At 36.0% G+C, this 52,191-nt stretch overlaps 6 protein-coding genes across 6 annotated transcripts; 1 reads left to right on the forward strand and 5 right to left on the reverse strand.

Moving 5' to 3' along the window:
• Window positions 1-6,667: 6,667 nt before the first annotated feature.
• On the reverse strand, window positions 6,668-8,644 carry MRS44_010828 (uncharacterized protein; the record flags this gene model as incomplete). Its single annotated transcript, XM_065619468.1, has 3 exons — window positions 6,668-8,020; window positions 8,082-8,128; window positions 8,404-8,644. The coding sequence occupies 3 exons, from the start codon at window positions 8,642-8,644 to the stop codon at window positions 6,668-6,670; spliced, it is 1,641 nt and encodes a 546-aa protein (XP_065475540.1).
• A 5,872-nt stretch (window positions 8,645-14,516) lies between these two features.
• On the reverse strand, window positions 14,517-19,874 carry MRS44_010829 (uncharacterized protein; the record flags this gene model as incomplete). The annotated part of the gene is made up of 9 exons (XM_065619469.1): window positions 14,517-15,769; window positions 15,832-16,180; window positions 16,241-16,274; window positions 16,328-16,505; window positions 16,595-16,749; window positions 16,824-17,905; window positions 17,956-18,117; window positions 18,176-18,223; window positions 18,273-19,874. 9 exons carry the CDS (start codon window positions 19,872-19,874, stop codon window positions 14,517-14,519), a joined length of 4,863 nt encoding a protein of 1,620 aa, XP_065475541.1.
• Window positions 19,875-22,536: 2,662 nt separating this feature from the next.
• Window positions 22,537-23,337, reverse strand: MRS44_010830 (uncharacterized protein; the record flags this gene model as incomplete). Its single annotated transcript, XM_046273294.1, has 1 exon — window positions 22,537-23,337. The coding sequence occupies one exon, from the start codon at window positions 23,335-23,337 to the stop codon at window positions 22,537-22,539; it is 801 nt and encodes a 266-aa protein (XP_046123314.1).
• A 620-nt stretch (window positions 23,338-23,957) lies between these two features.
• MRS44_010831 (uncharacterized protein) lies at window positions 23,958-24,596 on the forward strand (the record flags this gene model as incomplete). Its single annotated transcript, XM_046281815.2, has 1 exon — window positions 23,958-24,596. The coding sequence occupies one exon, from the start codon at window positions 23,958-23,960 to the stop codon at window positions 24,594-24,596; it is 639 nt and encodes a 212-aa protein (XP_046123313.2).
• Window positions 24,597-28,310: 3,714 nt separating this feature from the next.
• Window positions 28,311-30,476, reverse strand: MRS44_010832 (uncharacterized protein; the record flags this gene model as incomplete). The annotated part of the gene is made up of 1 exon (XM_065619470.1): window positions 28,311-30,476. One exon carries the CDS (start codon window positions 30,474-30,476, stop codon window positions 28,311-28,313), a length of 2,166 nt encoding a protein of 721 aa, XP_065475542.1.
• Window positions 30,477-41,822: 11,346 nt separating this feature from the next.
• MRS44_010833 (uncharacterized protein) lies at window positions 41,823-46,723 on the reverse strand (the record flags this gene model as incomplete). Its single annotated transcript, XM_065619471.1, has 5 exons — window positions 41,823-43,721; window positions 43,776-44,042; window positions 44,102-44,606; window positions 44,666-44,957; window positions 45,133-46,723. 5 exons carry the CDS (start codon window positions 46,721-46,723, stop codon window positions 41,823-41,825), a joined length of 4,554 nt encoding a protein of 1,517 aa, XP_065475543.1.
• Between the last annotated feature and the right edge of the window lie 5,468 nt (window positions 46,724-52,191).

Consider the following 52,191-nt stretch of genomic DNA (forward strand, 5'->3'; position numbering starts at 1 on the left):
TTGCTACCCTATTACTAACCTAACCCTAACCCTAACCCTAACCCTAACCCTAACCCTAACCCTAACCCTAACCCTAACCCTAACCCTAACCCTAACCCTAACCCTAACCCTAACCCTAACCCTAACCCTAACCCTAACCCTAACCCTAACCCTAACCCTAACCCTAACCCTAACCCTAACCCAATCCCTAACCCAATCCCTCACCCAATCCCTCACCATAACCACTCCCCCTAACCCTCAACTTAACCACTCCCCCTAACCCTCACCCAATCCCTCACCCAATCCCTCACCCAATCCCTCACCATAACCACTCCCCCTAACCCTCAACTTAACCACTCCCCCTAACCCTCACCACAAACACTTAACCCTAACTCTTAACTTAATTACTTCTCCTAACCTTTACCATAACTACTTCCCCTAACCTTTACCATAACCCTTAAATTAATATTATTTACCTTAATTCTTTATTTTTTTACTAACTTCTTAATTAATTTTCTTTCCTTACTCTTTTTCTCCTTTTTTTCCCCCTTTTTCTTTTTCCTTCTTTTTTTCTCTTAACTTAAACTCTCTCCTTTTTTAACTCTTAAAACTCTCTCCCTTTCTCTAAATTACTTTTCCTTTATAATAATTTATCTTCCCTAATTACCTTTTATTACTTTTAATTCTCATTTTCTCTTTTATTTTTTTAACCTTATCTCTATATAACTTATCTTTCTTTTTTCTTTACTTAACTTATTTATTTTTACTTATATATTTTATTCTCCCCCTCTCTTATTCACTTTAATAATAACCCTTTTTTTTAAAATAACCTATATTATAACCCTTATTAATCTTTTTACTTATTATTTTTCCTCTCTTTTTTTATTTACTTTTACCTTAAATCTTTTCTTTTATTACTTTTTTTTTTTTTTTTTTTAACCCTCCCTTAACCTATTTTTTATTCCTTTTTTTACTTAATATTTATAAAACCCTCCTAATTTATTTAATCTTTATTATAATCTCTCTTATAACTCTCTTAACTTTACCTTTTTACTTAACCCTTTTTTTTCTTTCTTTTTCATTTTATTTATCCTTTATCTTATTTTTTTTCTTTTCTTTTTTTACTTTTTTATTATTACTTTTTATTTTATTATTACTTCTACTCTTATACCTATTTTCTTATTTATTACTATCTATATCTTTCTAATTAATAACTTCTTTTATTTTTTTATTTTTTTTAAATATAATAACTTAATACCCTTACTTATTCTTACTTTATTATTTTTATTTTTTATCTCTTACTTTCTACTTAAATATACTTTAAATTTTATATTCATTTTTTCTTTAATTACTCTTTTTTTTTTTTACCTCTTATTTCTCCTCTAACCTTTACCTCTTTACTTAACCCTTTCTTTTCTTTTTTAAATTAACTTACTTACTTACTTAACCCTAACCCTAACCCTCTACTTAATTATCCCCCCTAACCTTTACCTTAATTACTCCCCTCTTTTTTTTCTCTCTTTTTTCTTTCCCCCTCTTTCTTTTTTCTTCTCTTTTTTTCTTCCTTTCTTAAACTCTTTTACCCTAACCCTAAAAAATACTTCTAAATCACCTATATCCTTACTTTTACTTATTTCTATTTTTTTCCCTCTTTTCTACTTCTCTTATTTTATCTTCCCTATCCTTTACTTACTTTATCCTATTATAATTCTTATTTTTACTTTTACTTATATCCTTATTTTTATTTTTTCTTATATCTTTACCTTTATTTTTATCTTAATTTTTACTTTTACCTTTATTTATTTCTTTTTAATTAATTTTTCCTTTTTTATTATCTTTCTTTTTACTTTTTCTTTTCTTTTCTTATAATTAACCTTCCTTTTATCTCTTCTTTTCTCTCTTTTTTTTTATTTATTTCTAATTAACTTATTTCTTTTAAAACTATTCTTATTACTTTCTTTTTACTTTCCTCTCTTTTTTTATTTCTCTTTATTTTTAATCTTTCTTTTTAATTACTTTTTATTATTTCTTTTCTTTTATTTCTCTTTAAATTACTTATTTTTTATCTTCTTTCTTATTTTAACTTCCTTCCTATTTCTCCTTTTACCTTCCTTTTACCTTTACTCTTTCTCTTATTTTACCTTAACTTACTAATTACTCTTTTATACCTTTTTTTTTTTTTCACCTCTTATTATAACTTCTTACTATAATTACCTCCCTCCCCTCTTAACCTTAATCTTTTTTCTTTCTTTTATCCCTATTACTTTTTCTTTTCCTTTATTTTATACTTTTTTTCTCTCCTTAATTTATACTACCTATCTTATATTTATACTCTTTCTTCCTTTCTTTTTACTCTTATTTCTCCCCCCTCCTTTTACCCCTTCTTCCTCTCCTCTCTTACTCCTTACTCCTCTTCCTCTCTCCTCCCCTTATTCCTTCTATTTACTCTTACTATATACTCTTTCTTCTATTACTTTCTCTTTTTTCTTTATTTAACTCTTATTTATTTTCTCTTCTTTATATAACCCTCTCTCTTTACTTCTATTCTTTTTTCTTCTTTTTCCTTTTTTTCTCTTCTTCTTTCTTTTACTTTTCTTCTTCTTTAAACTACCCTTACCCTTTTACCTTTTACCTATCCTTATTTCTCTCTATATATCTTACTCTTTCTTTTTCTATTACTCTTACTTCTAACTCTACCTAACCTTTAACTACCCTATACTTACTTACTATATTTCCTTCTTTTCTTTATTTTCCTCTCTATTTATTACCTCTCTTCTTCTCTTCTTCTCTCTCTTTTACTTTTTATTCCTCTATTTTTACCTCTTGCTCTTTTTTTTTTTTTTTTTTTACTTCTCCTTTCTCCCTCTGTCTTTCCTCTCCTCCTTATTTATCCTTAATTAACTCTTTCTTTTTTCTTCTACTTTCCCTTTTTTAATTACTCTTTATTCCTTCTCTTCTTTTACTTCTTTTAATTACCTTTTACTCTTCCTTTACTTATTACTTATTACCTTCTCTCTACCTTACCTAATTACCTTTCTTCTTTATCTCTTTTCTCCCCTATTTTAATTTCTTACTTATCTTTTTAATTCTTCCTCCTACTTTACTCTATACTTTCCCTCTCTCCTAAACTAATATAACTTATCTTACCTCTTTACTCTCTTGCTTACTACCTTTCTTTCTTTTACTTTTCTTTAACTTTTCCCTCTACTCTACTTAACTCTCTCTCTCTCTATTACTCACCCTAATTATTACTTTAATTACTCTCCTTAACCTTTATTATAATTTATTAACCCTAACTATTACCTTAATAACTCCCCCTTATTATTAATTTAATTACCCCCCCTAACCTCTACTATAACCTATTAACCCTAATTATAATCTTAATATCTCCCCCTAATTATTAATTTAATTACTCCTCTTAACCTTTACCTCTCCTAACTTCCCATATTTTTAACTCCCCTTCCTCTTTCTTCTTCCTTCTCTTCCCTCTCTTTTCTCTTAACATTTTTATCTTTCCTTCCCTCTTATTCTTTTTTTTTTTACTCTTTCTCCTCTCTTCTCTTCCTCTCCTCTCTCTCTCTTATATGCCTTTTTTATATCCCCTTCTCTTCCTTCCTCTTTCTCTTTACTTCTCTTTCTCTTTTTCCCCCTTATCTTCACTCTTCTTCCTCTTTTCCTCCTCTTTCTTCCCTCTTTCCTTACTCTCTCTCTTCCCTCCTCTTCCTCTTTTCTTCCTCTATATATACTTCCCCTTCTCTCCTCCCCTCTTTCCTTTCTCCTATTCTCCCCTTTTCTTCTCCTATATACTCACCCACTAAACTCTTATTCCTCTTCTATAACCCTCTTTCTTTTCTTATTATTTTACTCTCTCTTTAAGTCTATATATTTTATTCTACCTCTTTCTTTAACCTAACTTAATTACTCTTACTTATATACGCTAACTTTTATTATCCTTTTCCCTTAACTTAATACTTACTCTTTTACTTATTATTCCCCTTACCTTCTTATAATTAATTTATATCTCTAAAATTACTTATACTACCTTATCTCTATTAACCTTATTAAAACTACTCTTACTATATCCTCTCTATAAACCTCTCTAATACCTCTCTTATTACCTCCTCTCTATTACTCTCTTTTCCCTCTTTATTTTTCCCTTTTCTCTTTTTACTCTTTCTAAACTGCTTTTCTTTTACTCTTTTCTTTACCTTAATCTTCTTTTTACTTTTCTTCTTCTTAATACTTATAACCCCCCCCCCCCCTTCTTATAATCTTTTACTCTCTTAAATCCCTCTCCCTCTTACCTCCCTTTTTTTTTTTTACTTATATTTCCTTTCCTTTCCCCTATTATATGTTACTTTTTTTTTTTTTTTACCTCTTTTTACTTCTCCTTTCTTTTTTTACTAATTTTTTTTCTTTCTTACTACTTTTACTTTTATACCTATATTCGCCCTAATTATTAACTTAGTTGCTGCTCTTAATAATTAATATAACTATATATCCTTAATTATTATCTTAATTACTTAACCCTAACCTTAAACTATGCTTAACCTAAATAGCGCTTAACCTCAATAGTGCTTAACCTAAATAGTACTTAACCTAAATAGCGCTTTATATTACCCTAAATATTAGCGGTTAATAATTACTACTTCTAACTCTCCCTACTACTTACTCTTACTAACTCCTATATTAGCGGTTAATAATTATTACTACTAACTCTCCTAGACACCAGCAATTAGTTTCCTACCCACTTTTATACCTCTGCAAGTGGGGTTAGGTCTATGATATATTCTTTCTTTACTACCTTATATATAGCTAAATTCTGCTGCAGAGCTTAACTTTTTATATAGTAATCTATATATATTTCTATCTCTATTATTAGAAAGGCAATTATTATAGTAAGGAGGTATAGTTATAAGTATCGCGTTAGAGACTTGCTTAATTATTATGAATATTAGACTAGGTAACCTAGTCGAGAGAAATAAGCTATATAGTTTAATAATAGAATTTCTAACTTATAAACCAGATAATTAAGATTTAATTCCTAGTATAGCCTTTATAGGTTTTATTCTTTACCATATAGAGCCTTATTTTTCCCCCTTAATTATATTAATATAGGTTAGTCCTACCCTAGACCTTAACTTACCCCTATATATTACGTTTTTATCTTTTCTATCCCTTTCTTTATTTTTTCTTAAATTTTAACTAGAGGCTCTATAACTAACTACTATTTATTTATTATTAGCGGCGGGTTTCACCCAAGCTCGGCCAATAAAAGCGCTACTACGTAGTTCGCCTACGTATATCTACTATCTCCCAGCGAGGCACTTTTACTAAGCCATAACATATACTCTTAATACGTCCTAAATGTCTGGTTAAAATGCTTTAGGAACTAATCGGTATGGCATGGCTAGCTATAAGCCCCAAAACATAGAGGTATAACCATATCTGGGAATCAATATGAACCATCTCCGTCATAGTCCGGGTCCGCCGCCCGACAGATCTCCTATGGCTAATAGCACATCTAATAGATAGCATATAGATCTATCTACTCCTTACCCCGGCTTTTGTAGTCCCGAAGTGCCTTCTGCTTCGCTTATATCTAATCATAGCGTCGCGTGCACGCTGCCGCTATATGCTTAAATGGCTTCCCCTCCACCCGACAATATAGATAGCAGCCCATCATTATCTTAAGATCCCTCTCGTATCAGCTTAGCACCTTATTGTAAACTCGGGCCTAGTGAAGAACCTTACTGGGCCCAGTAAAAACCATCTCGCTGGCCATAGAGCACTATTTACCCTTACCCTCACCCCCGCTCGCTACTTCTTCCGCCTAGGGCTGCGGTAGATGGAACTTAAGATCGGTCGGCCGGCGTTTAATGTGGTGGTTGGGATAGACGCCGCAAAGCTTATCGCCTTCCATGCACTACCTCCAGTCCAACCGCATATCGAGGAATTGGCTTATGATGCCGCGCGAACACTGTTGCTGCGTGAGGTATAGCTGCATGGCCTCCTGGTCTGCCCCTAGCTGCCGGTCTAGCTGCGGTTGCTAGGCCGCGCTAAGTAAGACGATAGATTCTGCTACTTTGCTATCCCGACCGGCTCTGCCTGACTCCTGCGAGAATTCTATTATTAGATTTGGGGCGCCGACGTAGATGACCCACCGGACGTGCGGATGGTCGAAGCCAGGGCCCAGCGCAGATGTGGCTATAATAGCAGGCGGGTCCATAGTACTAAGCCACTACTCGATGACCGCCCTCCTCTCCTCCTCTGTACCAGAGTCAGCCGTATATGACGGGCACCCCAGCAGGTCAGCGAGCTCCGCCACGAGCTCTTTCGTCTGACAGTATAAGATGATCTTATCCCGTTCGCTCTCGAAGAGGTCCTTCCGGGTCCAGCAGGTTTAGACAAGACGAGCCGCCCTCTAGCATAAGGTGCCTAAGCCTCGCTCACGCCGTATGATGTACCGGATGTTCGGCCGATTCGTCGACTCCCTGACTATATGCGGCCGAACGAGCTTATTATGCTCTATAAAGAGCTCTTAGTAGTCTAGCGGGAGCGTCGCCGTCAGCCAGACTGTCTGCGTCTGAACCCGCCGCACGTACCAGCCCAGCTGCGACATACACCGCCGATAATCGTTCGCCGTGATGGTCAGGTAGCACTCGTTAATCACGATCCAGTCCAGCCGCTATCGGTCCACAAGTCGGTTGGCATACTCCAGGAAGCTTTCTGTGCAGGCGGCCTCGGCCGACATGATGACCAGCGGCGCCGACTTGGACGACCCTAGCGACCACACGTAGTGTTTCAACGCCACCTTGCCGAGGCGAACGAGCATATTACCGCGGAGGGCCACCGTAGGTAATATCAAGATGGTCGTCGCAGCGCCTTCGAGCGCAGCACTAACTATCACTATTAGTGTCTTGCCTGATCCGGTCGCAAGGATAACGATGACCTGCTCGGCTGGTCGCGGGCCCAATGTCGCCAGCATGCCATCTCGCTGACCTGGGCGACGTAATTGCAGCCCCGGGTCGTTGTATAGCCTGCGAGCCACCTTCAGCAGGCCGTCCTCCTTCTGGGCCGGCCTTGTGCGAAACCGCGCCTTCTTGCAAGCATTGAGCAACCCCTGCGCCTGCGTCCCTGATACCGTATGCGGCCGCTTCCCCTGGAGAAGTTGATCGACCCGGAACAGGGAGCGCCAGCTCTGCGATGCACGGTAGGCGCGATGGAGCAGCGTGCTCATCGTCAGCGTCGTGCTGCCAGCATAGGCATAGTTGAACGTGCGGTAGCTGTGGTTGCTCATTCCGGCCAGGTCCGCGAGGGCCGCCTCATCCTCGACTTCCTCAGCTGCCGCGATCTCCTCTAGGTCAAAGTTGGCCCGCTCCTTGGCGCTGAACTTCTCCTTGGTGATGGAAGCAGCAGCCTGGCGCCACCACGCCACCTGGAACTGCGGTACCTCGGCGCGTGCGCAGGCCCTGCGAAGGCAGGAAGAGATCGCGGTGTCCCTCCAGACCTCGCCGTCCAGGCTCGACCACAGGTACGGCGACAGCAGGGCGCCGGGCTTTCTCTGACGAAGGAAGACCTGGCGCAGCGGCGGCACCAGAGCCAGATATGTCAAGAGCAGATCTCCAATCACGCGGGGCAAGAAGCAGATATTCTCCGTCTCGGCACCAACCTGTTCCTGGCTCTTGTGATACCGCACGTACACCATGACCATCTTCTCCCAGATTAATATGCATCGACGACGACCTGTGTTGGTATAGGTGACGGAAAGCAGCTCCGGCGCCCGCAACGGAGGAGCCGGCGGAACATAGATGAGCGTCACCATCCGCTTCAGGAACTCTTGCACGTGCGCCTCGTAGCAGGCCATTGCCTTCAGACATAGGCTCAACCCGCCGGCCTGATCGGTCCGCACATAGACCCCTCGCAGCTCAGCCCTATGCTCGATCTGCCGGAGCAGGGCGTCCTGCGTTCCCTTTAGGATCTCGGCATTCCTCTCGTCCGTCAGCCACGAGCCGCCGTAGTCGTCGAGGTCCAGGTCGTCCTATAGTCTCCACGCTTCGATTGGTGCAATATCATTCGCACCGAACAACAGCTCATCATACAGAAGCGAATGCGCCTAGCGAAACTCTGATACGACCAGCTGCGACACCTGTTCCATGTGTAGCTTGGTTCCCATATAGTCGATCGTCTAGCCGTCGAGAGACCAGCGTGCCTAGTTCTTAGCGAAAGCCGTTCGAGATGCTACGAAAAGGTAGAGCCGCCACTACAGGATATAACCGAAGGGTGTCTCTGCCATCTGCTGGAAGTACTTTTTGCACATCTTCTCCAGCAGTTCAGGTATCCCGTCCTCGTCGTCCTGCTTGTGGAAGCACACGAAGTCGAACAGGATGAGCTAAGCAGTCCACGTGAGTGCGGATAAGTTACTATTAAAGTTGCCTAGTTCGTTCCAGACGCACCGTTTGCGCTGCTCATCATCATTCGCCTCTCGCCGTGTAAAGGCCTTCTTCCGGCTAAGCATAGCGCAAAAGCTTAGTACCGCGGACCGGAACGGCCTGCTCCCGACTGTCTGGCAGATCAGGGATACGTAGAAGTTACGAATGGCATGCTTCAGCTCAGCGTCGCGCTCGTCGTCATCTTCCTCATCAGCTGATTTTTCCTTCGCCATCTCGTCTTATTCCCGCAGGGCATCGATAATGCCTTCCATAGCTCGCTGCTACTAAGGTATTGGTTCAATGACGTCCCGCGGCAACACTTAGTCCTCATTCTCCCTCATGAAGTGACCATCCTCGCAGAATACGACCCGATAATAGTACACGAGAAGCTGCTTCATCCTTCGGAAGTACGAGGTCAGCGAGGATTCATTCTTAAAACTGCGGAACCCGCCGGGCTTGCCGCTGCTCGAGCCGCCGGCATCACGGAACTCATTCAACCTCTTAGCCCGCTGCTACGTCATCTTCCGCTCGAGTAACTTATCGCTGCAGAGCTTATAGGCGTCCCTGAGGACGGTCTCGGCCGCGACAAGGATGCAGATAAGGTCCGAGTTGTCCTCCCCTTCGCCGCCACAGTCCCCGCCTAGGAGCTTCTTCGGCGGCAGCGAGTACGACGACTGGATCTCGGCATCCCGGAGCCCCCGCATATAGGCAGGGAACCCGGTATAGACGAGCCACGGGACTCGGTCCGCTCGTGACTCCCCGACGTCCTACACAACCCCGGCCTGCTCCTCTAGGTCGCGGGATGCCTAGGCCAGATCCGCTTTTAGCTCATTAAATAGCTTCCCCTCCTCCTATGACGGCGGCAGAAGGAGTCTAAGGGCCAATACCTCCCCCGATAGCGATAACGATAACAAGGGTTCTTCAACGATGAAGTAATCGATGCGTCCCTTTGCCGTGAAATACGTCTGGAGCATACAGCCTCTCCAGAGGGGGACGGCCTCTCGGTGCTGCGAGGCCTTCATACCATGTGCTGGCATGTGCTGGTGCATCTTGGCGAGCCTCCGTGTGCAGTAGTTGCAGCCATCACGCGTGCAGCAGTAATACCCGGTAAAGATAGCGAGGCCTTCAATCGGCCGGCAAGGTCTCGTCCTATCTAGCCTCCACTAACGGAGCTCCTCTACTAGGCGCAGGTCATAACTCGATAAGAGCTCAATAGTCGTCCTTAGCTCCTCACCCCTCATTCGGTGCGGCTCAGCCCGCAGGTGGCTCCTCCAGCTTGCCGCCTTGGGGACTAGACACATCCGGCATAGCCGGCAGACAACAACCCGGTGATCAGGGTCATAGCGGAGAATATCTAACCCCATGCTATAAATACGCGGCATGAATATATATATATATAATAATCATAAATAGTATATAAATATTTAACGAGGATAATGAGGATGATGAGGATGCAAAGAGTAAAGAAGGAGGGAAGGGAACGCCAGTTCTTCATTTTACAATCTAGAGACCTTACCCCCTTTTTTTCACAAACCCTCCAGAAGCGCAAAGGCTAGTTATTCACCCTCCTTCGCTCTATACGTAAGCAAACACAAGGCTAACGGTGAGGCTTTTAAGTTAGATAACTCACAAGGGTAGGAATACACTCTTCTCCTTCTGACGGATATCTCTTTTCACCCTTCGTTTTTTAGAATTATACTTCAAATTCATTATTCTACAAGTATATGCATATCATATCCTCATCCTCGTCGTCGTTATAGTGGCTCGGCGTTTCGTATTGGTTTTTGCTTTTGTTCATTGCGACCCTGGCACCAGTTTTGGTCCAATCAGCTTATGCCCTTTCACTTGAATCACCTTTCACTTCACTCAACGACCGCACGCTATCAAGCCATGTCATTTCCCACGCAAATTACGCTCTGCGAGGGTACCTACGAACCTGACCGGGGTCTGACCTTTCACTGAAAGGTCGTCGAGCAATAGTGGCTAGCCCCTAGCCCCGCAGCCTACCCTAGACCAAAGCCAGCCTAACCAAAGCCAGCCTAACCAAAGCCAGCCTAACCAAGGCCAGCCTAGGCCAGGGAAAACAGCCCAACAGGTGCTAAAAGAAGCTAATAAGGCTAGGCTAGCAGGCTTCTTAAAGGACCTCCCCGCTAGCTATAGGCACGCTAGGCTAGAAAACGCTAGCTATCTCGGCCGCAAGTGGCTAGGAGTCTTGCCTACCCAAAAAGCCCTATCTTTCACAGACTCCGAGATCACTGAAGCCCTCCGAAGCCGGCTTTTCTACCCAATCAAGCCTATCAGCCTACCCTGTAGCTCTTGTGGAGCTATAGCTGCCTTAGGCCATCAGGATACCTGCAAGGGCGCTAATAGAAGGTGGATTGCAAGGCATGACGCTATAACTAGGGCTTTTTTCAAAGCCCTAAGTAGCCAGCCTACCCTAGAGGTCGAGAAAGAGCCCCTAGTCCACCCAGAAAGTAGCCTAAGGGCTGACTTCGCAGTTACCCTCGGAAATAGCCGCTATTACTATGATATTCAAATCGTAGCTATTTCAAAGGATTCTGCTAAGGAAGACCCTTATAGCACCTTAAAAGAGGCTGCCGAAGAAAAACGCAGAAAATATAGGTCTCTCGGGGCCTTCTTTCAGCCTCTTATCTTCTCAGCAGGTGGCCTTATGGACCTAGAGACCGCTAAGACCTATCAGAAGCTCCAGGACCTTATCGGCCCCTTTGCGGCTAACCAGCTAGATTCCTCTATAAGCCTTGCCCTTATGAGGACTAGGGCGACCTCCGCGGCTTCTATAGCCCGAGATACCCCTAGTAACCTAGCTAGGTCTATTTGGAATACTTCTAGGGCTTCTTAAGGCTATTTTTGCCTTTTCTTACCTCTTATTTCTTATTTCTTATTTCTTATTTCTTATTTCTTATTTTTTTATCTCTTATGTCTTATTTCTTATCTCTTATCTCTTATCTCTTATATCTCTCTTTTCTAGCTATATCTCTCTCTTTATTATATATCTTTCCCTCTTAGCTTTATCCCTCTTTTCTTAGTTATATCTCTTCTTCCTAGTTATATTCTTTTGCTCTTATATCTCTTATATCTCTATTTCTTAGAAAAGTCTCCTCTCTTTACCTTATAAGCTATATCTTTAGCTAGAAGAAACCCCCGGGCAGACTAGCTTAGATAGTAAATACTAACCCCAACCCTAACCCTATCTTAGAGACAGGCCTCGGCGGTGGCTATAATGCGGCAAAGATTAGTCTTTAAACCTCGCGAGGCGGCCCCCTCTTTATTATCTTTTCTTTTATCTTTGCCGTTGCCGTCTAAGCTCTTAGAGGTAGACTTCCTCAGCAGCGGCAATAGTATATAAAATGACTATATCTCTAGGTCCTAGAGACCCTATAGGTAGTCTAAGAAACCTATATAGATAAGCTATAGTATTTATTCTACCTATGTGGCTAAACCCTTATTTATAATATTACCTTTCTCTTTTATATCTTATAATACCTAGATATAATCTACTTATATATTAGCAAATTATTTCTTTTTATCTTTTAATAATAGTAGCCTAGAAAATAATAATGCCTTTTTTATTACTTTTTATTTTACTATTACTATTAATATTAATAATAGTAAGGGTAAATTTTATATTATAAAGTAATTAATAAGCCCCTTTGCTATAAAATATAATTATAATATATAAGCTCTCTATAAATAATTTAATAACTTTCTCTTATATATTAATATATAATCCTTTATTTAGTTACTTTATATAAAAGTTATATTTATTATTAGTAATATATTTATAGCTATCTAAGATAACTAGATTATTAATTAGCTTATATAAGAGGTTAGTATTATAATTTTTAATATTTTATTCTTTTAATTTATTAACTAGCTATAGATTATATATTATAAAAAGCTATATCGTTAACTTTAATATATCTCTAACTAATTAATATAACTTAAATTATAGATACCTCTCTTAGCTCTTTACCTTTAATATTAGGTAGGTCTTATATAATAGGTAAATAATAACTTAGTAGTCTAGGTTATAATAAAATAATATATAAATCCCTATCTTTAGTTATTATATATTTAAGGTTACTTTACTTAATTAAAGCTCTTAAGTAATAATAGAGATAAAAAGAGGATAAAAAACTAATTAAATAATACCTTAATAGATTATAAATCTAATATAAGGGAATAAACTAAAATAAAAATAAAAAGAAAAGAAAAATAAAAGAGTATTAGCTTATTATTTAAATTTTATATTATTTTATTTTTTTTTTTTTCTTTTTATTTTTTTTTTTTTTTCTTTTTTTTTTATTACTATTTATTTTATTTACCTCTTTATTATTATTATATATATATTACTAAGGAAAACCCCTCTTATTAAAATATACCTCTTATCTTATTTCTTTCCCTTAGTATTATTTTATTTAGCTATTTTAGCTAGCTTACCTTATTATTATTATAATAGCTACCCTTAAAATTATTTTTATTAATCTTACTTTACTTATTATTTTCTCTCTCTCTCTTTTTTTTTTTCTCTTTTATTTATTAAATTTATCTTTTTTCTATTAACCTTAACTTCCTAAATTATAATACTCTCTTATTAATTAAAAGGCTAGCTTTTTTATAAAAAAAGTTCTCTACTTTGCTAAGGCCTAACCCTAAGTATCCTCCCTTACTATTTTTACTATGCGGGGTATTTCCCTTGACCTGCAGGGGGTAGCTTTTTCACTAAAAAAGTCCCCCGTAATAGTAGCTAGGTCTCTTCCAGACGGTCTAATCCCCAGGGTTGGTTGCTATCATTAAAGGTAATCCTTTCGTAGTAGGTTAAGTTTAATATGGCTTTACTTAAGCAATAAAAAGCGTGCTAAGTTTTAATTATTTGCTCCTAGTCTTCCTAAAGCGCGAGATATATATCTAGGTTTAACTAACTCGGGTGATTATCCTACGGTGATCTAGCACCTAAATCCTTAGTACTAGATACTATCCTCTTTATGATTTTATTATATGGCTTAAACGGAGGGTTTATATCTTTAAGCTCCTTAAGAGGTAAGAGATAATAAGGATAAAATTCTAGGGTTATAATATATTAAGCGAGATTAATATATATTAAAATATTAATAAAGGTATTTATATTTTACTACTTAAATATAACTTAGCGCGTCTAAAAATAATACTAAGTAAATAGAGAGGTTACTATAGCATAAAAGTCTTTATATATTTATTAAATAAAGATAAGGTTTTCTAGTAAAAGCTCTATAAATATAAGGGTAATTATTTTATTAGGAAAATAGTAAAGTAGAGGAATTATTATTTACTATGTTATACTTAATACTAATAGTTAAGAGGCAACTTTACTCTTAGCCCTAGGCTTTATAAGCGCGCCTATCTCGTCTTTAGGGTTAGTTATTTAGAGTAGGGTTATTATCCGCGGTTATTCTTAATCCTATTAGCTTAATGAAATTCCTTATAGATACCGTCTACGTTTAAACGCGATAATATTAATCGCCGCTAAAAGCCACTAATAAGGGTATAATAGTATTTTATAAGTAAGATTTAGCTAGGTTTAGTCTTAAATTAGATTAGCTATGAAATAAGTAAGAAAAAGTAATAAAAAAGGTATAAATAGAGGTAAGGATAGTATTTTTATATATAAATAGGTTAATAATACTTTTTATTATTATTTTATCTAGTTTTTATTTACTTATTCGTAGTGGTGGAATTTTTAAGGGTTTTAATTATGCTATTTGGCTAACGCTTGAATTTTCACTAAGACTTTCACGACGCCTCAACCCTCGCCCTATAAGCAACATTGATATCGCGTCGAATGGTTCAGTGCCCGGCCTTTCACTTCCTACCCGCCTCTGCTGTGGATAAGGATCTAATTAACACGGTTGCTCCGGCGTAACTAGGGCAAACTATTGAGGAAAGGACTATGTTTCATTGCTTGCCTAGCCTCCCATTTCGGCTCATACCCTTCAGAAACGTCACATTCAACAATCTGCAATGAACAGTCGTCCAGTCTCTCAAAGCAAACAAAATTGACTATAGAAAAAACACACTCTTGGAGCCTATAACCATTTCCTCATAGACCTAGTGAAGCGAGACTGGGTCAATGAGCCAAGTATAGCATTCATTGTACAAGGTCCCACCCTGCTTCCCGTTTTTCCCACCACAGTTGCAAGCGTCCACTGGCCCGAGAAGATACTTCATACAGAGATCCTCGTCGTAGTCGAATCTGCAACCTTCGTGAACGTCGAGTGATATGACAATCTTGTGCCGTGTATCCCCGAGCCGGATGTTTGGCTCTGTCCCTCGATCTTTATGGTAACCCTCCACCATGTCCTCATCCTTCAGAGACTTGCAGAAAGACTTGATTGCCTCATCCAGGATTGAATGCGTCGTCTTGCGGCCATCGTCCTTGCACTCGAGCGAGTTATTGCGGGGTTTCCCAAGCTTGAGGACAAGGACAGGCTCCTCCGGCTCGTCTTCTTCATCCGACGTCGGAGTTGGAGTAGCAGATGATGTCGTCGATGTCGTCGTCGTCTCCATCGGGCAGGATGGTGCGTCCTCGGAGAGGCCCTCGAAGGGATCGTCCGTTGGGCGCCCAGAGTCGTCAACACCGATATACTTCCTCATCTGGCATTCAATGTCGTATTTGAAACACTCGCCATCGATCGGACCCTCGACAGGACCTAAGATGGCCTCGAGCTCGTCTTTCGGCCAGGCTCCCTCAGGGGGGTCGAAAACTGCGTCGCCGAAGATGGCGGGCGGCACCGGGAACTCTGCACCCGGCACCGCCGTTGCGTCGGTGCCCCCAGGAAGGGTGTAGGTGACGATGGGCCATTCCGGCGTTGATGCAAAGAATGGGCGGAGTCCTGTAACCACATCGTCTCGCTTTCCGAGCTTTGCATCCGGTTGCGTCACGGTCAGCACCTCAAAGGCCCAGTTGGTGATGGTGATGGGGGGCTCTGTGATGGTGCTCGTCCAGGTGCCGCTGCTGACGGTGATCCTGGGGTAGTCAACCGTGCTTGTGGCGCGGGTCCAGTCGGGCAGCTGGATGAGGCAAGGGGGCGAACAGGTGAACTGCGGCTTGTCCATGTCCCAGATGCGGGAGTTGACGTTCAAGATGCGATGCGGCTCTGTGGTGTTTCCGCCGACGTCAAAGTTGGCGATATAAGACCAGCGAGGATGAGTTTGCACGTGCAGGTTATCGAGGGCTGATACGGTGAAACCTTCTTGAACCACCATGTTTTCAGTGCCAATGGTGACGAGGCTCTGGATCTTGACATTTGCAAAGTTGTTTTCGAGCAGAACAAGCCCCTTTTGACAGGCCTGCTGGTCGACTGCGGTGAAAGAGATACAGGGTTAGATGTGACGTATGATGAATCAGGGGTTCTCAGCTTACCGCAATCTTCGTCGAATGAGGATGACCATGAGTACAGTCCAGCGCCCGCAATCAGCACGTCGGCAGACTTTCTCATGACCAAAGCCCAAGACTCGTGGGGAACGCCAGCCGTCTGGTTGTAGTCAGGGTCGCCTGGCAGAGCCCCGACAGCGTCATTGAATGGCGAGGGGGCTTGTGGCTTTGGCTGGAAATAGGGCGACTCGCTCTGTATCATGGCTGCAAAGACGTTGCGAGCCCCGTTGAAATTGTACTGATAGAAGACTGAATGTTCAGATGAGGTCCCGTAGAGCCATGTTGGCTCAGTGCTTTCAACCAGCAGCCCTCGAGCGGCATAAATTGAGGTTTGTATCTGGTGGCAACTGGTGTTAGTGGTGCAAAGCGAAGCTTGAGCAAAGCGGCAGCAACTGACCATTGTGTTGTTGGCGTCATCGAGGTTCTTGTCACTGCCAGTATAGTTAGCCTTGGGCAGACTGATCAAATAGCCGTGAGTACTTACTCAATCATATGATCCGCCGCCCAGAGCCACATATTCTCAAAGTAGCCCGAAGCCTTGCGTGTGATGTGCATCATCAAGCTGGCGACTTTGCACTTCGGATTCGGGTCATGCCCACCCGCAGGGCAATCATCAGCCGTCAGGTTGGTTCCAACAGCACCTCCAAGTCGAACGTGGCAGTCTATCAAACTGTGTTAGTAGATGCTCAACTGAGCTCACAGATGGAAAGTCGGGTTAAGATCAAGAAGGGAGGAATAGACGCTTGCTTACCCCATAGACCAGCCGATCCAGGCTTCTCTGCTTTGACATTCCATTCGATGACAATGAGGCCTGCCGTAGGCCCACGGCTCGTGAGAAGAAGATCCTGCATCTCGATACTGCCGACGTCACCCTGACGGCCCACTTGGAGCATGGCTTTGGGCTTTCTGGACGGGAGCATCAACAGTCAGTAACATGAAACACAGAGAGTGTGGTGAGATGATGGTGAGAAAGAACTTACTTGGCGTTTTGGAAATAGGAGCCTGACGCAACGAGCTGAGACCAGGCCTCACCAACTAGTTTGGTTCCCAGCGGAACAACGACGGTCTTTGTCAAGATGTAGGAACCCGCGTCAACAAAGAGAACCTTGCCCTGACTATACCACAATGCCTGCTGGAAAGCCTCGGTATCGTCGGTTCTGCCGTCACCTTTGGCTCCAAAATCCGTGAGGTGCACAAACTCGCTGAGCATTCGGTCACCGTACTGAGGCTTGGCACGTTCAAAGAACGCGCCGTCCGAGTCGAGCAGGCCGGCCTGACGCCTATGAGGCCTGCTTGTGGTGTTGCTGCCCCATGAAAACTCCCTAGCTGGCGAATAGACAGGGCCAAGGACCCAGTACTCCACCTTGGGTGAGACTTCGAGAAGGGTGGCCCCGTTGATGCCCGCCACGGCCCTCTCGACCTTTTCAAACACGACGTTGTCCAGGACAATACCCGTGCTAGCTGATCCAGCCTCTCTCTTGGGCGGAGCAACGAGAATAGCGGTGCTCACGTTGCTAAAGCTTGAATCGACGAAAGAGGCAGACCCGACGTGGCCCTCTTCTGTCACGCCCTCTCGCAGAAGCCGAAAGCCAACATCCACATTGCTCATATTGATGGACTTCCAGACCCAGCCCCAGTCCCAGATGATCTGCACTCCGGTGGCGCAACCATCAAACTTGAGGCGTTGGGCGGTGAACTGCTGTGTGCCTCCATAGAGACCAAAGGCGCCACCCCGGAAGACGACGTCGGAGATGACGCCGCCGCTACCGTTCTCGGCAAAGATGCCTATCTGGTTGCTTCCCTTGGCGGCAATGAGCTCAATGTTTTGGAGGCTCGTGGCCTGGGCGACTTGGTAGTGCAGGCCGACAACCCTCTGTTCGGTCTTGACCTGGCTGATGTCGATTTTAAGGTTGCGGATCTGGCGATAGAAGTTGGCCGTGTTGATGTAGTATTGCTGATCATTACCGTCGATACCAAAGCCGTTGCCCGTGTATTCATTGGTCGACAAGACACCGAGACCAATGAAGCTCTGTGATGCGAGGATGGCTGGTCGTTTGTTTGCCTAGATGGAATATCAGTCTCGTATAACCTCAGCCAAGGGTGCAGACTCACGTCGCCAATCACCTGCGTGCCAAATGGCAACGGGATCGTGCTTGAGACTCGATATGTCCCGGGTGGAAAGTAGATGATGGCGTTTTTGGTTGTTGACCCATGACACTTCTCACCACATCGTCGACCATCAAGCAAGGCGCGCTTGATAGCCTTTGTATCGTCCTGGACAACGATGTCAGTGACCTGTACTGTGGAGTTGTTGGTAAAACAAGATACTGACTGCAAGTCCATTGCCAACTGCGCCAAAGTCGCGAACGTTGCGAAATACCTGCCAAGTTCGGTCAGCCTGTGTTTTGTTCAAGAGTCGAAGGACGAACCTTGTAGTCTGGGTCATCAGCCCAAGGGACTGTCCCCTTCCGCTTGAGCTTCTCCATCCAGAACGAGTTGCCACGGGAGACAACGGCCCTTTCGGTAGGACCGCGGGCAAACTCGACGGCATCAGCCTCAGAGACGATCGCGGCTGCATCGACCATGTCGTCAGTGATGGTAAGGAGACGGGAAGCCTTCCCATTTTCGTCATCCTTTCCGAGCTCCCCGTCGCTCCGCTTGACATTGGCTTCTTCTTCCAAAGTCCCAGGTCTCAGTCTGTACTTGTTTCGGGAAGGGTTGTCCAGGCGCGCTTTGTTGAGCTTGGCCGACTTGGCAAGGGCATCGTTTACCAGCTGGCGTGCCTGGGCGAGGTCTGAAGCAACCGCACGGCTGAACAAGGGAGTATAGGTCAAGTTCAGGGCTTGGTCATCCTCCTCCAGCTGCAGCTCATCGTAGGACGACCTGCTCTCCAGGTCCAAGTCAAAAGTAGGGCCGAATTGTGGTCGAGTCATGGCTGCCATGTTGGACCTCCTCACTCCAGGACGATCCGGGTCGGCATAGACGTGTTCCGCTGTATAGTTCCCAGCCTTTTTGAGCTTGTCGGTATCGATCGAGTTTAGCCAGGCTATCGGGTCCCTCGACGGGTCCGCCTCCAACCCACGCTTTGCCTGTGATACATCCACTTGGTTGTGAATGACATTGTTCTCATAGGTATAAACAGTGGCTGCAACACCATTGACTTGGTTTGTCATGCGGAATAGAAACATGACAATGCCGTGGTCTTTATCGAAAGTGGCATGTCTCTGGTTGGTTGGATCGGCATTTTTTTCCTCCTCGACAAGATCAAGGAGTGTGGTCCGTAACTTGCCGTGTGCCTCCGCTTGCCAGTTCTGCTCGGCCTTGACTCCCCTAACTCCCCTGTCGCTGCATCTAAGTGCAGCGCAGCGCGTCTCGGATGACCCTTCGGGGTAACCTTTGTCGAGGCCCGGAATGGAGATGCCAGTGCCACCCTCAACCCAGGAAGCTGCAGGAAACTCATCGCATGAATATGTGATCTTGGACTCCTCAATGATGTTTCCTTGCTGGTCCCGCTTGTGCCTGATGGTCAAGGCATCTTTCTTGCGGCTAGGATCAAGATCAGAGTGTGGCCACTCGCCGTCGTGCCGCATAGGCTTGACTTGGTCTGTCTCGGGGCAAGTGTGATGCCTCTTCCAATTCCTTGGGCAAGACATAGTCCGCCGCTGGTCGTGTCGGCTGCCATCGCCCGTGTCCATGTCATAGCCAAAGGCGGACAAGTTTGTAGCAGAACCTGGCCCTCGTAGGCCACCATAAAAGTTCTTCGCATTCTTGCAGATCTCTTTCATGTACGCGCAGTTGTACTCGAGGATCACGGCCTTGGGGTTGGTCGTTGCGACGCGCTGTGGCTGGTGGAAGATTGTGGGTTGCCACCAGAACTGATTTTCCCAATCTCCAGCATTGGGGCCAGTGGTGACCCTGAGGACTTGGTACTGCTGCGCGAACTGCCCGAGAACTCGGAGTGATCTGAAGGGGTCGACCAGTGACAACGTGACAAAGGTCAAGAGGGTGATGATCCGTTGCATGGGAGTCATTGTGAAGACGACAGAGGCTCAAGGCCTGAGCCTAAATCAGAATAAAGTAGTGGGCAAGTAAAGACGACGGTGGATAAAGAAACGATGAATGAATGTGGATAGATGTAAAGGAGTGAGGGGGTGAGTGTGAGTGATGGACTGGAGAGCAGCAGGGCAAGAAGAGGGGCTTCATTATTGATATAACATACAGATTTGAGTCCTTACTATGCCCATATGATCGTGAGCAGTTGGTAGCCTCTGATTGAGCAGTACATTTGATACTGCAGTGGAGCAGAACGTCTCACAAATGCATCCGCAACGGTCATCACCAACAGCATCTAGTCACAGAAATCGCTCATGAGATGCTCCGTGTAGGATCTGCTCTCGGTTCTTTCAGGCTGCAAGCGAATCAGTCACGTTGCGGCAGTGTCGTGTTGCACTTTGATGTCAACCTGTTGGCTCGAGGCAAAATAGTCGTGATACGGAGTCCTCCGTGTCCGAGCTGGGTCTCCATCAATCTGCCTTGTTTATTTAAAATCGAATGAGCCAGTGCACTCCAAACAGCACCTTGATCCTACCACAACAAGCATCCTTGACTTCTGTCACTATTCCCGTATTGTTTCATGGGAAAGATGCGTTGTTGGTCCACGGACGAGTCCAACGTGTATGGGATAGAGGATGACGGGAAAGAGCCCGACTCCGCAGATGTTAATCTCGGCAGCCTCATGCGCTCCTGTATGTTTCTTGCCGCCCTGTCCCTGCCTGTTGGCTTAAGGTTAATAGTAATACGAGAATCTAACAGGCATGATCCTCTCTACAACCATGGTGATCTGCACATGATAACTAGGCTGCCAGGATGAATGATCAGTCTGACTTTGAACCCCGTTCCTCAAGTTAATTAGTTCAGATGCCGTGCGTCGCTGAAATCTCTTCAGCATCATACAATTCCCACCCCATCATTTCGCCATTGGACTACCTTCCCATGCCAACCCCTGTCGATGTCACGGCCCGTCGGAGCTTTCCTCAAAATCTAATAATCCTCCCGCTCAAACATGCAGGGGCTGGTCAATCATCTCCGGCTCCACCTGTTGGCACCAGCTTGACAGCCCAATATCCATGTTACTGCTTCTCAAACAACATAGGGAGGATCGCATTGACATGCTTCACTCACCCCTTGCTACCAACAGAGCCTTCTCGGCTTTTACTCCTTTGGGACACCACCTTGACTTTTATGAGACGTTTACCATGAGGGACGGTGCGGACTCGATAACGGCATCCATTTCTGTAGTTTAGGCATATATGACCCCTTCTGTTCATCGTACCCTCTTGCCTCAAGAGTTCCAGACCAGTGTTTCCTGACTTGCATTATTCCCCGCTATCATGAGACTCTCTAGCAACCAACTCTCACCCATGGCTTCTCTCGTCACTCTCATTCTACTCTTGTCCCCGTTTTCCATTGCCGCAGACGAGTGCCAACCTTACCGATGGGACTTGGACAAGCGTCGCGATGCTCCAACCCAACCGCAAGATCCGTTGCCCGGCTTCACTCCCACCGTCCCCTGGGGCAAGAAGCCCAAGCCGGGTGAGGTCAAGTGTGTAGTTTGGGGCCGGACCTACAAGGACGTCAACTACTACTCATGCAAAGGGCTTGCCAAGCGCCATGGGATTGACGTCGAAACCTTTTTCAAGCTGAATCCCGTGCTTAACCCAAGCTGCGATAACATCAAGCCTTACCATCTGTATTGTGTCCGTGGGTGTAAGTCAAGACCACCTGCCTTTTCAATTTGCGAGATGCGGCAACTAACCGGCGGGTGATAGATATTCAACCGAAAAGAGCCTACGACGGGCTCTGTGGTCCTAAACATGGCAATGCTACGTGTCTAGGAACGGATCACGAGTGCTGCAACTCGGAGACTTGGACCTGCGGGAGCTCAGAGTATGTGGCAGCCCAGGACTTCTATCGTTACTAACTCCCTCTCCAGCGAGGACTGCGCTGCCGGCACCTGCTACGAAGGCGACTGCCCTGGCCACAAGATCTACACCACTGACGGTAAGTGCGGCAAGGATCATGGAATGCGTGTCTGTGCAGGCAAATGGGGCGACTGTTGCAGTAGGGATGGTGTCTGTGGCACTGGCCCTGGCTACTGTGACGAGCAAAATTGCCAGATGGGCAACTGCACAGCCGCCGCAACGGACACTGAACAGGACAAGCCCAACTTTCCGTGGCTTGTCGGCAACACAACTGACGGATCCTGCGGCGGGCCCAAGGGTTATACTTGTGACGTGGTATACGGGAACTGCTGCAACAAGCATGGCGTCTGCGGGTCTCTGCCGGGTGACTGTGGAGAGGGCTGGTAAGTGACATATTGCTCCCATGATACTGGGGCTCTCTGGGTGTTTCAAGCTAACTTGAGTCTATAGTCAACCAGAGTTTGGCAAGTGCGGGTTGGAACTCTGTTGATGGCGTTTTTACTGCCTTGTATCATGCCTATGAACTGTAGGATGGGCCTGAACTGATTTTTTTATTTACCTAGGTTACATGTTTGGGCATACTGCTTGCCACTTGTTCCCTATCTCATTATATTACTACTTGAGACTACAGGATTCCTTCATGATTCCTTCGTTACTTGCTATACCCTAACCCTCACAGCACAAGCTCTTTCGTATCTCGACCAGCTCAACGTTACCAACGTTCCCAGCCTTGACCTATCTCGTTCAATCTCTGATGGAATTCTCGGTATCGGTCATAGCCCGGGGTGTTCGGGTCATGCGGCATGAATAACGTGATATCCGGTTGCATCCCAAGTGATGCAAACGGTTCCAGTGAAGGTCCTACCGCAGGTCCTGTTGGCCTGCGCCCTCGGATCCATTCTCCTTCCTCCCTAATATTGACACCGTCCACTGAGGTACAGTCCACCACCAGCTTGATCCCAGCTGGCACCGGGTTAAAGACCGACATGGCCGACAAGATGTTTTGGCGTAAGGGCAAGAGCCAAGGGTGCACGGCCGTCAGGTAGTCGTGGACAGTGACGTACGGCTTGTCTGATGCCTCAACCACCAGGGATGGCGCTTTTGGCGGCAGATCCTCCCCACAGCAGCGCAGCAGCCTGTCGTACACCCACCCATCTTCTGCGATGGCCTCCTCAAAAACGCAGTCTTCGTCATCAGGATCAGCGTGTCTGTGTTCGTCCTTCCAACTGGCCTGCCAATCGTCCAAGGGACTCCTGGCTTTGACCGTGATCGAGGATACGCCGGCCGTAGTCATCGGCTCTTGGGAGACGGGGTGCCAGGTTGTACCAGCCAGAGTTTGTTGAAAGTATGGCTGGCGGGGCCCTTCGGGTTGAGCAGGATCGTCCAAAACAAAGATGCTGGACTCCAATGGGCCTTCAAGGATCCAGAAAAGGCGTTTGACAGCGTCGTTGGCGCGGGGCCCTTGACCGGACAGAAAGAGTTGGTTGAAGGAAGGCAATGGAGTCGGTGTCATGGTGACGGATCGTGAAGTCGAAAATGGCTTGGGCTGAATATGAGTAGATGGGAAACAGCTTTGGGTTGGATGGATGAAGGAAAGAAGAAGACGTGTGGCTCATAACATCGGCGTTGTTGGTCTTTATAGAGGCACGGATGTGCATGTGATGCATGGATAGGAATGCAAGGGTGAGGGTTGTACAATTGTGGATCTGGACATGGAGGAAACAAATCCTTCAATTTAAGACTATTTCTTTTTATAGAGTAACCCGCAGGAGGCACCGACAGGGAGGTGTCGGCTGCACGTAGTAGTGACGGTACATATTAGCACTTCCAAGGTGTAATAATGTGAATTGTACTGAATTTCTGCCTGGACGTAATATTTCCTTCATGGACCTCTAGATCGCGCATGTTGGTTGATACTCGTTTGTTATCTTACCACACGGTGTTACGGATAGACGTTTGATCCAGGTTTGTTTGCACGGCAACCAACAGCAACAACAACACAACAATCGTCACATAAACGCGTGATGCTGTATAACAGTCGTTGGGTAATAGGCACTTTGTTCCAATCAGCATCTATCCCTCCTTGTCCTACTTTCACCTCTACTTTCACCATGACGCGGCAATACCTTGATCATGGAACCCAATGCCCACACTTCGCAGCACGACGACAATGGTGAATCAAGTAGCCTTCCCCCACGAGATGCCCAAGGAAATGTCCTCAAGGGAAGGGCGAGGATATACGCAGAAGTACAACGCAACCAGGAACGCCGTCGAGAGCAAATGACACCTGAAGAGCGCGCCGCCGAAGCAGCCGACATCGAAAACAAGGCTCGACGTCGACACAAGAGGAAAAGGAAAGCAGCCAACAAAGCAGGCCTCGCCGAGATCGCGCTGACCGGCTACCTGACCGAAGACCAGTGCCAGGCATTGCTTCGGCAGCCTTTCCCACCCGACGCGACAGCCTTCTTGCGTTCATTAGACGGCTACCTCGACAATATAGGCGATATTATGGCTTTTAGACTACCGCTAAGCTATAGTACACAGTACGCCAGGCCCTTTCTGCTGCAATCCGCGGAGCTGTGCAAGTTTGCCCTCGTCGACTGGAGGGCCCCTCACCCGGAAAGCGTCCAGCAGAGGGGTCGCAGCCTCGCTCTTGACCGTCTATACAAGATATATCTCCTAGAGCACCGCCGGAATGACCGACTAGAGCAGGCTCGGGTCGTGGCTCGTGGGGACCCAATGCAATACCACCTCAAGTTCATCCAATACTAGGCGCACAAGATGCTACACAAGTACGAGGCTACCGTCGAGAGGGAGGTGCCGCTGACCGACCAGACAGCCCCCCACGTCTAGGCCAGCATCGTCCCCAAGGATGGGAACCCCTCTGTTCATCACAGAGGGGGCATCACAACCTGTAACTACGTCACTGCTATGACCGCCTTGCGCACCGTAATTGCCTTATTTCTCCACGAATTAAAGTCCAAATAGCTTTAAATTAAAGATAGATCTTATTTTTAATTAAAATTAACTATACCTTGATTTTTAGCTAAAAAAAGCATTACTATAGCGCGTGCGGCGTATATATATCTATCTAGGCTATTTATACCACTAATAACTTAGGTAAACCCCTCCCTAGGCAAATATAATATTAATAATACCGCTGCGCTTTACTATATAAATACCGCCTTAACTAAGAAATATATATATTTATTAAAAGCTAAGAAACTACTACTTTCTAATTCTAAAAGAGGGATATTATTAGCGCTAATTAGCCTAGAAGAATAAGCTTTAGTGACCTTTATTTACTTAATTAAGAGGAGCACTTTTACTATATTAAAAGCCTCTATTTATAACTATGCTAGTTTCCTTCGGGGATATTAATTTAATAACCTATAGCCTCTTATATTAGTATTATAAGTATAGAGGTTTAAAAAGCATTATTTAGAGCTTGAATATAAGTCCCTAAAGGTCTAAGAAGTTACTTATATTACCGCTAAGATAGATATATAATATATTAATAATTAGTTTATAAAATTTAATGCCCTAATAAGTACTCTTAATATCTAAAAGTATAATCTTTAAAACTTTAATAAAACCCCCTTATAAATTAGGTAAATAAATAATAGCCTTAAGCTCTTTTTTACTTAGATAAAATAAAATATATAAATAATTATCTTTTAGCCTAGGAATAAAGAGTTTTTAATATCTATTAATATTATTAATATAGCTAGTAGGTTAATTCCTTTATTCTTAATATTTATAGCAAAGATATTATTAGAGGAATATATATAGGCTAATATTAATAACTAGGTTATCCTTATATTTATTAATATAAGTTTTAATAACTCTTATTAAGCTATGTAATAGCTATAATATTTTAATTATTATTTTTTTATTATTAATAAGACCTTCGCTAAATCCTTTATTAAGAAGTAATTTAATTACCTAATAATTATTATAAAGTCTTAATTTAATAAGAAATATATATTTAAACCTTATTACTAAATTAAGAAGGCTCTAACCTTATATTAGCTTTTATTAATAAATTCCTTTTTTACTTATAAGGATCTTAAATTTCTATAGTATTATAAGATATTTAATATTATCTTATATTACCTCCTAAGTTATTTAAATTATTATTTATAACCTCTTAATATACTTAAAGATATGCTCTTAATATTATTAAGAGACTTAATGCCGCTTTTACCTAGCAATAAAGAGGAGGATTATAATAATATTAAGGTTATTATAAACATATAGATTATATTACATGCCCTAGTCACATAGGTCCCCCATATAATAAATCTAACTCTATAATAATTAGATTTAATAGCTTTTAGATAAAATTAACTTAGTTTTAAATTATCTTTAATATACCTTCTTTATACTTATAACTTATACTTATTATAACCTTCTAGCTATTAAAACTAGCCCTTACCTAACTACTTTTAGTAATACTTAGGTCTCTTACTTCCCTAAGAGACCTATAATAATTAATAGTAATTAATACTTCTTTTAACTTAACCTATACTTTATTTAATAAAGCTAGCATTAAAAATAAATAAAGTATTAAGAAAAAGCCTTAATACTTTTCTTCTTAAAATTAATATATATTATACTTTTATCCCCCGCGCTAAGCTAGATAAATCTAATAACCTCTATAATAACTCTAAGCTTATTAAGGTAAGACTTTTTTAAATAAATATTATATTAAATTATTATTAGAGCCCTAATAAAAGTAAAGCTTATAGTGAGTTGGGGGAGAAGGGTACTAAGCCGTTTTGGGCCATTGGGCAATTTCCTATACGTAGAAAAGGGTCGAAGGCCAAGATGCCTCCAACCATCATCATTATCTTCGTGACGGTCAATGAGAAATGAGCAGCTTTTGGGCTCTTTCTCTGGCCAGATTTTCATTGCTATCAATTGATCATTTGCCCTTATTATTTTATATTATATTTGCCTCACTGAGAAGTGTGTGAGATCCCTCTTTAAAAATCCCTGAGAAGAGTCACGAAGCGTTCAAATCTAGCTGTGGTTGGTGTGTTCTGTTTCTCTAATAAAATATTAAAATAAAAAACTTAATAATTAAGTTATTTAAATTAGTCTTTATAAAGAAATAAAAAAATTAATTAATAAATTTAATAAAATATTAAAAAGACTTAATATTATAATTATAAAAATAATAGCTATTAAATTAAAAAGTACTTTATTACTAAGTAATTAATTATTTTTATTTATAAGTTAAAGCTAACCTTAATTATAAAGGATTTAATTAATAAGTAAGTTATATTAATTATATTAAACCTAGCTACTTATAATATTATAAGTATTTATAAAAGTATTATAAAGGCTTTTTTTTTTTAATTAATTACTTATTAAACTTATTAAGAAGTATATTAATAAAACTACTAAGTTAAGTAATACTTATAATAAATATAAAAATAATAAACTTAGCTAAGATTAGAATTTATTTAATATAAAATAAAATAAGATAGGTAATATTTAAAAGGAATTAAAAAAAAAATAAAAGGGTTAAATAATAAAAAGTTTTTAGATAATAAATAAATAAAATTATAAAGTTTAAGGAAATACCTAAAATATTATTTTAAGATTAATTATTATTAAATCTAAGAAAGAAAAAATAAAAAAAGTATAGATTTAGACTTTATTAAGATAATAAAGCTTTTAGGGACCTTAGTAATTATTATATACCTTAGTTATATAAGTCCCTTATATAATAAATCTAGCTTTATAATAATTAGATTTAGTAGCTTTTAGATAAAATTAATTTAATTTTAGATTATCTTTAATATATCTTCTTTATACTTATAACTTATATTTATTATAACCTTCTAGCTACTAAAACTAGCTTTTATTTAACCGCTTTTAATAATACTTAGGTCTTTTACTCTCTTAAGAGACTTATAATAATTAACTCTAATATGCTATATATTAAAAAACTAGCTCTATAGGGATTATTAATAGATTTAGTTAATTAATAAGAATTATCTATAAAATAAAAGAAATTAAATAACTATATATTTAGGAATAGCTATTTAAGCTTATATTATTAAGATAATATAAAAGGCTAAATATAAAACTAGATAGTTATTATTAAATTAGCAGCATAATAGGCAATAAGGGAAGTACTACTAACTAAAGTAGCGCGCTATGCTTTTTGGCCTAGTAGTTACTTTCTAATAATTAAGAGTCTCAGAGGGGCACGTTGCGTACTTATAACTGCCGAAAAGAGCTAGCTTGCCACCCCTGAGAGAGCTAAGGGTTTGATCCCCGGGTGTGAGATAGGGAAGAAGAGAGTACCAGCGCAGCCCCTGGATGGCCAGCACTAAAGGGGCGTGTTAAATTGGCAGCATAGTAGGCAATAAGGGAAGCACCACTAACTAGAGTGGCGCGCTATGCTTTTTGGCCTAGTGGTTACTTTCCGACAGTTATATCTGGTCATATGAATGTTATGCGACAAAGATGCTATATCCTCTGCCGAAGGCGTACCTGGTCACCAAACCGCACGGATCCCACTAACACATTCTTCTGGCCTGCCTTCTCTAGACCTTCACTTATCTCTGCGTCCGTCGCCGTACTCGCCACCGCCAGCCAGCCATCCGTCGCCGGGCCCGAGACGCGAGCAACCGCAGCCCAAGAGCCGCCCAGGAGGCCGTCTTCCACGCGGCGCAAAAACCACATTGTCGCGAACGCCATGAGCACCAAGTGCAGCGCCACCGTCGCCAGGACGGCCCCGAAGAACCTCCACGACGTTGGCCGCGTTACGGCCAGCTCTGTTTCCATGTCTATCGGCGCTGGCACGTCGAATTGGAAGAAGTGGTCGTAATAAGACATGCTAAAAAGGCTCGTAACGAGCGCCTGGATTGCCCACGCCGCGCTTCCCGTGTCCTTTATCACGCCCTGGAACACGGCGGCGTGCAGGCGCGACATCGTCATGCCGCAAAACTCACACGCTTCTAGAACATCGCTACTATTATTGGCAGTGCTGAATAAATCGATGCTGTGGCCACCGCCGCCCGGTAAGTCGTTGAAGGCGGTGAGCATGATTTGGCTGAAATCTGCTGGCGGTGCCGGGCTGCTCTCAGCGTACGAATCGTTGATGACGATCATAGATGGCGGCTCAAGCCACGAGGCCTTTTTTGCCAGCTCGAAGATGCCCCGCTCGACACGTGGTAAGATAGGGTTTGTCCCTCCCAACTGCTCCTGGATGGCCCTCGTGTCGTACATGCTCAACGAGGCTATCCAGCTTGCCGCTGCCTCAGCCGCGCCGTGTGGCCGCGTGGCCGTAATGTTGGTATCCTGGACCTCCAGGGAGAATGAGCAGAGGGTCATGCCGAAAGACAGGCCACTGACATCGGTCTCAAGCGTGGTCCATTCAGTCTTGTCGGTAACCGTTTTCTTGATCTTGAGGTCTCCCCCTGCGTTGTTCACTAGCCCCCAGTGGTCGAATGTACCAGTGGTGTTAATGACAAGATACATGGGACCCGGAAAGGGCTGGGTGTAGGGCTCCGGGGGGATAGGTAACATCTCCGAGACCAGTCCCGTGTCGCGGTTTCCGAATTCATCGGCGAATGGGATATTGCAGATGGTAATCGGCCATTCGCTGGCGGCGATGTCCAAGGAAGATCCAAGACTGCTCGGGACGGAGAAGGAGCAGTTGAAAGGAGAGTGTTGGACACGTCCGTTCATCCCCGTCGAGGTATTCAGTCGCGGTACCGTCTCTTTCGTCCAGACCGATCCCGCGATCCAAGAATCGAACAGAAACGCCTGGATCTTGATCTTCGAGAACGCCGGCCGCATGCACGCGACTCTTGTGTCCAGCAGGGTCGCCGCGCCGCTATATCCGATGGCGAGCTCGCGGCTGGATTGAGGATCAATGGGTAGGAAAGCACGCATCGAAAGCCCGGTGTCCGTGACACCGTCTCGCGGGAGTACTGGTTCGGTGTACTCGGCAAAGGCTGGGTAACTGCGCGGTCGTGTAGCCAGGTAGCCTCTCGATTCGACCTGAGAGTTTGCCTGCGATTGTGCCGTCGAGTTAATGCCATACGGTAAGCTGAGGCGTCGACGGTCAGTAATGACCCCAATGCCGACGTCAGATAGCAGCGCTGTTGATGTAAACTGCAGCAGAGTCGTTGTCCATGTCATCAGCAGCACAATAAGCCAGAATAGACAGCTGCGGCGACCCAGCGCGCGAGGCAACCGCCCAAGGAGGCCATGGGGTCCTGTATTCGAGAACACAGCCAGCGATACGGCCGCAGCCTTCGACAGAGGCGTTTCCGACGTCTGGAGGAGCAGCGCGGCGACCATGGACGTCATTACAGCAGCTTGTGCGGCTACCGTCCAGCGCAGCAGAAGGGATGTGATGGTGATGGACCGCGTCAACCAACCTGTGACGACGATGCGACGCCAGACACTGTTATCCTCGTTGCTGAGCCATAAGAAGCAGAGGAAGCCGACACACATAAAGATGAGGAGCATGCCGCCCACCATGGCGACGACGGCATTCGTGTCAAAACGGCGCATACGACGCTTGCCGCTTGTATTCTGCACCGCCTGCGACGTAGTGCTGGCGGCATTGTAGCTGTTGGGGAGATCGTGAGGTCGGTAGGTGTCATGCTGATACTGCGCCATTGCTTCTCGTCAATCTGCTCTGCGAAGTCTTGTAGATAGTCTCAACCGCACGTCTTGGAAAGGTTAAAACATCGCTTCCAATTAAGTGATTGCGATCGCCAGCGAAAAGGGTCCCCTTCTTACCAGTCAGCCAAGGCAACCTTTTGCACCCGGCCAGGGTTCGAGGCCATCTAGGGCTCTCGGACTATACCGAATTCGACTGAACTATCAAACGCCCTGCGAAGGGGGTTTTCAGCTCTTCAACGCCACTTTTACACATTCATCAGCTGATAATGGTAATCGGTGTTATGCGGCGTTAATAAGCTATGTTATTATAGTATGGAATGTCTCCAGAAAGTGGTCCACTTGACGGCCATAGAGGAATCAACCTTGTGCGCTAATTCGTATTGCAACTACAGTACGGAGTACGGAGGCACGCTCTAAAAGTTCTCGGCCGCCAAGAAGCTAGCTGCAGCCGCTAAAAAAGCAGGGTGCGATAAGGCCGGAATGGTCTCCCGTCCCTTTAAGCAACACAAAGAGGGCCGTTTGATCAATGATCACCGCTCGGGCCCCCCCTTTAAATGATCACGCGCGCCCCCAAAGTAAGCCACTGTTGAACCGGATATAGGCCGAAATACCTAGAAGGTCACTAACTAGTGGCGCGCCTATGTTTTTAGCCCTGTGGTCGGTTTGACAGCCACTTCAACTCAATTAAAGCAACCTACAGTTAGGATAGCAAAGTATATAACTTTTTTAGTATTACTATATGAGATAAGAGAGCAAGCTTAGTTATGACTAACACCTATAATATAGCACTCTGATTTTCCCTAAGGGCAAATAGATAATATAGATTATCCTATCGGCTCTAAGCGAGATACGCGGGGTAAGTCTATTTGCCTTATGATAACCTAATCCTAATAGGGTATATAGGGTAATTAACACGCTTTTAGCTACTTATTACTATAACCTTTTATATTACCTTAAATTAAGGTAAGATACCTTTGCACCACGGCTAATAATTTACAATCCGGTCTCCCTTACTACTGAGTTAATAGTTCCTCTCTTCCCGCGAGACAATTGCGTCTTGCCCTCTTTTAGACCTGGTAAGTGACCCACCTAGCTAAATAAAAAGCATTCTTACTTTTAGGATTACTTATCGCTTATATATATCTATTAATTATGCGCTACTAAAGGTCTAATTTATATATATCCCCGCCATAGCTTAATTAGCTACTTATAATTAAGCGCCTATCTAGGGTATGCTTATTATATCTGCCCTAATACTAATAGCTTATATTAAATAGTAATTAATAATTAATTTTATATAAGAAATTTATTAATACTTATATAATATAGATATATTAATAATTAAAATATATATTAGTTAATAATTAGTAAAATAGTCTTAGTAATAATTAAAATATTTTAAAAATAAATATGAATATATTATAAATATCTATAAATTAATTAATATTAATATTAATATATAAAACTATAGGTTTTATATATTAATAATATATTAACTTTAAAATAATTTATTTTAATAATTATTAAGTAATAAGATTAATAAATTTAAGTGTTATTATTATAGCTAATAATAAAGCTTCTTAATTTATAAGCTATAATAATAGTTATAAATTATTAAATTTATTATACTTAGCTTTAATTATTAATATAAAATAATAGGGTTTAAGATAAATATTAAATATTAGATATTAAGTAATAAAAATTTAAAAAAAGAATTTTAATTTTCTTTTCTTAAAAATATATATTATAAAATACTTTATATATAACTTAAAACTCTAGTTTTTTTATTATAAAAAATATTAAATTATAATTATATAAAAGTAAATTAATATTTATTTTTATAATACTTTATATTTTTTTAATATTAAAAAGAAATAAAAATATATAAAAATAAGTATTTAATTATAAAATATTATAAAATTAATAAAATACTTATAATAATATATTACTAAGGTTTAATAATATATTATTAATTATAAAATTAAGTTTATTAAGTATAAGAGGTATATAATATAAGTTTATTATAAAATAAAATATACCTTTATTAACTTATTTATATATAAATATAAAATTATAATAGATTTAAGAGTATTTTAAAATTAAATATTAATAAGATTTAAATCTTAAGAGTAAATATTATTTAATTATTATAATTAAAAAAAAATAATTTATAAAAAATATATTATTAATAATTATTTTTATAAGATCTAAGTAATAAAGTATTTAAAATAATTAAAAAGCTAAATCTTAATTAACTAAGGTTTTAAAATTATAATTTATAAATTAAACTTTAAGTAATTATTAATATACTTTAAATAAAAAATAATAATATTTAAAGCTAAGAGGTAAGATATATAAATATAAAAAAATAACTTTATAATATTAAATTTTTAATTTTATTAATTTAAATATATTTTTTATTAAAAAGAACTTAATAAAAAAATAAAATTTTTTACAGATTTAATTATTATAAAATATAAAATTAATTTTAATAACTTAAATAAATTAAATAATATTTAATTATAATATATATATATTATATTAAATTAAATAATTAATTTTATTAAAATTATTATAATTTTTAAAAATATTTTTTATATTATTTTAGTTAAGGTTAATTATAAAAAATTTATTAAAAAATAAAATAAGTTATTATATTTTTAATTTTAGCCTAAGACTTAAAAATAATATATATTTATAATTAAATAATTACTTATTTATATTATTTATTATATATTTTTAAAAATAAAATATATTAATTATTATTTAAGTTAAATAAAATATAATAAAATATATATAATATAATAATAAAATATATAAATAACTAAATTAATATTTAAAAGATTTATAATAATAACTTAAAGCTTTTAAAGTTTTTAAGCTTTTAAATTTATTTAAAAATAATATTTTAAAGCTTTATATATTTTTATTTATTTTATTAATAATATAATAATATTTTTTTAGCTTTTTAATTATTTTAAGTATTTATATAAATAATACTTAAAAGAGTTATATATATTTTACTTTTAAGGTTTTTATAATTATAATAATATCTTATTTTTATATTATTAAATATATAATTAAATAATAAGCTAAGGCTATTAATTAAAAAATATAATAAAATATAAATTAAAAAAAAAAAAAAATTAAGTAATTTTATATTTATATTTAAAATAATTTATTAATTTATAATTAAAAAAAAAAGAAATTAAGAAATAATATTAATATAGTTTATTATCTAATTTTAAAACTTTAATATAATTATATATATAATATATTATCTTAATACTTAATAAGCTAAGATAAGAAATATATTAATTTTAAATATATTTATTTTAATATTTTTAATATATAAGTTATAATAAATATAATAATTTATTAATTAAAAGATATATTATATAAAGACTTATTATTTTATAAAGAGTTTTTAAATTAATATTTAAGTAAGCTTAGTATACTTAAGATTTTATAAGATAAGCTCTTAGATAATATTATTAATATATAATTAAGTATTTATTTAATAATAAATTATTTTAATAAAAATAATTATATAAAAGTTAAGCTATTTAAAAATATTTTAAGGTAATAGCTTAAAAGCTATATAAGTTAAATTAATAAGTAATAATAATATAAATTTAAATATAAAAATAATATATTAATATAATCTCTAAGTAAAAAAAGCTTTAAAGTTATTAGTTTTTTTAATAAAATTAAATTATAGATTTTTCTTAAAGATATATAAATTTTTTATAATTTAATAATATAATATAATTTATAAAAGAATTTAAAATATTTTAATTAATTAAAGGCTTATAATAATTATTATAAATAAATATAAAAACTTTTTAATATTTATAAAACTTAAAGTTATTTCTTAATTTTTACCGCAAGAGGTTAATACTTTATTAATATATTTATTATAACTTATATTATTATTTTAAAAAAATATATAAGCTAATATATAAAATTAAGTTTATTTTAATATTAATTTATAAGCTATAAAGAATATATTAAAAAGTAATATATTATAAAAAAATAAATACCTTAGTAATATTATAAAAACTAATTAAAAATACATTAACTAAGCTAAGAAAAATAAGTAAGATACTTAAAAGCTAAAATCTAAGAAGTATTAAATATTATTATATTTAATATATATTATTTAAAGGCTTAATATTAATAGCTAGAGGTATGTATTAATTATAATTAAATAATAATACTTTTAAAATATATTTATAACTTATATTAAATTATTTTAAAAAGTAAACTTAAATAATAATAATTATAATAATAATAATAAAAATAATTTATATAATATATAAATTAATTATAAATCTAAGATTATAAGGTTAATTTATAAATAATTAATAATTAAAAAAACTTTTAAAATTAATAAATATAAGCTTAATTTTTAATATATTAATAAAAAGTAATATTAATTATCAAGATTTTTATTTATAATAAAAAGATTTAATAAGGTTTTTAAGTTAAATTAAAAATAAAAAAATATATTTATATATTATAAAATACTTTAAGAGTTATAATTAAAGAAATAAAAGCTATATTATTAAATTAATATTAGTTATAAATTTATTTATTATTATAAAAAATAAGTTATATTTTTATATATATAATAAAAACTAATTAAAGTAATTATAATAAATAAGAGCTTAATTCTTATAATAATAAAAATAAATAATATAAAAATTTAAGATTTATATAATTAGTAATACATTACCTAAGTAATATAATTATAATTATAATTTTATTAATATTATTATAAGTTAATTTAATAAAATATTATTATAAAATATTATATATTAAATAATATAATAATTAATCTTTAAGAGTAATATTATAATATACTTAATAAGTAAGTAAAATAAATAAGTAAGTAAAATAAAAATCCCTTAACCTATACCTTATTTATTTAATTAATTAATTCTTAATTACTTAATATATTATAATTTAATTATAAGGCTAAAATACTTCTTACTTTTTAGGCCCTTTAAAATAACCTAAAATTAAAGCTTTTATATATTATAATAATTTATATAATTAATTTAATAGTACTTTAGTATTAATAATAAGGTCTTTAATCTTAATATAATACTATTTAGAAATTATATTAGCTATTAAATTTAAAGAAATAAATACTTATTTATTTTATTCTTAACTTAGATTTATAAAGATTTTTCTCTTAGCTTTATAATATAAATAATATAGCTAATTAATTACTTATTAATTATAATATATTACTTATTAATATATATTAGGCTTATAACTTTACTAAGTAATACTAAGAGCTTAAGATATATTTCTTTTATAAATATAATTACTAGAGAGCTAAATATAAAGACTAAATAATTATTTATAATTAATTTTAACTTATAATAAATATAATTATAAAATATAATATTTAATTAAATAATCTTTATAACTTTAATAAGATTAGCTTTCTTATAGGTATAATTATAAGTAAAATAATTATTATAAATTTAAAAAGGTATTTAAAGCTAAAATTAATATAACTTAAAAATTAAAAATAAATTATAATTATTTAAATAATTAATATAAAAGGCTAAGTAATTTAATTATTTATTATTAGCGCAGGCTAATATTACCTTATTAATTAATATTAAAATAATAACCTCTTAGGTAATTAAGTTATTATAATTACTTAAAATAGCTAAATTAATAATAAGACTAATTTAAAGTAATTAAAATATTTTAATTAATATATAGCTAAATAATTATATAATTATTATTATTTTTTAATTTTTAATAATTATAAAAGTTATTATTTTATTAAATTTAAGAGATATTATAAAAAAAAAAAATTATTTAGCTTTATATATTATTTTATTTCTTTTATTTATTTTAGCCTCTTAATATTAGGTATTTTAAGTTATTTAAAAAGGCTTATAATTAAGAAATAAAGTATTTAATTAAATATTTTATTATTTATATTTTAAAAACTAAGTTTTTTTTAGCCTTTTATATTATATATAAGGCTATTATAATAAAAAGAAATATTAAAAAGGTATTTAAAAGAGCTAATTTTATTTTTTTTAACTTAGAAATTATAATCTTAAAGCTTAATATTTAGTTATAAATATTAATATTAATTAAGAAGGTAATTAAATTATTAACCCTTTAGGCTTTAAAGACCTTAAAGATTATACTTAAGGCTTAATCTTAGTTTAAATACCTTAAAAACTAAATTAAAAGGCATTAAAATAGCTCTCTAGAGTTAATTCTTAAAGTATTAAAGTCTCTTATAAAAGAAATAAAAGTAATTATATATAAGATAGTTTTTATAAAGATAAAAGTTTAAGACTTTTAATAAGTAAATAAGATATTAAGTTAGCGCTAAAAGGTAAAAAAGATTAAATTATAAAAAAGAAAAGTAATAATAATAGAGAAAGATAAATAAGTAATTAATTAAATAAATATAAATATATAAGTAGTAATTAAATTATTAAAAAGTAATAATTAAGAGAGGTTAATTAGACTAAGTATTTAGCGCTATAATATATATAATAAGTCTAAGTATAATATAAGGATATATTAAGTAATAATTAAGATATCTAGGGAAGAATATAATAAGTAATTTTAATTAATTAAATAATTTATAGTATTTTTATTATAATTTCTAATAAGAAAATTAAGATTTTTATTTTACTTATTTATTTATTTTATTTATTTATTAAGTATATTATATTTTTTTATATTTAAATTAATAATAATTAAGTAATTTTATAATTATATAAAAAGATATTAAGTAATAATATAACTTAATAAGTTTATATTTAATAAGACTTATATTATTTTAAAAAATATATAATATCTTTAATAATTATATTATTCTTAAGTAAAAAAAAAAGTTTTTTAAATTAATTAAAATATAATTGAAAGATATAATTATAATTAAAATTAATAAAATATATTTAATTATAATATATAATATATAAATATTAATAATAATAACTCTTAAAGAAGTTAATAAAGTAATTATAATAAAAGTTTAAAAGATTTTAAATTAAAAAGTTAATAAGTATTTAAAATTAATAAAAATAATTATAGTTATAGAGATAGTATTTAAGATAATAAATTATATATAATAAAATAAATAAGATAAGAAAAATAATAAGTAAAGTAAAATAATAATAATATAAATAATAATTAAAAGGTAAATAAAGAAATTAATAAGGTTTAAGAGTTATATATTTATAAAATATTTTATTAATAAAAGGGTATATAAATATATATTCTTAGACTTAGAAATAAATAAATATATTAATTAAGACAGCTATAAAGAAAAGAAAAAATAATATAATATATATTAAGCTATTAATAATAAAGCTAAATTAAAGGATTTAAAAATAACTAAAGAAAATAAAAAAATAAAAATAAAGAAATAAGAAATAAATATATAATTAATTTAAAGCTAAGTAGTAAATAAAGCTATAAGTAAAATAAAAGAAATTAAGTTATTAAAAGAAAGGCTCTAAGAGTAATTAAGTAATAGTTATATATTTTATTAATAGTTAGATTTAATTAGTAATAATATAAATTATATTATTATAAATTATAAAATAATATATATTAATAAAGGATTAAAAGAAAGATTTTTAATATAAGGCTTTAAATATAAAGCTATTTAAAGAAAAAAGAAAGGTAAGGGGTTTAAAGGTTATTATAAATACTTTTTTTTATAAGAAATATATATTAAGTAAAAAAAAAAAAAATTAAAATAATATAAAAAAAGAAATAATAAAAAAAATATAATTAAAAAAAAATATAAAAGTAATAAAAGATTAAGATATAAGAGATTAAAGATATAATAAAGAGATATAAGGTAGGTAATTAAATAATATATATTAAGAGATTAAATTATATTAATATATAAGAAAAGGATTTTTAAAAAAATAAAAAAATAAAGTAAAAATATAATTATTAATATATATATAAAAAATTAAAATTAAAATAAATATTTCTTAATATTAAAAAGATATAATAAAGGTAAATAAAAAAAATAATAAAAGTAATTATTTTAATTATAATATAAAAAATAAGTAAGAGAATAAAATATAATATAATATAAAATATTAAATTAAAATAATAAAGTTTATAATATAAGTAATATAATAAAATACTAAGTTTAATAAATAAAAAGTAATAATAAGATTATAATATATATTAAAAAATATTAATAATATAAATAAAGGTTTATTTTTATTTAATATAAGATTATAATAAATAAGATATAATATATATAATAAGTATATATTATAAGTAAATATATATTATATTTTTTTTAACCTCTAAGAATAAAATTATAATATAAATATTATAAATTATTTAATTTATTTATATTATTTATTATATTTTTCCTTAGATATATTAATTATTACTTAATAAGTCTTTATATTATAATTAGGCTTATTATAAAAACTATAATATTAAATACCTAATTATATTAATTTTCTTTAATTATTATTTCTTAATAATTTTATTACTATCTAAGTATTTATATTTATTTAATTAATTATTTTTTTTTTATTTATTATTATTATTTTTTTTATTATAATTTAATCTTTTTTCCCCTCTAATATTAGCTTAATATATTATATATTTCTTAAAGGTCTTTAATCTTAGCCCTTAATAATATAATTTTATATATATTTCTTTTTATTTTTTTTATTAAAGACTTTATAGCCTTTATAATTAACTCTAAGGAGCTATTATAATACTTTTTAATATATTTTTTAAAGTATTTAAATTAAAATTTAGCCTTAAGTATAATTTTTAATATCCTTAAGACCTAAGAGGTAAATAATTTAATTACCTCTTTAATAAGTATTAAAGTTTATAGCTATATATTAAGCTTTAAGACTATAATTTATAAGTTAAAAAAAATAAAATTAGCTCTTTTAAAAGCCCTCTTAATACTTCTTTTTAATATAATAGTCTTATATATTATATAAAAAACTAAAAAAAACTTAGTTTTTAAAATATAAATTATAAAGTATTTAATTAAATATTTTATTTCTTAATTATAAACTTTTTTAAGTAGCTTAAAATACCTAATATTAAGTAATTAAATTATATAAAAAAAATAAAATAATATATATAATTAAGTAATATTTTTTTATAATATCTTATAAATTTAATAAATTAATAATTTTTATAATTATTAAAAATTAAAAAATAATAAAAATTAATTAATTAATTAATTATATATTAATTAAAATACTTAAGTTATTTAAAGTTAATTTTATTATTAATTTAATTATTTTAAGTTATTATAATAGCTTAATTACCTAAGAGGTTATTATTTTAATATTAATTAATAAAGTAATATTAATATATATTAATAATAAATAGCTAAATTACTTAGTCTTTTATATTAATTACTTAAATAATTATAATTTATTATTAATTTTTAAGTTATATTAATTTTAGCTTTAAATACCTTTTTATATTTATAATACTTATTTTATTTATAATTATATTTATAAAAAAGCTAATCTTATTAAAGTTATATATATTATTTAATTAGATATTATTTTTATAATTATATTTATTATAAATTAAATATCTTTATATTTAGCTTTTTAATAATTATATTTATAAAAAAAATATATTTTAAACTCTAAGTATTACTTAATAAAGTTTAAAGCCTAATATATATTAATTAATAATATATTATAATTAATAAGTAATTAATTAGTTATTTCTTTTATATTATATAACTATAAAGGAAATCTTTATAAATCTAAGTTAAGAATAAATTAAATAATAATTTATTTCTTAAGATTAAATAATTAATATAATTAAGGGATTTAATTATATTAAGATTAAATACCTTACTTATAGTAATATAATTATTACTTATTAATTCTATAGAGAGTTATAATATATTAAATACTAAGTTTTAAGTTATTTTAAAAGGCTTAAAAAGTAAGCAGGGTTCTAGCCTTAGTATTTAGGTTTAATATATTTAATAATTAAGGAATTAATTAAATAAATAAAAAGTTAGATATAAAAGGGAAAGGTATAGTGTGACGGTCGTGTGCGTTCCTAAGGGATAAACTGGTCGTGCTAGGTTTATATTAGCAGAGGATTAGGCGCGTTATCTTAAGCGTAGTATAAGTCACGTCTAGTAATATGCTCAAAGGTATTAAGTATAACTAAGTTATATTAATAGCTAAGGTAGCTATTATATAAGAAAGTGCATAGAGTGCATTCTATATACTTAAAGTGCTCACTAGTAGGAAACCCATGGTGCTTACTTACTTACCTAGATAAGGTTATCGAGAGTAAGCGTTACATAAGAGCGCTTACTTATACCATAGTAGGTCCTACTCACTCTTGTAGTAGATTAGTCACGTAGCGGGGTTCTGCTATATTAGACCGCCTGGTCTATTACTTAGCCGTGATATATAGTATATACTTACTTATAGCATATACTTATTATATATATTATAAGTTAATAAAATAAATATATATATAGTAAATTAAAGATAAATAAAAAAAGATATATATAAAATAAGAAATAAATTATAAAGTATTATAATAACTTCTTAAAATTAATTATAAAAGCTATAAAATCTCTTATAAAAATATTAAAAAGAAATATATATAAAATTATAATATTAAAAGCTATAATTTAAAATCTTAGAAGGTAAATAAGATATTAAGTTAATATTAAAAAATAATAAAAATTAAATTTTAGAAAAAAAATAATAATTAAAAAAATAAATAATTAATTAAATAAATATTAATATTTATAATTAAGAGAGCTTAATATAATTAAAAGTTTTATATTTACTTTTTATAATAAGCCTAGTTATAATAAAAGAATATATTAAATAATAATTAAGATATTTAAAAAAAAATATAATATATAATTTTAACTAATTAAATAACTTATAATATTTTTATAATAATATCTTATATAAAAGTAAAAAAAGTATAATACTTATTTATTTATAATACTTACTTATTATATTTATTATAATAGTTATAAATTATTATTATTATTATTTTTATTAATTCTTTGTATAATAAGTTTATATTATTCTTAAATATAAAGATTATATAATATAACTATAAAGGTTATAAGAATTTTAAAATAGTTTTAATAAATATTTTTAAAAAAAATATAAAATAACTAAGCTAGATTTAGATATAATAATTAGCTAGCTATTAATACTTTTATAAATACCTAGCTAGATATAGAATTTCTAACTTGCTTAATAAATAAAATAAAACAATCATAATTATTAAAAACTACTTATCGTGGATCTTATACTATCCCGCTCAACCTATTTATTATCCCTTCCAAAACTCCTCCCATGCTCTCGGCCATTTCTCCCTCTCTAAACGCCCTAACCACTCCTGGAACTCCTCTGGGTCTTGGTCCTCCATTTCAATCTTGCCATCTTTAATCCCCAGCCATCCCGTCGCCGGTCCGCGAATAAATTGGTGTTCAGCGCCACAATACGCTCGCCACTTGTCTCCCTCGGAGTTGCCGTCGTTTGAGACACGCTTCAAATAGCACGTCTCACACCAATCGCAGTTCGTACAAACGACACAGCGATACATTGCCGTCTGGTTCCAGCTCGTGATGTCGCCGGGATTGTCGAGGCAATAGCCGCCGCAGCGGATGCCACGGTGGCCTGTGGTGTCATACAGGTCGTTGACATCGTTGTCGATGATGGCGTGGAGCCAGTCCTTGTTCCCTGGCTTTTTAGGAATCGTGTCGATATCATTAGGACTAGCATCGGTATTGTCGTTATCTTCGTCAATGTCTTCGCCTTCGTCGTCAGTGTCTTCCCACTCTCCATCGCCGTCATCCTTTAGACCAAGCCCCTCATCGTTGACTTCCAACCTCGTCATGAGATCCAGGCTCTTAAACATCAGGTCCTTGTCCAGATGATAGAACTGTGCGCTCAGTACAATTGCCGCCTCTTGCTGCAAGCCTGGGAGACAGGCGAGCACGTTGCACAGCTCACGCAAGGTGACTGAGTCGTTCCACGGATTGTTGTCCTTGAGGCTCGCCAGGCAGTTGTTAAACGCCTCCGTCAACGTCTCTTCGAACTTTTCCACCGGCCCGAAGCGACGGTACATTCGTGCCAGGATTGTGGCTTCAGGCCTCTTCAGATAATTAGACTCGACGTCGGCCGCGAGATGCGCGTTGCCGAGTTTCCGTCCCGGGAGGCCTTCGATTTCGGCAAGCGAAGCGCGCTTTTGCGCGGAGCTCGTCGCCTGGAGGAACTCTTCGTAGATGATCTCGGCGAGCTCGCGGCGCGCGAGGTAAGGGATGCTGTCGGAGACGGTGTCGGTGGCCGGGTTGATGCAGTTGTCTGCGTCCAGGATCTGGTACAGCAAGCTCTTGGCCTTGGCCGTGTCGCCTATGCTGCGGCGGCAACCGAGTGCATACTGGTACCGTGTGGGTGACGCCCACTCCAAGGGAGACAGCTCCTGGACCAAAAGCTCGTATGTCGCCATCATGACCTGCTCCTGTCCCGTCTGCTTCGACGCTTTCTGGTAATACAGGTTCACCTCGCCCCAGTCCTCGGCGGTCACGGCGAGCCGTATCGGACCCCAGGTCACAATGCTTGAGAGGATATGTTCGTGTCGGCCGAGCTTGTCGAGAGTACGGAGCAGCATGCTGAAGTCTTTGGCCGTCTTTGTCCGATCTCCAGAGTACACTCTCATCGCCTCCTCCAGCGACTCAACGGCGGCCTCAAGCATGTTGTGGCCAGACTCGTAGGTAGCTCGCACAACAAGCGCAGCGTGGAGCAGGTCATCATGCGTCTTATCCAGACCGGACCGGTCGAGTTTGAGTGCCTCACACGCCTTATCATAGGCATCTTCGTCCTTACCCGCGATGTTGTCGAGGCACTTGGCCATAGCCGCGAGCGTTGCAAATTTGTCGGTATCGGTTTCGCAAACGTCTAAACTCTCGCTAAAGGCCACTAGAGCGTCAAATGGCCACTCAGGACGGAGCGCCCAGGCAATGGCTCTGAAGCCAGACGGCCCGACTTTGACGTCTTCGAAAGCACCCATTAGTACCACGACTCGCTCGCTGAAATTCATCCCTTCCTCTTCGACAAGGTCATCATCATCCTCTTCTTCACCTGGCTCCTTGTTGGCTTCAGCTTCGTTTGCCTTGTAGAAACCTGGGTCTTCGACTTCCTTCTCCGGAGGATCCACGCTCACCTCGTGCTGCCAGAAGTGTCAGTTGAAATTCAGACTTGGGTGAGCACGAAGAGACCGTACAGTAGCATAAGCTTTCCACGCAAAGCTGAAAGCGCGCGAGACGTTGTCTTCATGAATCTCGGCATACCAGTGGCTTACATGACTGCGCGCGAGGGGCTGCAGAACTTGGGCTGGATTTTCGACCGCTCTCTGGGCCCAAAGCCTCACCTCTTCCTGCAGTAGAATTGTCGGGTTTTCAAGGGCCTTCTGCGCCCAGAGTTTGATAAAGTAGGGGACTCCTTGAGTGAAGTCATCGTAGCAGGTTCCTGCATCGTGCTGCAACAGTTTCTAGATGCAGTTAGTTTTATCAGATGCCCAATTCTCGCCGTCCACATGTTCGAATTTACCTTGACAACGTCATTTTCATTCGAAGAGATGCGACTGAAGCATTCGACTACCCTGGTGACAACTTCATCTGGGGCAGAAATCGTATACGTCTGGCCTTTTACACGATCCTTCTGGGGCGTGGCAATGTCGATGATTTGTTTGAAATGAGCCATCCAGTAATTCGCCGCGTACTTCTGGAGTATCCGTGTTGAATCAGGGCACTTCAGAGCTCCCGGATCTTCAGGACTGCAGAGCACCTCTGCACAAGTGGCGAAGATGTCGACATGGGAAAGGAGCGGTGATGTCTGCAGAATGTTGTTGGGAGCCTCTGCTGAGCGCATGTATTCACGAAGTGTGTTCTCCTGAAAGTGGATAAGAAGAGAGCTATCCGGTTGGAATGTGTCGGGGAATTGAATATCATCATCGTTCGGGCTCTCAAAGTTGGAGCCCTTCTGAACGACTTGTTTTCGTTGCATTTTTTGTTTGCGCTCTTCCCAGACGAGAGTGCTGGACATGTCCAAGATGCTGGATATCGAGGTTAGTTCAGGTCAGGTCAGGAGAGTTATTGAAGTTCAACCTCATACCTTGAACATCTTCCCGCTAATTCCGTCTCGAGATCAGTCAACTTTCCGAATTTCAACATCATTAAGTGGTACGCCTCCTCGAGCGTGAGTGGGCGCTCTGCGAAAGCTATCCAGGCGAATATTAGCTTTAGCAAAGGTTGTTCTTGCTCCTTGAGGTTCCCAGAGCACGAGGCTAGCACATTGTTGTAGAAGCCAGGTAGGTCTTCTGGGAGTTCGCCGAGTGCCCTCATGGCTGGACGCTCAAGGCCTTTGGAATCAAGGTATTGCAAAATTCTGTCAGCATATTGAAGCCCTGCCTACGGTCAGCTATGCGTCCTTTGGATTTTCTGGGAATCAATACTCGCCATATTTTTCGTCGGTCAGTACTTTGACAATCTCTGCCTTCGCGTGGTCACTAAATCTCGACAATCGGGGAAGAGACTCGAATCTAGAGTCAAGCAGCTTCTGCATCCCACTCCGGGCAGTACTTGGATCGATAGAAATAGTAGTAAAATGCTTGTTAACACGATACTTGCGCCACATAGACAATAGGTCGGAGTCGTTGCCGGTGAAGACAACCTTGATCTTTTGCTTAGCGTCGACGATATTTTCCATGAAAGCAAGTAACTCATTGGCCTGCCCGTGATTTGCTTGTTCAAGGCTGTCAATCACGAGGAAGAGTTGGTCGGTTGACTTCTCTTCGTACAGGGCGTCGATTGTCCAGTGCCAGATGTTGAGAAGAGACCACGGCTCGCAACATATGTCGGACACTTCACTCGCAAGGCTCTCACGGAGCTTCTGGTTTTGGGTGACGATTTGTAGACCGATTGATCGGAGAGCGGACTTGACGGACCTGAAACGCTCGTTTTCTTCCTGGAAGAAGTAGTATGCGACTGAGGCTTGCGGGTCGTTTTTCGTCTTGGTTCGGAGCAACTCAATGATTGAGAAAGCCAGATGGCTCTTGCCCAATCCCGGTTTGCCGGTGATCCAAAGAAAATTCTGTTGTTCATCATCCTGCCACTTTTGGTACTTCTTGTGTTGATAGAGCCAGGAGTCTGTGCCGGGTACGAACGAGCGCCGTAGCTCTTTGAATTTGGCTAGGGGACTTGGAGGGGTCCCGAAAAACTGCTTTGTGATGTTCAATGCCACTGATTTCCCGGTCACGACATCTTTCGCGGGCTGTGCAGCCTCCTCATCGGCGTTCGTGCCCTGGTCCAGCTGGCTTCTTAGCTCTCTGATGCTCCGTTGAATGCTGGCCAGCGAGACGCTCTGTTGCTGGAAATTCTGTTCCTGGTGGTCGAATCCAACCTCAATTCGCCGGCCCTGGTCTTGAAAGTAGCCAATCATTTCCTCATGGATGAAGTCGACTTTCTCGCCTAGACTTCCCATCAACTGCTTAATGTCCTGAGTGTTTCTCACAGCCATCAAGCCGTTCGCGCGGCTCAAGCGGGAGAGGGCAGTGGTGACACCGCCGTAGGCTTCGCCGAGTTTGGCATCGCTGCCTCCTGAGACGAGGTTATACAGGAACCTCAACGGCCTCCCTTCCCACATGTACTTGGTTTGGATGGCAAAGACGACCATGAGGGAGGCTAATGCATCTGTGACGCATTCCGCATAACAGTCGCAGTTTGGAAAGTTGTTCTCGATGATCTGGAGCGTCTTCAGGAAGGACCCAGCTTCTCCGATAAGGCTCAGCAACTGGTCATAGTCCTTGGATTGAGCCTGGCACGCCTTGATGGCGTACGTTGCAACGGTCCAGATGGCCCCGGCGGGAGGAAAGGAGGCGGAAGAAGAAGCAGCGACCTGGTCGCCGATTCGCTGGGCGTAGTCAAGGTTCGTGCCGATGAAGCTGCGCGCCTTGTCCCAGTTTCCACCGTCGTGTCTCCATTTTTCAAAGGATTTCCTCGACGTGTCGACAGAACCCACGACGTCGGCCAAGCTTGTAACGAGATTGGCGCCATCGAGGTCTAGCTTCTTGCCCTTCTTCCCCACAGCATCATTGTATGCCTGAAACGCATCTCTCCACAGTCGAGCTGGCTTCGTGGGAGTGTTCCCTGCTGGCTTTTCCGCGACAACCATTGTTGGAAGTGTAGCGCTCGCTGGGGCCAGAAGTGAAGAGCGCTGAGGGGATGCCTAGCTGCAGAGATGCCTGGCTGAAGGCCAAAATATACAGGTTGTTGATTTACCAGCCATGACGGTTGAGTGTACCAGCTGCGTGCGCCTCGAACGCCTCTCCTGCGCCTAACTTGCCGATAATCCGAGCAGCCGCGCAATAGTTTGTCAGAATGAATGCTACTCTTGGACTAGCGGACCTGTGACGCAATCAAGAAAATACATACCCCCAATCAGACAATAGACAATCTGGGCTCGTGATAGTGCTTCTTGTAATACGGCGAACTCCGTACGCCACTGGGGGAGGTTTAAGTGCACCTACCAGCCTCCTGCCCCACCCACACCTCCACAGTAATCCTCCCTGTTGCGTTGCCCTTTATTACGGTAAGTGCAGTGGCACTTAGGCCTTTATGGCTATTGGAAGTGTGTACCTCTGAACTCCACTCCGCGACCTACAGGGCCACGTATATTCTAGCACCGTGCATGGACGCTAGCTCGTAAAGTATATCCTACGGTATGCAGGACCGTCCTGCTTCCAACGGAATCGTCTGGTCCCGCCCGAACGGTGAGCGCGCCATGGAGTCGCGACGCAGAAGCTAGAGCAACATCTTGATGAGACGCGATTCGCCCCTATGAACGGTGCACGAGGCTGAAGCTTCTCCGTCAGCGAACGGAGTGAAAGAGAAGCGAAACATTGTCTGATTAACCAACCAAGCTGTGGCATCCGCCTCAGACACTTGATCGAAAGTGAGGGTCTCGAGATGCCCCTAGATCAGCTCCTATAGTGGGATAAGGCTAAGGTTTACATATATCTAATAGTGTAGACAAACCCGAAGACAGGGGAGAAGTCACTCTAAGTCTATGGGCAGGGGGTATTTAAGCTTTATCTTAAGAATAGCCTAGACGCAGAGGAGACTATTATTAAGGACTTTAAAGAAGTTATAGCTTTTATAGATAAGTAAGTAAAGACCGCGCTAGTTTTCCTAGGGATATCTAACTAATTAGACTAAATAGACTTATATAGCTAGCCTTATAGCTAGATATTATAACTTAATAAAATACTTATTATATAATTAAGAAAGACCTTATTATTACTTACTAATTAAGGCATAAGTATTATTAAAAACTAAGTAATTATAATAATTACTTTATAATATATATAATAAGCTAGTATAATAAATAAGTAAATATAATAAAAATCCCTTAACCTATATTATCTTTATTTAATTAATTAATCTTTTATAATTTAATATATCTTAATTAAATATTAAAGCTAAATTACTTTTTATACTTTAAGCCCTTTAAAATAACTTAAAATTAAGCCTTTAATATATTATAAAGATTTATAATATTAATTATATAATATTATAATACTAGTAAAAAAGTATTTTTTTTATATAAGATATTATTATAAAATTATATAAGTTATCTAATTTAAAGGAATAAATCCTTATTTATTTTATTTTTAACTTAGATTTATAAGGATTTCCCCCTTAGTTATATAATATAAAAAATATAACTAATTAATTACTTATTAACCGTGATATATTACTAATTAATATATATTAGGCTTTAAACTTTATTAAGTAATACTTAGACCTTAAGATATTATTTTTTTAAAAATATAATTACTAAAAAGCTAAGTATAAAAATTTAATTATTATTTATAATTAATTTTAGCTTATAATAAATATAATTATAAAATATAATATTTAATTAAATAATATTTATAACTTTAATAAAATTAATTTTCTTATAGATATAATTATAAGTAAAATAATTATTATAAGTATAAAAAGGTATTTAAAGCTAAAATTAATATAACTTAAAAACTAAAAATAAATTATAATTATTTAAGTAATTAATATAAAAGACTAAGTAATTTAGTTATTTATTATTAATATAAGCTAATATTACCTTATTAATTAATACTAAGATAATAATTTCTTAGGTAATTAAATTATTATAATAACTTAAAATAACTAAATTAATAATAAGATTAATCTTAAGTAATTTAAATACTTTAATTAATATATAACTAATTAATTAATTAATTTTTATTATTTTTTAATCCTTAATAATTATAAAAATTATTAATTTATTAACTTTAAGAGATATTATAAAAAAAAAAAATTATTTAGCTTTATATATTACTTTATTTCTTTTATTTACTTTAGCCCCTTAATATTAAGTATTTTAATATATTAAAATAAGCTTATAATTAAGAAATAAAATAATTAATTAAATACTTTATAACTTATATTTTAAAAACTAAGTTTTTTTAGCCTTTTATATAATATATAAGATTATTATAATAAAAAAAAATATTAAAAAGGCTTTTAAAGAAACTAATTTTATTTCTCTTAACTTAGAAATAATAATATTAAAGCTTAATATATAGCTATAAACTTTAATGCCTAGTAAAGAGAGAGCTAAACCCTTTACTTTTTAGGTCTTAAAGACTTTAAAGATTATCTTTAATACTAAATCTTAATTTAAATAGCTTAAAAAATAAATTAAAAGATATAAAAGTAACTCCTTAGAGTTAATTTTTAAAGCTTTATAGTCTCTTATAAAAGAAATAAAGGCTATTATATATAAGGTTACCTTATTAATAGCTAAGATTAAAGACCTTTAAGAGATAAATAAGATATTAAGTTAATACTAGAGGGTAAAAAGGATTAAATTATAAAAAAGAGGGGTTTTAATAATAAAAGAAAGAAAATAAATAATTAATTAAATAGATATAAATATATAAGTAATAATTAAATTATTAAGAAGTAATAATTAAGGAAGGTTAATTAGATTTAATATTTAGCGCTATAGTATATATAATAAGCCTAGTTATAATATAAGGACTTATTAAGTAATAATTAAGATATCTAGGGAAAAATATAATAAATAATTTAAATTAATTAAATAATTTATAGTATTTTTATTATAATTTTAATCCTAGAGGTTAAGATTTTTATTATACTTATTTATTTATTATACTTACTTATTATATATATTAATTACTTATAATTACTTATATAATTACTTTAATTAATACTCTTAAGATAATAATTAAAAAAGATGCCTTAAGTATTAAGTTAAGGGAAAAGGATACTAAGTTATTTTAAGCTATTAAGTAATTTCTTATATATAAAAAAGGGTTAGAGGCTAAGATACTTTTAACTATTATTATTATTAGCACGGTTAATAAGAAATAAGCAGCTTTTAAGCTCTTTCTCTAATTAGTTTTTTATTACTATTAATTAATTATTTACCCTTATTATTTTATATTATATTTACCTCACTAAGAAGTATATAAGATCCCTCTTTAAAAGTCTATAAGAAAAAGTTAAAAAGCATTTAGCTCTGGGCTATAATTAGTATGTTTTGTTTCTCTAATAAAGTATATAAAACGCATTTATTATACCTTCTTATATAGTAACTACCTTAGCTATTAGGATAATATAATTATACTTAATACCTTTAAGTATATTACTAGATATGATTTATACCTTACTTAAGATAATACTAGTATCCCCTCTGCTAATATAAATTAATATAACTAGTTTATTCCCTTAGGGCTTATATAATTATTATACTTAAGAGATTTATTATAAATATTTTTATATTCATATTTAATAATATTAATTATTATTAAGAAGCTATTAATAAGGATATAATAATATTCTATAAATAAGATTTAACTAGGTTTAGCCTTTAATTAAGCTAATTATAAAATTAATAATAAAAAGTTATATAAAAAGTATAAATAAAAGTAAAAATATTATTTTTATATATAAATAAATTAATAATATTTTTAATTATTATTTTATTTAGTTTTTATTTATTTATTAATAATAATAAAATTTTTAAAGGTTTTAATTATACTTTTAGCTAATATTTAAATTTTTACTAAGACTTTTATAATTATTAATAAATTAGGCTTATCCTTAAACCTAGGTATATTACTTATATTATTATTCTTATAAGAACCTCCTCTTTCCCTTTTAGGCTATAATATAGCCTTCTTAATTAGGCCTAGTATACTAATATTTTAGAGATTACCTAGCCTAATATAAAAGTTATATAATTACCCTCTAAGCTATTATATAAGATCTAATCTAATAATAATACCCTTAACCCTTGCTTTATAAGTAATATTAATAAGCTTACTTATTTACTTAGTTATAAAAATTCTATCTAGTCTTTTAGAGATATATTTTATTTTATTTCTCTCTTTCTTCTCTTTACTTTTTTCCTTAACCTTAAAACCCTAAAGTCCCCTCTTTCTTTATCCTAATTAACTATATTATAAAATAATAGTTTAGCACTAATACTTTAGCCCCCTTATAACAATTATATATATTCCCAAGGGTTAAACCAGTTATACTAGGTTTATATTAATAAAGGATTAGGTATATTATCTTAAGCGTAATATAAGTTATATCTAGTAATATACTTAAAGGAATTAAATATAACTAAGTTATATTAATAACTAAGGTAGCTATTATATAAGAAAGTATAATAAGTATACCTTATATACTTTTTATAATATAGCGGTTTATAATAAATTATAACTTATAAGTCCTAAGTTATTATAATTTATCTAGCTAGCTCAGGGGGGATTATAGCCTATAAGGCATAATTTATCTTAATCTATCTATAATTAGTTAGCTAATATAGGTCCTTTTTATTATATAGCCTAGAGGTCTTTTAGGTTATAATATAATATCTTCCCTTTATTAGTCTTATCCTTAAGGCTATATTTATAATACTAATTATTTCGCATATATATATTAATCCTAAACCTATAAAAATCTTTTATTAATATATCTAATTATCTTATTCTTTCTAAGAAGTAATTAATTATTATTAAACTAGGTGATATTATTAATTATTTTAGATTTAAAATTATACCTTATTTATCTTATTATTCTTATAGTCTATACTATATAGCCTTACCTAAAAAATTAAATTACTATACGGAGTATACTTATTATAGCCTTTTTTATAATATATTAATAAATATTTTTAATACTTATTTATATATTCTTACTTATAGGGTTTTTTATTTACTAATAATTTTCTTAATAAATTATATTTATTAAGAGTCTAATTATTTAGATTTTAAAGAAAAGTATACTAAAGAGGACTTTTTATATCTATAGCAGGAGGCCTAAGAGGCTTAAGCGAGGGTAAATATGGTTTTAGCTTATTTAACTTAGCTCTATCGCTAAAAGCATTAATTATATACTAAGAGTATTAAAATAGCTATTTAGGGCCTTTATTTCCTAGATAAATTAAAAGAGACTAAGAAAGCAAAGTTAGAGGCTATAATTACTATATAGTTTATAGGTATTATAAATATTATTAACTAGAGTATTATTAGCCTTAAGTTTATATTTCTTTTTAATATTATTAATAAAAGTCCTTTAAAAGGT

This window comes from Fusarium solani (assembly GCF_023522795.1).
Source record: "Fusarium solani strain SB1 chromosome Unknown bctg00000007, whole genome shotgun sequence".
NCBI classification, from domain to species: Eukaryota; Fungi; Ascomycota; class Sordariomycetes; order Hypocreales; family Nectriaceae; genus Fusarium; species Fusarium solani.